Raw genomic sequence first — 69,815 nt, 5'->3', positions numbered from 1 at the left:
TGTTGAGACCCCTGAAAATAGTGAGGAGCCCTCTCAGTTGACATGGCACTCGGCTCTCTCCATACTGGCTGTGGCCTCGCGTCATTCCCCCAGTGGTGGAAATGTGGACATCTACCTACAGCAGGTACAATGTGCTATATATACGAGTACAGTACTTCTAACTAAAACATCCATTTTTAAACTCACCCCTGTCCAAATGCAGGGAGAGCATGTGGAGAGCTGCCATGTTGAACGTCCTCACCAGCCCACAATGCTTTGCTGGCATCCAGTAAAACCAATGTTGGCACTCGGCTGGGAGAATGGCGAGGTTGTACTAATTCTGCATCCTTCTGGGGATCAAGCGGTCCTACCAAGCACACACACGGCACGCATCACACTGCTGCAGTGGAGTAGCTCCGGCAGCCGCTTGGTAACCGGGGATCAGGTGAGTGTGTCTCTTCAGAGCACTGCTCTTTTTATTTTTCATATGAATGTATAATACATTAATGTCAGATTGGAGCTTTAGCTGTATGGAAGGTGGACGCCAGAGGGAGACTTCAAGGGAACTATCAAGTCAAACATGCATACAACTCTCCCCTGACTTGCTGCATCTTTAAACCCACTTTGCCTGGAGAGTGAGTCAACCTGATAGCACTGTTAGTTTTAATGAAAAATACATCTCATTCATTATGACTTGTTGTTGCAGTGATGTGAAAATGCTGGCCCGTGCATCAGTGGGTGGCGACGAGAACGCTTTAGACATGTTCAGCTGGAAGGGAGCGCCTCTCAAAATGGGACCACAGGAGGCTCTTGGATTCTATGTCAGCACTGCAGATGGCAAGAATTTATTATTTTGTTTAGAATACTCTGCTGGAATCAGTGGTAGTGGTGCAAGCCGTGCAAATGAAGCCTTATTCTTTTGTAGGTAAGGTGCATGGCGTGGATGAACACAGTAAAACACGGACACTCCTCAGTGTGGACGGTGCCATCAAGAAGATGTTCTTCCTTGAGACAAGGGAAGCCCTTACTGTCATCACTGACGCCATGATGCTGTCACAGTATACTCTGGGACCTGAGGGGGAGGCACAAGAAATCCAAAAGGTATGCTGGAAAAGTTGTGACAAAATGTACTATGTATGTACAAGAGCGTTTATAAATTATTGCAGGTTCTCAAAATATAATGAGTCCGTAGATACTGTAAGCATAACAACAACAGTTACCTGATCGGATGAGATTGTGTGGACTGAAACAGATCCTGGGTTGGTTTGTTTGGGGGTTTGGTATAGACTGTAGTTCAACCACTTGTTTCTGATTATATTTAAGAATTGAATTGATTAATGGGAAAAATTGGCATTATGTTTCCCCCCCCCCCTTTTACAAGTTCAAGCTGAGCACCAAGAGTGGGCAGAACGTTGACATTGTGTGGGCCCAGAATGGTCTCGTTATCACTGCAACAGGGGAGCAACTCATCAGGTTGGTACAAACAAATTCACTAACTCCTTATTTCTAAAATCACAAATACTTAAACTTAACTGATATAGTTAATTTTCAAACAGCTAAAATAATGCATAAGGCTAAAAATAACCAATTAGCTAAAAATTTCATCCAATACTTCTCTACAAGAGAGGAGAAATATGATCTCAGGGAAGAACTAAATTTGAAACACTTCTATGCTAAGCCATAGCATTTCAGTATGTGGAATCAAACAATGCACAACGATGAGCCAATTCAAGAAACATTACAAGCATTACAAGTTTGCTAAATACAAGGATGAAGAGTCTTGAACCAGTCATGATGTGCTATACAGTGCATCCGGAAAGTATTCACAGCGCTTCACTTTTTCTACATTTTGTCATGTTACAGCCTCATTCCAAACTGAATTAAATTCATCTCTTACCTCAAAATTCTACACAAAATACTCCGTTATGACAATGTGAAAAAAGGTTTTTTTGACATGTTTTGAATTTATTAAAAATAGAAAACAAAAAAATCACATTTACATAAGTATTCACAGCCTTTGCCATGAAGCTGAAAATTGAGCTCAGGTGCATCTTTTTTCCACTGATCCTCCTTGAGATCTTTCTACAGCTTAATTGGAGTCCACCTGCAGTAAATTCAGTTGATTGGACATGATTTGGAAATATAATAACTGTCTATATAAGGTCCTACAGTTGACTGTGCATGTCAGAGCACAAACACCAAGCATGAAGTCAAAAGAAGTCTGTAGACCTGCGAGACAGGATTGTCTTGAGGCACAAATCTGGGGAAGGATACAGAAACATTTCTGCTGCTTTGAAGGTCCCAATGAGCACAGTGGCCTCCATTATTCGTAAATGGAAGACGTTTGGAACCACCAGGACTCTTCCTAGAGCTGGCCGGCCTTCTAAACTGAGCGATCGGGGAAGAAGGGCCTTAGTCAGGGAGGTGACCAAGGCCCCGATGGTCACTCTGTCAGAGCTCCAGTGTTCCTCTGTGGAGAGAGGAGAGCCTTCCAGAAGGACAACCATCTCTGCAGCAATCCACCAATCAGGCCTGTATGGTAGAGTGGCCAGACGAAAGCCACTCCTTAGTAAAAGGAACATGGCAGCCCGTCTGGAATTTGCCAAAAAGCACCTGAATGACTCTCAGACCACGAGAAACCAAATTCTCTGGTCTGATGAGACAAAGATTGAACTCTTTGGTGTGAATGCCAGGCGCCATGTTTGGAGGAAACCAGGCACTGCTCATCACCAGGCCAATACCATCCCTACAGTGAAGCATGGTGGTGGCAGCATCATGCTGTGGGGATGTTTTTCAGCAGCAGGAACTGGCAGACTAGTCAGGATAGAAGGAAAAATGAATGCAGCAATATATAGAGATATCCTGGATGAAAACCTGCTCCAGAGCGCCCTTGACCTCAGTAGACTGGTCATGTACCTTGACCATATATACAGTAGACATTAGCACACAGCCAAGATCTCAAAAGATTGGCTTCAGAACCACTCCGTGAATGTCCTGGAGTGGCCCAGCCAGAGTCCAGACCTGAATCCGATCGAACATCTCCGGAGAGATCTGAAAATGGCTGTGCCATGGCTCTCCCATCCAACCTGATGGAGCTTGAGACTTATTGCAAAGAAGAATGGGCAAAACTGCCTAAAGATAGGTGTGCTAAACTTGTGGGATCATATTCAAAAAGACTTGAGTCTGTAATTGCTGCCAAAGGTGGATCAACAAAGTATTAAGCAAAGGCTGTGAATACTTATGTAAATGTGATTTTTTTGTTTTCTATTTTTAATAAATTCAAAACAAGTAAAAAAAAAACTTTTTTCACCTTGTCATAATGGAGTATTTTGTGTAGAATTTTGAGGTAAGAGATTAATTTAATTCAGTTTGGAATGAGGCTGTAACATGACAAAATGTAGAAAAAGTGAAGCGCTGTGAATACTTTCCGGATGCACTGTATATATATCAATATATTGACACTTACTATGGTACCCATTATGTCATTGTATGGTCATATCACCTCGTACTTCGGTACGTGACAAAAAAAAATAATAATTAAATTAAATAAAAAAATAAAAATTAATAAAATACATATATATATATATATTAGGAAAGCAGGAAGTGAACAAATGTAACAGTTACTGATTGTACAAGTACCAGATGGAGGGGTAGGATTTAATAAGCTTTGCTTCTTCCTACTCCTTTTGGACATGTGGAACTGTGAACTGATTATGGGATGCACTCAATTGTAATCTGATGCACGTTCAAATAAAATAAAACCATTACCATTACCATAACATTTACAAACTCCCATCTCGGTGGCCATTTACACATCTGGTGACTGGTTCTGTTTTTTTGGTAGGCTGTGGGATCTTGAGCGAAACGAGAATTATGCATTGTCACTTGACGAAACTCTGGGTTTTGAGCGGGGCGAAATGATGAACTGTATTTCCTACTGTGCAGGAAAGGGTAAATATTGCACCCCTCACTACTGCCATATGATTGTAAATTTGCTGTTAACGTCTATCCGTGCTTGCGTAACTTCTCCAGAAATCCTGGCAGCTGGCACCAGCCATGGACGCATAGCAATGTGGAAGATGACAGTGCATCTGGACCGCACTAGAGGTGACACCAAAGCTCAGTGGAAGCTACAAACACCCACTGAAATAGAAGGGAACGTCACCCAGTTACAGGTTCTGCATTTATTTATTACACAGTGTGTGTTTTTATAATATCAGACACATACTCATACTCCACTATTTGCATTTCAGTGGGGCTCCAGTCTCAATCTCCTCGCCGCCAACAATTCCAACACCGTGGTGATCCTGCATGAGCATGTGATGTCTGCACACTGTAGCCAGCAGGTGGCAGCGGTACAGCTGACACCGACCCAGCTCAGTATCACTCAGTTCCACACAGGACTGCACCTGGCCCTGCAGTCTGAAATGCACATCAAGGGTGTGTGTGTGACTAAGGTGAGGCTGCAGTTTAAGTCATTTATCATTTCAATGAACGCCACTTGAAATGGATTTATGTGCCAAACAGAATTCAGCGACAGTCTGGAGTGGCAAACAGGTCACTGTGTTTGAGATGTCCGGTGCAGCGCTACACAATAAAGGTACACCACTAAGTAAAGTTACATTCAGCAGCGCAAATGGCGTTTTGCTGCAAAACATTCACACATCCCTGAGTGGCTGTGCATGCATGATACCCAGGGATTTCTATTACGTATGTCTTATGTATTTGATTCACGATTCATTGATATAAGTCAATGTAGTGAATGAATTGTTACACCCTTTTTTACGGTAATAGTTTTGTTTTTCCTCACAATTTTCAGGATCATTCCCTTGTGACTCTCATGTGGTAACTGTACATGGTGAGAACCTTTACACTGTGGAACCAAACAGAGTCCAGATCCGTACACCACAGGTTTGTTCTGGGGACACTAAAAAGAGCATAAGCATGTTTTTTACTGTACCGAATAAATCATCCCATTTCTCTTTTTTTCTTAGGGTACAGTGAAACAGCTATTGACTTTCTCCAAGGCCGAGGGCAACCCAGTGCTTCTCAGCGTGTGCCAATCTTACCTGGTGGTCGGCACAGATACATCACACATTCGAGTCTTTGACCTCACTCGAAGGTTGTTCAACAATTTGAATAAGTCTCAGAGGTCCCACAGTTATTTTCAAAGTGGTTATCCAAAATTGTGGCCTTGATGTTGGTACTTGTCCAAAATAATAGATACCATATATCAGATGTAATGACTAAACATTAAGGAGTTGGGGGAGGACACGGATATTAGCATTGAGCGAGGGTGAACTTGCTCATAACGTTTTGGCAGTACAAATGGGTGGTGTGTCGGCAAAATAAATGTAAAAATAAAAAAAACTATATTTGGGGAAAACTGAACATCACTAAAAGTCACCTTTGTGTTGCAGGGGACCTTTAATAAGATACAACTCCAGTTAAAACATTCCTGTACCATACAGTATCTACATTGTAATATGTGTTTCATATAGAGATGCTAAAGCTCACTGCAATGCCAAGAACCTGGTGGATGCGATTCCCAATTTGGGAGCTCTGAGGTCAGTGAAGTGTAATTCTAATGGCAGCCAAGTCAGCATCTTAATCACACAGGTGAATGAACAACAGGCAGTCTTCTTCTCCATCTCCATCCAGCAAGATCATCACTTAAATTGATGTCAACCTATCTTGTTAGGTGAATGGGCGACCTGACCAGAAAGTCTACTTCTATGACATTGAAATGGACACTGTGACGCACTTTGACTTCTTCACTGGCAGACCATCCAGTGGTATCTCCAACTCTGAAAACAGCGAAAGGTACGTCGCTTTTGCTGTGTGTGTGTGTGTAATCTTCCCTCACTCAGATAATTGTGTATTATACATAATTTGTGCTTCAGACAGCAGTTCCAGGAGACTGAACTAAGTGCCAGATGCCCTGTGTCTCACTTCTGGGACGAGAGTGAATCTCGCCTTTTTGTGTGCGAGACTGTGCCAGTTAGCTCTGAAACATCATCATCTGGCTACTGGGACACGGTAATGTTGATGTCATTCTCTGATTAAAACAACAATATGTGGACATGCCATCTCTGTGTGAAGTTTGCATGTTCTTCCCGTGCATGCGTGGGTTTTCTCCGGGTACTCCGGTTTCCTCCCACATTCCAAAAACATGCTAGGTTAATTGGCGACTCCAAATTGTCCATAGGTATGAATGTGAGTGTGAATGGTTGTTTGTCTATATGTGCCCTGTGATTGGCTGGCGACCAGTCCAGGTTGTACCCCGCCTCTCGCCCGAAGACAGCTGGGATAGGCTCCAGCACCCCCGCGACCCTCGTGAGGATAAGCATTAGAAAATGAATGAATGAATGAATATGTGCACGTTTGACCTCAACATAACAGCTTTGCCATAATATTGTGGCTTGTAATTAAATCTTGGCATGTCATTACCATGGTAACCACACTTACTATTACCATTGTGACTACTACTATTACTACCACTGTTACTTTTCATTCATTCATTCATTCATTTTCTACCGCTTATCTTCACAAGGGTCGCGGAGGTGCTGGAGCCTATCCCAGCTGTCTTCGGGCGATAGGCGGGGTACACCCTGAACTGATTGCTAGCCAATCACAGGGCACATATAGTCTAAACAACCCAGTTTCTTCTCAGTGTCCTGTATTAATCTTGGACCAGCTATCATTAGAGTACAAATAAGAAATGTATACAGTGTGTATTATTCCTCAGCATCTTGATTTACTGCTTCTTTTAATTTTCCAGGTGGATGTGTCAGTGGTCACCCTCTTCTGTACTCAGGAACATGGCCTCCTCTTGCAAGACTGCTACGCCAAACCATCAGGCCTTCAGGCTCTCCTTGCTCTCGACGTGCCTTACTATTACTTCAGCTGCAAGGTGAGGCTGAGCAATGCTCTTATTTTTGGTTCCCCACTCAGCATGTGCAGGTATATGTATTTTTTCCACCCTAAATATGCACCTCTGTTTGGTCTAACACACCCCAGCTATTATTTCGGAGAGGTGGTGTCTTTCAACCAGAAGTAAGTAAGTCTGTGACCCCCCTACTACAGAGGATATCAATATTTAAATTCCAAGCTGGTCAATCGCAACCCTGTGGAGTGAAATCTGTTTTTTTTTAGTAGAATAGCTTTGTCTTAAATGTATTAATTTTGTGTGGTTACCTTTGACTCCTACATCTTCCTCCTCCAACCTACAGTAACTGAGTACACCCCTCACATTTCAGCAACCACTTCATTTTAGCTTCTCAACGGACAATACCATAGATGTGGGATCCAACTATTTAGACAATAATAGTAATCAGTGGATAATAAATCTATACTAATTCGCTACTGGGCGAGTGTTTAGCGCACGGACCTCACAGCTAGGAGACCTCAGTTCAATCCCACCCTCGGCCATCTCTGTGTGGAGTTTGCATGTTCTTCCCGTGCATGCATGGGTTTTTTTCTAGGTACTCCGGTTTCTTCCCACAGTCCAAAAACATGCTAGGTTAATTGGCGACTACAAATTGTCCATAGATATGAATGTGAGTGTGAATGGTTGTTTGTCTATATGTGCCCTGTGATTGGCTGGCGACCAGTCCAGGGTGTACCCCGCCTCTCGCCTGAAGTCAGCTGGGATAGGCTCCAGCACCCCCGCGACTCTTGTGAGGATAAGCAGTAGAAAATGATTGAATGAATGAATGAATAATTCGCTACTCTCTACTACTAAAATATATCAAAGTTTCATTTCCATAGTAGTGTTCCTTGAGAAGTAATAACTATATGAAGTGTGGGGGATGTGTTTCTATGTGATACAATATTTGTTTGTTTTATGAGCATGACAACGTGCCTTATGTGTTCTAAAGGAGGTTTCTGCCACATCAGCACCAGCAAACCACAGCCAGTCATCACGAGGTTCCGTTGCCCTCTTCCCCCAAATGGTGTCCAGGCGTGCTCTCAGGGACTTTGAAGGCCTGGAGAACTGTGACAAGTCCACACGCGATGCCATGTTAAACTTCAGCTTCTACCTCACCGTGGGCCACATGGACGAGGCCTTCAAGTCCATCAAACTCATCAAGAGGTAAAACGTCACTGTTTGTATTCTAATCAGCTCGGTAGATTTTTTAAAAATAGACCCCCCCCCCCCTCCTGTTTGATCCAGTCGTCACGTTCTTTCCTAAGCGGTCCTGTCCACAAGGACTTTGTTTCAAAGCCTAAGGTAATGGCCAATGGGGAGTGCATTGTTACTGTCGGCCTTGGTTTTGCTTGGAATTCTGCACAATAGTATAGATGTTAGCAGGGAGTTTGCTTTTCCTCACAAAGTCCATTCAGATTTGTCATCATTAATCATATTTTTCCAAAGACGTTTGACGTCAAGGGCCATAAGACCGCTAAATAGTATTCCATTTTGCCTCAGTTGCACGTTATGAGTTGATTGATTATTATGACTATTGAGCTATCTTGGGTGAAAGGTTAGGAATGGCTCAACAAATGGCATGTCATTTTCATCCAATCTCCTTCAAACATTCAAGGGTTATTGTCTTTTATCACAGCCAGAACCTTGTTGCTTTTGAATCATGATACAACACTCCAGACTGTGTGTTTTAAATTTCCTTCAGCATATTTGTTCTGCATTCATGCCCAGGGAAGGAACTCTCCAATCTGTGTATGTGACTGTTACTGTTAGTATGTGGGTGTGTTCAGTGCTAAACACACACACATATACACAAGTGTACCCTTGCCATTTCTGCAAACATTGAATCAGGTCCCTAAAAGGATGTGTACTGGTATGTATGAGTCAGTCTGTCTATTCATTTTTGGGAGAGCAGAGATACAGCTTTATAAGTTCCCCATTGATGGCTATATTTATTTTTTTTATGATCGGCATTGTGTTTAATTCTTGAAAACATCCTACAATACACTCCTGCATTTTCAGGCAGAGCTCACCTATATCTTTAGGTATTGTAAATAGAAACGTTGAATGGGGCACATGAAAAAGGGGCTGCACGGCGGTTGTGTGGTTAGCGCGCAGACCTCACAACGAGGAGATCCGGGTTCAATTCCACCCTTGGCCATCTCTGTGTGTAGTTTGCATGTTCTCCCCGTGCATGCGTGGGTTTTCTCCAGGTACTCCGGTTTCGTCCCATATTCCAAAAACATGCTGGGTTAATTGGCAACTCCAACTTGTCCATAGGTATGAATGTGAGTGTGAATGGTTGTTTGTCTATATGTGTCCTGTGATTGGCTGGCCGCCAGTCCAGGGTGTACCCTGCCTCTCGCCCGAAGACAGCTGGGATAGGCTCGAGCACCCCCGCGACCCTCGTGAGGATAAGTGGGAGAAAATGAATGAATGAATGAATGAGTTGCTTTAAGGTGTTAAAGGCCACCAAACAAGTAATAATACTCATTACTGCCCCCCACAGGACTGAAGGGAAGCATTGCCTGCACCTATTTTGCATTACTATTGTAGTTCATAATGAAGACGGTGTTTAATAAGGTGAAGTCAAGTGTAGTTGGTGTAAATGTGCGAGTGTGTGTTGAGACGAAGGAGAAGGTTACGTGTGTCTGCAGAGAAAAGCCCAGATGACTGTTAGGTGTCATCATCAGCTGGGATAGGCTCCAGCACCCCCACGACCCTCTTGAGGATAACAGTTGAAAATGAATGTAAAAGGAAAGTACAAGGACCAAAGCCAGAGCCATTATCCACAAACGGCGAAAACATGGAACAGTGGTGGACCTTCCCAGGAGTTGCCAAAATTACTCTAAGAGAGCAGCTACGACTCATCCAAGAGGTCACAAAAGACCCCACAACAACATCTAATGAACTGCAGGCATCTCTTGCCTCAATTAGTGTTCACTCCACCATAAGAAAGACACTGGGCCTGCATGTCAGAGTTCCAAGACCAAAACCACTGCTGAACAAAAAGAACATTATGGCTCATCTACATAATTTTTTTGCCAAAAAACATCTTGATGATCCCCAACACCTTTGGGAAAATAGTCTGGGGTCTGTCGAGACAAAGTTCAACTTGTTGGAAGGCGTGTGTCCCATTACATCTGGCCATATCACATTTCAGAAAAAGAACATCATATCAACACATTGTGAAAATATCGATAAGAAGATCTTTAGATTTTTTTTAATATGACATACATTGTCTGCGACTTTACATATGTGTTTAAATGACAGGCTGAAATGCTGAGAATGATGCAGCAGTATCAGATACAGGCTGGAATTGTATTCCAGACATTCCAGCCATTTGCGCCATTTCCTTGAATTCATGTTGTCCCTGACTTTTGGTGACATAGTGCTGGGTTATCTCTCGTTTTTTTGCTAGCGCGTTGCCATATAAAGCCACTCTTTCCCCCAGCAATGGAAAATAATACTACTATATAATGTACAAACGAAATATGACATTTTCATTTTCTTCAATATGACATGACACACAACTTGTGTATTTATTGTTTACCAGTTTATTGAACTTATAATTTATTTATGTTCTGAATAGTGTAGGACCCACATAGGCTCTTTACAGATTCATCATATAATAATCCAAATATTGAAACACCTTAATGGCAAGACTGTATTTGAATGCCGTTAACTAATATTAAATTAGCATATAGAATGTACCACAAACAAGCAGACTTCTTAGTTGCAGAAAAGTATTTATGTGTATTTTGGTATCCGCCATTTCCTCTATGCAGACACAATAAAATGATATTGCAGTTACCCATTAAGAAACCTTGCTAAGTTGACTGACAATGATGTTTTAATTAGTTTACCATCTAAAGATATATCAATATTACATTTTGACATGCTTCAAAGTGATGGGAGAAAAAAACATGAGGTATTCTGTTATGTTTTCAACATCTATCATAATTCCAATTTAATAATAGAACTTTTCAATAAGTTCACATATAACATTTAAGGTCAAGGTCCAGCTTGATCTTCTGTTTGGGGAGGATGTTAAGCACAACAGTGTCCTGGTCCAAAATAGTGAATTATTTAGCCACCAATTACATTTCTATAGGAAATATATACATGGTGCCGTGTGGCAATACAATTCTGACATAGCTGTAGATTATGAAAGTGAGCACATAGCAGGTAGATAAAGGCCTGACCCGTCTGACACTTCATGCCTTGCGAGTCAACAGGATTAATAACAGCCTGAATAGTCGCTGAGTTGTCACTTTGCTTAACATGGCGAGTCCACGTAGTCATTGTCCAGGCGTGGGTGGAAAGGGGACGCCAGCGAGCGACTGATGATGATGACCCGCGGTGCCAGGCAGTCATCACGGCGGTGTAAAATATTCCAGATGAGCATGGCTGCCGCCATGGTGGCTAGAAGGCAAGCGGCTATGTCCATGAAACAGGAGTAGGACAGGTGCGTGTAAGGGCCGATCCTGTAGAAGGTCACAAGTCCAATTACCAGCACAAAACCTGCAGTGTCAAAGAAAGACCATTTAGCGAGTCAGTCATTTGGTGTCCTGTTTTACTGTATTTTCACTATATACTACAAGCATGATTGCAGTAGTGTCAGTAACTCAAAATCCCCATATAGACATATTACAGGCTGGTGGACCAAATTTGCCTCATAGAGAACCCTTGCTGTGTGATTCACTGGATTTCAGTCACAGAAAGTTCTTGTAAATAGACAACATCAAAAAATATCAGCCGGTAATGATGCTCAGAAAATCCTTTGAGGTGTTTCACTGAGAATAGACAATCTAAGGAACTTGCTATTTTTATGCTGATACTGTACTTTGAACTTTATCAGCATCACACCTCAACCCACACCTTTCTTCTCTTCTGTCCTTGCAAAGACCCCATAAATCCATTCATAAAATTTATGTCGACATGTTCATTACACGTTTAAGACTTCATGAACCAATGTATTGTAGTATCAAAACAGTTATAATAATAATGACTGGAAATAGGAATAACTGATAGGAATCAGTCAGTTTCCTGTACTGTAGCCTGGAGTTCATTTATAGTTTTCCCTTTCTGCCTCAGCAGAAAGATGGCTGTTTGTTTGATGTGAGGATGTGAATAATAGTGTCTGTGTGTCGACCACTCAAATTGGAAGGCCACTGTTTGCTCAGTGACTTGCTATTTAACCTGCCTGGCTCCCGATCCAAAAACACGAATAATCTCCTGTCCAGGTTGCAGCCAGGGTGGGCTGTGTGAACCTCTCTATTTGGCACACACTTACAGTATCTCATCAGCTTCCTTCCCCCTCTTCCTCTTTCCATCCTTCCTTCCACCAATTCCACACCCTCCACTTTGAGTCTAATACATCTACTGGAGATTTGACGTTATCGCTCACGGAGAAATGTCCGATCAGATTAATTTTAAGGCTGCACTGAAGACAGTACTGGAATGTAAATAAGTCATCAGTGACTATCCGGCATCAAAGTACACACAATGTGAATGGAAGTTATTATCTCAAGACCTATGACATGACCTGACTTTAAACACACTAGAAAACACATTCCAGTCATTCTCTTCCAGGAGGTTTAATGGCCAAGGCGAAGGAAAAAATGACTTGACCCGACCTGGATGTTGTTACCTCACAGCCTCCTTGCAATAGCTGAGAATGTTTGGCATGTATCTAAAGGCGATTGATAGAAAATATCTCCATTCATATCGGACATAAGATGATCAAATATATATGTGCAAAACAAATACCATGTGCATAATAAGCAATTAAGACTGGACCCATGTGAGCAAAATTGTTTGGTTTCTAATATTCTATCAGATGGGGGTTTTCAAAATATGATATCGACCACCAAGCCTCTGAAAGTGAATACAATACAAACTGGACCTCCCCTCCTCCCCCAAAATTATTTATTTAGTGGAGGTTTCACCTGACCCCAGACTCTGTTTACTTGTTCGCTATCAGAACTAAAAAGCAATTAATTTAGCCTTGATACATAACTGAAGTCAACCAGTCCAGGGTGTACCCCGCCTCTCGCCCAAAGTCAGCTAGGATAGGCTACAGCATACCCGGGACCCCAGTGAGAATAAGCGGCATAGAAAATTGATGGATTTGGAAAAATTGGGTTTTCTTTATTTCTGTCAAGCTGCCACAGTTCCTCCTTTTGAAGACCAAAATAAATTATACAAAAACATACCCACACAAAGTGAAAATGGACTGCGGTATATGAAGTTGTTTCCCATTGTGCAGCTTCTGGGAAGACTTTCTACAAGATTCTGAAGTCATTTTTGTCAAATCGGGGCGGGGGGGGGGTGTCACTGAGTGGTACAGACTCGCAAATTCTGCTCTAAATCATCCCAAAAGGCCTTCCCTCAGCTTTTACCACACCGTTGGAACTGTCAGATACTGTCAGATAGTTCTGATAGTTCAGTAGTTCTTCTACTGTAGTAGAAGTAGAAGGATGAAGAAGGAAAGAAGAAAATAGAAGGATGACAGTTCAAATAATAAAGGGATCGACTTTACGCCTTGAATGGTATTCATGTCATTCTGTTCATGCTTTGTTGACCATACATGGCCAAAATAGTGACCTTAAAATATGCTTTTTTTACAGGAAGCTATCTAATTTTAGATAGAAAGTAGGTGTGTGCTTTGAAACCTTGTTGTTATCATGCATATAGACATTGATCATTGCTGACCACATTGTCATAAAAGCTATAAATAGCCAAATGCCGCTCCTATGGACAGGACTTTTTAGGATCTGTTTTGGCCTGTCCAGCTAATTTGTATGGTCTGTCTTCAATGGAAATACCCTGTTGTGGGTGTGATCTTCCTGTCAAGGTTTTCACATAATATCCCTCATCCAAAAAATACCATAGATAGAGAGGAAATCTTCATTGCAAGAGGAAGTGGTCCCATATACCGTATATACTTTTCACTGCTGAAACTAAGAATTGGAATCTCCTGGTAGTGTGCACACACACAACACAAACACATAGTCCCTGTTGAAAGTGTCTTTCCCGTGCATTCCCCCTCCCCGCTTTTTCCTTCTTCATCTCGGGGGTTTGCATAACAGGTAGTCACAGACATTTCCTCGTCCTGAGCAGGGATATCCTGGCGCCCACCAGTCTCTCCCTGGCTCACTGCAGCACTGGCTCATGGAGCCTTGACTGGTGACTAAATTTAGATGCAAAACAGACCCCTAGACTGATAGAGGGGCGAGTGACTGAGTGACTGCAGCGTACACTGTACAGGGACAAAAGTCTGGGGACACACCTTTTTAATTAAAGAATCTATTGATCTATTGACCGTAGGTTGGGCTCATTATTCATCTTCCTTCCCAAGACATTTTGGACAATTTTCTGGGAAGAGTTTTGGGAGCCCTATTTTAGCAGCAATGCACAAACTCAGATCCATAAATGTGTTTTTAGAAGAGTTTGATGTGAAAAAACCTGAGAGCCCTGACCGCAAGCCCATCAAGCACCTTGGCATGAACTAAAAAGAGAGAGTGACCTCTAACCGCATGGATGCTCATCTGAATTGAAAACACAGTCTACAATCTTGTGGGAAGTCCTTTATGATGAGTTGGAGTCTATCCCAGCTAGCTACAGACAAGCGTAAAAAGCAAAAGTTGTAGGGTCTTAGTGGGTGGTACATTGAACAGGAATGGAGCCTGCACCCAGTGCATGAAACTGAAAGACAGTACTTACGTCTAAAGAATATACCTTTTCACAAGGGCGATTTTTCTTTGCTGTTTATCTTGAAAATCTTGTAATTAAGATGTTGACCGACAGCCTAGAGAGTATTCCCATACTTTGCCATTGAAAGGAGCTCATCAGTTTCCCCAGGCATCTTAATGGTGCATTAATACTCACTGGCTAGCTGGAAAAGTGCTGCAATGGCCTCCTCCCACCACTGGGATTCCTGTGTGATTAGCGGTAGCTCCATCAGGCCGAGGAGGAATATCAGTTGACCAGCAGTCAGGGCCACGGTCGCCATCAGGTTGCATGCCCGCATCATGTCAAACTGCACTTGAGGGACCATAGGGAGAGATTGAGAGATTGAGATGTTATACTTCCAAACACTCAATTTGTATTGACATTAGCCTACCGCACGCTTATAGCACTGCCTTATTGCCCTACATGGCGTTGCAATGTCTTTGGGTGCACACTATGCTGTCCATTGTGTCAAGTTGGCAGTGGACCTGCAGAGTTTCCCAGAGTTGTTTTGAATGGGATTTTGTCAATGGGGCCTTCACATACATGAATACCTCCTGCATCCCATTTTATTTTGGCAAAAAAATGATGCAGCAAGGTATTTCATTTACTTGGAAATGTGTCTGGTGGCGGGCGAGTGGTTAGCGGGCAGACCTCACAGCTGGGAGACCAGGGTTCAATTCCACCCTCAGCAATCTCTGTGTGGAGTTTGCATGTTTTACCCATGCATGTGTGGGTTTTCTCTGGGTACTCCGGTTTCCTCCCACATTCCAAAAACATGCTAGGTTAATTGGCGACTCCAAATTGTCCATAGGTATGAATGTGAGTGTGAATGGTTGTTTGTCTATATGTGCCCTGTGATTGGCTGGCAACCAGTCCAGGGTGTACCCGCCTCTCGCCCGAGTACAGCTGGGATAGGCTCCAGAACCCCCATCAACCTCGTGAGGAAAAGCAGTAGAAAATGAATGAATGACTGTGCCTGGTGGCATAATAGAGTGACACATAATGATAATTATTTATGCAGCAAGTAGCTGGTAGTTTCAGCAATAAGCATACGTATACACAAACAACAAAATTCATTCATTTTCCACCGCTTATCCTCACGGGGGCTGCGGGGGTGCTGGAGCTTATCCCAGCTGTCTTCGGGCGAGAGGCAGGGTACACCCTGGACTGGTCGCCAGCCAATCACAGGGCACATATAGACAAACAACCATTCATGCGCACATTCATACCTATGGACAATTTGGAGTCGCCAATTAACCTAGCATGTTTTTGGAATGTGGGAGGAAACCGGATCACCCGGAGGAAAACCCACGCATGCACAGGGAGAATATGCAAACTCCACACAGAAATGACTGAGGATGGAATCGAACTCAGGTCTCCTAGCTGTGGGGCCTGCGCGCTAACCACCCCACCGCCATGCAGCCAAAACAACAAAATGATATACATAATACTTACATTTAACAGAGCTGCGGGATTCTTGATAGCCAGCATACTCAGAGCCCCATCCCAGACCTTCACACTGCTTATGTGTCCCCTGCCCCCTTCTGCCAACCTGGAGGTCATCCCGACCCTTCTCTCCTCCGGAGGGGCACATCTTCCACAGTCCCACACTCCTCTTGCGTCCATCTTCCAGGGCCTGCAGGACCCAGCTGGGAGTGAAGGCGGCAACATTGTTCAGAACCAGAGACAGCAGGGCAACCGCTACTGCCGCCGCCACTAGCCTCTGTACGGCCATGTGACACCCCCTGCCCGTCACCTCTCCTCCCCCTCCCTCTCCCTCTCGTTCCAATCCCTGTTCTTCCTCAGTGTCCTGCCTGCTCTCTCGTCTCTCCTCCGGGGCAGCAACCTCCTCCTCCGCTGCCTCCACCACCACTACCGCTGCCACCGCCTCCTCCTCCAGCTGATTACTTGTGTCACACAAATGGACAGTAGGAAGGATGCTGTCTTGATCTTTAGCTAAAGAACATCTCCATTCATCCTCATTCGTGAGTTGGTTGCAGCAGATCCTCAGCCCTCCTCTTCTGACAGCACTGTGGGTATGCTGGGATCAAGCCAACAGAGGTCCATTCCACTGGTTCCTACTAGCTGCAGCTTGACTCTTTGATTTTGATCCTCTGATCTTGTGTACCCACACTGCTTCACGTGTGATCTGCTGTCTACATGCAGAGTAAAGTTGCAAAAAAAAAGGATAGATTCTCTTCACAGTGTTGCTAGGAGTCTCTCCTCTGTATGACCCACCTCCCCCTGCTGTTCTTTCCCTCACAGACTGGCTGTAAATCCTTTTAGGTCAGAGATGAATACTTGCATATGGCTGAGAGACATCTGTGTCATAATCAGACAGCTCCCTTCTCCATGGTTGCATTAAATGTGCCAAGATTTTGGTGTGACTCAAATGTCCAAAAAGACCCCCTCTTGAACGTCACTGTTGTATACTCTTTTGTCTGCAGCCTGGGGGGTGGTGAGGGTGGGGGCGTTCACTTGAAGTCCCCTCTCTTGTGTGCAACAAACACGTTGGCCACCACACTCGGCCAGCAACAGGATGTGTTTCCTGAGAGGAAAAGAGGCTGGGAAGAGGGGCCAAATGTAGACCGGGTCCTTCTCTTGTCTTTCCTTTTCTGGCTCTCTAGATGTTGCCGCTCCTCTGTCTTTGGAAGTATTTATCACATTGTTTTCTGGTTGCCATGTAAGGCCAGACTATTTCTGACAGACTCTGCAGAAAACTTGGATAATCTGGTTCTCATGTTCTTCTTGCTTTGGTTTCACTAATAGACGCCGTTGCCCCCCTCACGCACCACGGCCCCTAAAGATTTGGGCTATTTCCTGTTGCTTAGCTTTCATAAATAGTTCACATCTGTATCTGCTAAAGCCAGGGGGAGGATGACGGGGGAGTCAAATAAGGAACAGATGGCGAAGGAATCTTGAATACGAACTTTAAAGGGTTCAGGCTGTGATTTACATCAGCAAGTCAAAGAGTAAAGTATGGTGTTTTGCACAGATTTGTTTGTTTGCTTATTTTGGGCCTTATGTCAACAACTGTCTTTTAACAGGTATATATTAATGTGTCTAAATGCTTATACAGATATCCTCCAAATTATGTAATCATTACACAAATGACTTCTGGCCAATTAGCCCCCCCCCATGTACCAAATGTAACGGCGATAATTTTACGCTGGGTGTTTTAAAGCTCTCGTCAAGCTATGTGAGAAATTTCAAGTCAACCTGGCTTATGAGGTCAAACGTTGGGTTTTAATAACAGAGCCACCATGTGGTGTGTGTTTCCAAGCACATGGGTGCATTTTATGACAAGTTTCACCCATTTGTGACTGTTGTAATATACTGACTGGCCACTTCATTTGGTATGAGCCCATACAAGACCTGTAATAATAATACTCACTTTCATATTTACTATGTTTATAGTTTTAGATGTTGTTGTGTAGGGCGGCACGGCGGTCTAGTGGTTAGCGCACAGACCTCACAGCTAGGAGGACCAGGGTTCAATTCCCATCTCTGTGTGGAGTTTGCATGTTCTCCCCGTGCATGCGTGGGTTTTCTCCGGGTACTTCGGTTTCCTCCCACATTCCAAAAACATGCTAGGTTAATTGGCGACTCCAAATTGTCCATAGGTATGAATGTGAGTGTGAATGGTTGTTTGTCTATATGTGCCCTGTGATTGGCTGGCGACCAGTCCAGGGTGTACCGCGCCTCTCGCCCGAAGACAGCTGGGATAGGCTCCACCACCCCCGCGACCCTCGTGAGGAAAAGCGGTAGAAAATGAATGAATGAATGTTGTTGTGTAGTTGTAGCTAATATTATAATAGTACCAAAACTCTAACCAGTAGAGTTTTTGTCTTTGTGTTCATATTGACATTCTCAATGATGGTTAATGAAATGGAATTGAGTGACTAAACCCATCACTTGTTTTTCCCCTCCGCAGCAAAGTAGTATGGGAAAACATGGCACGTATGTGTGTGAAAACCCGTCGTCTGGATGTGGCACGTGTGTGTCTCGGCAATATGGGAAATGCCAGAGCAGCAAAAGCACTGAAAGAGGCAGAGGCGGAGCCGGAACCAGAGGCCCACATAGCAGCATTGGCCATTCAGCTTGGCATGCTGGTATGATCTTTATAGTTATTTGCAATTTTTTTTTCCAATAATGTGCCTTTTCACACACATAAAAATGTCTACATGTCCCTTCGTTGCTTGTGGTCTTCCACCAGGAAGATGCTGAAAAGCTGTATAAGGGCTGTCAACGCTATGACCTCCTGAACAATCTGTATCAGGCGTCTGGGCAGTATGAGAAGGCGTTGGAAATCGCTGAGAGTCATGATCGTATCCACCTACGCGCTACCTACTACAATTATGCACGCTATCTGGAGTCCATTGGCGACAAGAGCATGGCCCTGGCTAAGTAAGAAGATTTTGTTGAATCACAAAAAGATCATTGATCTGTCTAAATTGTTGAATCATTCTTCCAGTTATGAAAAATCCGACACCCACCAAGTGGAGGTGCCCAGAATGCTTCAAGATGATCCATTGTCTTTGGAGATCTATGTTAACAGGATGAAAGACAAGTATGTGAAGTGACAGGCATATATACCCATACCCATGTACCCATGTTTTACATTGAAAAAATGATCTCTTCAACACAGGAAACTCTACAAGTGGTGGGCTCAGTATTTGGAGAGCCAGTCTGAGATGGATTCAGCTATTGAGCTCTATGAATGTGCTCAGGATTACTTCTCTATGGTCAGAGTTCACTGCTACATGGGGAACGTTCAGAAGGTGATGCCGTGAAATATTCACATTATACCCTTACATTATTAAATGACTACAAACTACCACAATAAACCCATAATGATTCCTCCCAGACGAGGTCAGTGCTTTCCACCCCATAATTTAACCAAGGCATAGAGTCACAAAATCTTATGGCACACCACCAAACAAAAATGCATCAATACAGATCAATTATGTAACCGCTGCCATCTAGTGGAAGATTATATCATTGTTCTGTCTGTCACTACGTTCATTCATTCATTCTTTCATTCATTTTCTACCGCTTATCCTAACTTGGGTCGCAGGGGTGCTGGAGCCTATCCCAGCTGTCAGGGTACACCCTGGACTGGTGGCCAGCCAATCACAGGGCACATATAGACAAACAACCATTCACACTCACATTCATACCTATGGACAATTTGGAGTGGCCAATTAACTTAGCATGTCTTTGGAATGTGGGAGGAAACCGGAGTGCCCAGAGAAAACCCACACATGCACGGGGGAGAACATGCAAACTTCACACAGAGATGGCTGAGTGTGGAATTGAACTCCAGTCTCGCTAACCACTCGGTCGCCGTGCAGCCCATCACTATACATTACTAGCATAAATTTAAGTTTCTGGTAAATACATACTCAAATAAGGAAGGTGGCATGACACACTTGATTAGTGTGCTGCAGTAGAGTGGTTGTGAATCACTGCTCTATGTCACTGGTGTGTTGTAGTGACAGGAAAAAAAATTGACGTGTGGTGAAGTCATTTTATGCCACCTTCTGGTTTGCATGCAATAATTTCTGAATGAATGCTGACAAAAAATATATGTAATAAAAACAATGTTATTATTATTCTGTATTCTGTATACTTTTGCATTGGATTTAATTCAATACAATTTACACCTAATGATATGTGTGGTGATGCAAATGTTTGACTCTGCAAAAAGGAAATTGTGCTTTTTCAGCTTGTGTGTTTGCTGATCCAATGTTTTTTTTTTCAAGACAGTAAATGAAATCAATGAATGTGATTATTTTTACCAGGCATCTGACATAGCCATCGAAACAGGTGACAGAGCGGCATCGTACCACCTGGCAAGGCACTATGAGGGTCACGATGACATCAAACAAGCCGTCCACTTCTACACTCGAGCCCAAGCCTACAACAACGCCATACGACTTTGTAAGGTAAGCTTATCTGTCACTCCCTATTAGGACAGTATCTCTAAATACTAGAGCAGAGGTCGACAACCCGTGGCTCCGGAGCCACATGCACCTCTTCAGCCTCCTGGTTGTGACTCCCATCACCGAGCGTGGTGATTTGATCCCAATCTCGTACATTGTCTCATCTTGTGAATTAAGTGTCTCGTGAGACTATTGGTATTTATTTATTGTGAGGATCAATGTTCTCAAAAGGTCCCTTGACCTGTTTTGTGTGTTAATCTCTGTACAGGAGAATAGCTTGGATGACCAGTTGATGAACTTAGCTCTGCTCAGTAACCCAGAGGACATGATGGAGGCTGCTTGTTATTACGAGGAGAAAGGCATTCACTTGGACAGAGCAGTTTCACTCTATCACAAAGTATGACATGACTGTTAACTCCACATTTGTTTCATCATTCCTCATCATCACACAAGAGGGCAGCATTGCAGGCATTGTAGAAGCCATTATGTTCTCTCTTGAAGGCTGGTTACGTCTCCAAAGCTCTGGAAGTGGCCTTTGTTACCCAGCAGTTCGCTGCTCTTCAGATGGTTGCCGAGGATCTCAATGAGAAGTCGGATCCTGCCCTCCTGGCGCGCTGCTCTGAATTCTTCATTCAACATTCCCAGTATAAAAGGGCTGTGGAACTTCTGATTGCAGCCAAGAAGGTACCACTCCCATCTGTGCATTTATGCACTGCAGACACATTATTCATGTTTGGTGTTCTTGGTTACAGTACCCTCAAGCTCTGGAGTTGTGTGTGAATGAGAACCTGACCATCACAGAGGAGCTGGCTGAGAAAATGACTGTGACTGATTCCAAAGACTTGTCCGAAGAGGCTCACAAGGATCTGCTAGAGAGGATAGCGGAGTGCTGTGTGCGTCAGGGAAACTACCACCTGGCGTCTAAGAAATTCACACAGGCCGGAAACAAACTCAAGGTAGGAAATTAGGGATATTGAAAATACTTAAGACCGCACGGTAGCCTAGTAGGTAGCATACTGGCCCAACGACCCAAGTGGTTTTCTTTATTTATGCTTTTTAACCTATGCATGTTTATTTTCTCACGACCGGCAAACACAAGCTACAAGAAATTATAGTTTTGTTTCATGCAATGAAAAAAAAAAGGTAAACACGTAGCTACATATCCAGAAGTCCTGTGAGCGCTTGGGAGTGTGACCAATCACCGCAGAGTGGGCCATCGGTGAAGTAAATTAAACAGACTGTCGGGGTCGGAAGCAGGAAGTCATTTAAAATTCTGCAAAGAGGTGCAGAATCTGTGTGGGTTGTTGTGTGTAGCTGCTCTATAGAAGTCCACATCTCAATACATTCATTTATTCATTCATTCATTCATTTTATACCGCTTATCCTCACGAGGGTCGCGGGGGTGCTGGAGCCTATCCCAGCTGTTTTCAGCCGAGAGGCGGGGTACACCCTGGACTGGTGGCCAGCCAATCACAGGGCACATATAGACAAACAACCATTCACACTCACATTCATACCTATGGACAATTTGGAGTGCCAATTAACCTAGCATGTTTTTGGAATGTAGGAGGAAACCGGAGTACCCGGAGAAAACCCACACATGCACGGGGAGGACATGCAAACTCCACACAGAGATAGCCGAGGGTGGGGATTGAACTTGGGTCTCCTAGCTGTGAGTCCTGCGTGCTAACCACTCATTCGCCGTGCAGCCCATCTCAATACAAAGTATCAAAACTTTGCATAATGGGTCGTCTTTAACAATTGCTGTGTGTGCAATTTTTTGTCATGGGTAATACAGTGATACAGTACATGAAGTACTTCATGTGTTGCACTGCCTGCTGGTAAAATGTGGGCAGTGACAATAACATGCTGTTTAATTTACAAATTTCTAGTTTTATTTTGTTTTCCTTACAGGCAATGAGGGCGCTCCTCAAATCTGGCGACACAGAAAGAATCATACTTTTTGCCAACGTTTGTCGTCAGAAGGAGCTTTTCATCATGGCCGCCAACTACCTCCAATCTGTAGACTGGAAAAACCCAGAGATCTTGAAGACAATCATTGCTTTCTACACTAAAGGCAGAGCGCCACACCTGCTTGCTGGTTTCTATGAAACCCGTGCACAAGTAAGATGGCAGGACTTGTGTACAGCTTTACAAAAGATTGTCACTGAAAATGACTTCCTATGCGTTTCAAAGGTGGAAATTGATGATTATCAGAGCTATGAGAAGGCTTTGGATGCTTTGAGTGAGGCGGTCAAATGCCTCTTGAAATCAAAGAATGCGGATGGACAACAGGAAGCCAAACTGGCTGAGCTGCAGCGTAAAATCACCCTCATTCAGAAATTTGTCCATGCACGCAGGTAAAAATTTGTCCGAAATTGTATGTGAATTCTGAGAGATGGAACCATTCAGCCTAAGTGCTCAAGAAAGGGCTATAACCAGGGGGCCATGTTTGTATATCATACTAGCATATAGTACCATATAGTGTACTTTATACATATGCAGCCTTGCGCCCATGACTCTTGTCTTTTGTATGCAGGTTAAAGCCAGAAGATGCTGAGGAGGCCCTGAGCATATGTGAGGCCTTACTGGAAGAATCTGAGTTGGACACTGCTGTCAGGGTCGGGGATGTGTTTGGCTTCTTGATCGACCATCACTGTCAGCACGGCAATTTCAAAGTGGTAGGTAATTATCCAAATCCATTCCAGCAAAGTCTCTGATGTGAATTTTTATAATATTATTTTTTTTCCTGTATGTTTTCATGTAGGCCCACAGCAAGTTGGAGGAGCTCCAGAAGCTGATGTCATCACAAAATATCAGATACTACGTTAAGCAGGCCAATCTGGACACCCTGCATAAGCAGATGGGTTTCACTATGGATTCTGGGGATCACAGAAATAATGAAAAGGAAGATGATGAGGTGGAGGAGGACCTGAACATGCCCTAAAAACTGTTGACATTTTAAAATATGAATTCTTAAAGATTGAGTCAAAGACCAGTGGAAATGGTGCCTGCATCTTGGTCACAAGAGGGCGCTGTTGTTTCATGTTAAGCCACCAGAGAGGCTGTAGATTACTGCTGTGGCACTCTCATGGTTGTAATAGATTTTGTGATACTATGGAAAATACACACACGAAAATGTTTTTCATACCACATATGTACATATGCATTTTGTGTTTGTGTTCTGAAAATAAAATGACCTGTTTTGTTTTTGTTGTGAAATGTTGTTTGAATGAACCATGGCAACATTCTGTTGGTGGATACAAGGTGAGTATCAAACACTCTATTGAGTAAATTGTAAAGATGGCTACAGAGAAGTCTTCAAGTGAAGCTCAGGACAAAATTCAAGTGGAAAACGTCAGTTGGGTATCCAATTTTGCAGTATCAATTTGTTTTATACTGTATATTATTGTACCTTTTACCTTACAGCCACAAGACACAAATGAGCGCCTTTGTGTTAAAGTGGATTACTTGGAGAGCAGAGTGGCTCATCTGTCCATCTCCAACACAGACCTGTCCACCAGGTTGGTCCAAAGTGAAGAGGAGAAGCTGAAGGTATTTATGAAATATCCCAGAAGTTGCTTCAATTCACCCAAATAGCCAGAAATATCTCATCTTATATATGTTTAGATATCAAAGGAGCTTGTGGAGGAGAAGCTTCGAATAAACAAGATGAGAGCTCAGTTTGAGGAAGAGACATTTCAGTTGAAAAACAAGGTGAGTGGTTGTTGAGAATTTTCCTGTATCTTCTCTCCATCGTCTCTTCTTTTCTAGATATTGAACCAAAAAAGTGAGATAACAGAACTGGAAACAGAGCGAGACAAATTGCTTGTGGAGTTCCAGTCAACAGAGGGTCATCCAAAAGTAATCGAAAAGAGCAGCGTAGAGTTCACCTCACTCAAGAAAAACTACCTGGCTCTAGCTCAGGCCCACCACAAAGAACTGGCCCAGACCAAGGAGCTGAGTACAGAGCTGCTGGCCTTAGCCCAAGCCCAGGATGCCCTGCGCAGCCAGCTGGCCGAGCACCACCAGAGGGCTGAGGACACCACGCAAGGCCTTCATGGGGAGCTGGACCGAGTCAGGGCCCTCATCAGCCGCATGTTGCATAGCAGAGTCCAGGTGAGACTTTCAAGTGATACTGTCAGTAAAATCATGAATGACATAACCACGCTCATTCTAACAGCCAGAAGATGTTGCTGCTTTGAACAAGCAGCAGAAAAACATGGAAAAAACTGTAAGAAACTCAACAAAACATTTCTTATAATAATTGCGGCTGTCTTGCTCCCATTGTTGTTCATGTTTCTTCTGCTCAGCTTCTCGAAAATCAGGATGAAATGAAAGACATGATTGAGGATATGAAGCGCAGCTATCAGGAGGAGCAGCGGAAACTCCAAGAGAAGATGTGAGGCATGCTTTGGATTATCTTTCTAAAAACGGATCAGTCCTTTGAAGATGGGGATGGTTTTCATCTGCTCTGTGATTGCTGTTGTGGTCATTTGACTTCCTCTTGTCATGTGGTTTTTGGTCACTTCTCTGTGGTGTAAACCCAACTCATCAGTGAGTCGATGGGAAAAGAGCAGCAGATTCAAAACAGCCAGCAGAAACCATCTGAGCAGGGTTTGGTGAGCGTATTCTCTCAAAGTCACACTAAAGCACTAGTGTCCAAAGTGCACCCCTCCACTCAAATAAATCATGAGTATGCTGAATGGTTCTGATCAGTTTGTGGTTTGTTTGTGCCACTTCCTTCCAAGATGTGTTTGTGCTGTCTGAGCCAATTGAAGCAGATCCAAGAGGACAACTCAAGGCTGCAGCTGCAAGTCAAAGAGCTCAATGAGCAATATCGTGCAAGGCTGGTGTGCTATTTAAGGGACATAACTGTGAGTAGCTGCATAAACACATACGGATCTAAAATAAGTTACAGTGATAAATCCATGCTATAGGAGTACATCGATGGCCTTGGAGGAAATAAAATGCCATCAGAGGGCAACAAGTTGAAGGCATTTGTGGACAACATGCTGAGGGACGTCCGCTCATCATACAGATCTCGTGAGGAACAGCTCGCTACCGCCGCTCGAGCTTATAAAAAGAATCTGCAGCGGATAACCAAGTCCCATCACGCCCTGATGAATGCATACAGGTGACCTTTCAGCTTGCTCTGTGTACTGTAAACTGTTTTATTATAAATTATACATACAATACTATAGAAATGGGGGCTGCATGGCGGTCGAGTGGTTAGTGCGCAGACCTCACAGCTAGGAGACCCGAGTTCAATCCCACCCTCGGCCATCTCTGTGTGGAGTTTGCATGTTCTCTCCGTGCATGCGTGGGTTTTCTCCGGGTACTCCGGTTTCCTCCCACATTCCAAAAACATGCTAGGTTAATTGGCGACTCCAAATTGTCCATAGGTATGAATGTGAGTGTGAATGGTTGTTTGTCTATATGTGCCCTGTGATTGGCTGGTGACCAGTCCAGGGTGTGCCCCGCCTCTTGTCCGAAGACAGCTGGGTTAGGCTCCAGCACCCCCCTTGTGACCCTTGTGAGAATAAGCGGTAGAAAATGAATGAATGAATACTATAGAAATATAGTAGAGTTTGTATAGGCTGTTGCCACTTAGGTGTGTTTGTTGAAAAACTACAGTGCCGTTTTTCAAAGGAGAGGATGATGCACTGCATCACAGTGTCACACTACCGGTGGCACTCATGCAGCCTAATACCATTATGCTACCACCATACATACTATATTATAGGCAAGACACTATTATCTTGGTGCTCACTTGTCCTACTACTAATCCCACTAATATTCATTCACTATTAAATATGAATTACATTGATTCAAATACATTCAATTGACTTGATAATAAAGGTTTATTTTTCATGCTTGTTTTTCAACAATGAATACAAATTTTGGAAACGCAATGCAACATGATTTCTAAAAAGTAGGATTGCTCTATGGCTTTTAAATTGTTATTGTTTTTTATGAGAAATCAACAGTGCTGGAGCTCTTCCTTTTACACACTTGCTATTGCATACATGACATGATAGGTCATTAGTATAATGCACAGTTGGGAGCGAGTCAGTGTTTTCCAAGTCTCTAGTAAGTCTTCAGCCTTTACTGTCAACTCTCAAGCAAGGTCAAGTCAAGACAGGACAGGACAGGTCGGGTCAAATAAGTCTTTAAGTTCTTACAAGTCAGTCACATGTTTGTGAATTTTTCCTCATCATGTTCATAGAGCTCAGAGGGAGCAGATTTTGTCCAAATCAGACAAAGGTCTGGAGCCTGGACCCCCAGAAGCCCATTTCAACGTGGAACTCACTGAGCTGGGAGAGGACTCAGAGAAGATTCTCCATCAGCTTGAGCTGGACAAATCCAAAATGGAGGATCGGTTCCAGATGACTCGAAACCAGGTAGCAGAAACGGATTACATTGTGTGATTTAGTTTTTTTTATCTGTTTGCTTCCGGAAGCTTTCATTACATCAGAGGTGCAATTTCTCTTGCAGGTGACCGTCCTTAAAACTCCTGTGGCGACTCCCAGTTGCCTGGAGTGAGTATTTCATTCATTCATTCATTCATTCATTTTCTACCGCTTTTTCCTGGGATAGGCTCCAGCACCCCCGCGACCTTCGTGAGTATTTCAATAAGTGACAAAAGTCATCAACTGTTCATGAAAACATACCTTCCCTCTTCAGGATGCCAAAACTGGAACAGATATTTGAAGAATCCTGGTTGGTCATCCGGGAACAGCTGAAGGAAATAACAGACTCCACGCTGGTACATGAAACTATATCACCACCGCAAATCCTCAATACCTCAATACTACTATCCTCAATAGTAGTATCCTCAATACTCATCTTATAGGACACATAATCACATATGTGAAATATGAAATCCTCTCCTTTGTTCCATGCAGGGGAGCTATGAGAGGGAGCACAAGCTCCTCATCACCAGAGCGACAGTTGCAGAAGCGCAGGTTTCACAGCTGCAGGACTATATTGACATCATCTTGACAGGTCACAAGGCCGAATGATCATTTAGGAAGGATACAGAGTGATATTGACCTTTTACCTGCACATCTTGCACATCTCAGTCTTCTTCATGGGAAAGAGGAGGCATCACCCACGCAGAGCGCTCATTGATTTACTTTTATATACTTTACTTTTATTTAATCACTAAAACACATTCAAATTTTACAACATAAAGCTCATTATTCTATTTGGTATATTATACAATTAAAAAATACCCTTTCCACACTTCTTTCATTTGATCACTAGGTGGTGTTTTCTCACCCCCACTCTCTCTATAATGACATTCCCAAAGAAATCCGGCCTTGAGAAAAAAATGCCTGGAATGTTTGTAAAGCTTATGTCAATTTCACGAGCTGGGTAGAAGAAAGCGCAGCGACAATGAGGGGTCACCCTGGTGAGAATAATGTCATTACATGTTACCCAGACGCGTACACAACCGTCCCTGAATGCTTTCCCTTCAATGCTTCGGGCTGCTCCAAGGCTCTTTCCCAGAATCAGCCCATATTTATGACCTCCCCTTTTACATCCATTATGTAGCGACAACTGTCCCCAACTGACTTCAATGCCACAAATTATAAGTGACATCAAATCTAAAGGTAAACTTGGTGTCATCTAAGTGGATGTAGTCAGGGGAATCATGGGAAAACTGTCATGCAGACATGTCACCCCAATACCCTTTTGAGGGGGCATGGCTGCCACATAAGGGGGGGGGGGTGAAAATATTGAGAGGAATGGGAAGTGGGATTTTGTTTGTAATGTATTACACTCCCAGGGCCCTGGGAAAGGGGGGGTGTGTGGTGGTACAGTGGTGGGGGTGCAGCTTGGGCCTCTGCCAACATAGTCACTGTGCCAAAACGCTGGGGAGCACTCCTTACACCGACGGCTCATGTGGGAAAAATCAAAATCAGGCTGGTTCTTCGCTGGCATACCAACAAAGACAGGGTGTTGCAATGTGAGAAGAAGAATCATCCTCACAAACATCTGACGAAAAGTTTTGCAGAAGTAGAAACTTAGATAAATAGTTTTGCTCATGAAAGCATGGTAGTATGCAGGCATTTGCCGTTAATTGGCGACTCTAAATTGTCTGTAGGTGTGAGTGTGAAGGGGTGTTTGTCTATACCAGGGGTGACCAAACTACCACATCTGGCCCGCCAAGTGTTTGAATACAGCCCGCCCGTTCTTTCTAAAGTATTTCATTTAAACTTAACATACAACCTGGCAACCATGGCTTGAGCCAACCTTTTGATGGTTTAAGTAGCTGTTTTATCAATTTCGTTATTTGATATGGTCTGTTGTTTACAAAGTGCTTTGAAAAAAGCGATACAAGCAAATATAGGGTACAATAATTCCAGTTGGACTGTTACGTGTAAAATATATAGTATGGCGCCCCCGTCAATTTTGTTCAATCAATGCGGCCTGCGAGTCAAAAAGTTTGCCCATCCCTGGTCTATACTGTATGTTCCCTGTAGTTGGCTGGCGACCAGAACAGGGTGTACACCATCTCTCGGCCAAAAACAGCTGGGATAGGCTCCAGCATACCTACGACCCATAGAAAATGAATGGATGGATATCTTGCTTGCTCCCATACACTACCACTGTGACTCAGTATTGCATTAATGGGTTGATTCTACTAGGTACAGCATATGTCCTAAATTCATTTATTTGGGGGAATCTGTGTAAAGAAATAATAAAATGTACCTAAGCATTTGTCAGCGGATTAAATCCATAAATCAACAACACAGAGCCAGTTAGCTTTCCATGCTAACCCTTTATTCTCTTTTGATTTATGTAGTTGTTGACACTTTGTGCACAGATTTATTTTGTGACCAGCACAGTGGGGGGGGGGGGTTGGATGAATGTGTCATCCCGAGGATGGGAAGCAGAGGGAAGCGCTGGAGAGGAAGTACCTCACATGTCCTGCGATGGGCCGCTTGTCAAGAGGCCCTTTGTTTTAGGGGGTTAATGCCTAATTGATAAAGGCTTAATGAGAACGAGCTTGTGGGTGAAGAGTGTGTGTGAGCCAGTGGCTGGACGGGCTGGCCATAATTGAAACGGACAAGCCTTGTGTGCCGGAGTGCACTAGGAAGAGATTTATGGGAATGCAAGGAACAGGAGTGGGAATGAGGAAGAAAAGGTGACAATGAGGACGAAGAATGTGCAGGCAGTGGGAATTTGGCGAGGTTTGTGTTGGTATATCATGAGAATGGAGTCGGTAACAATGCAAAGTGAACAGGAAGTGTCATGAAAGCACCACATGTACTAGTTTACTGCAAATGCATGTTCATGGAAATTAAAATGAAGACTGTTATCGTCATTTTGTGAGACACCTGTCTTGTTTTTTCTGACAAGTTGTCTTTTACCCCCCCTTCAACCCCCCCCCCCCCCCCTTTTTGCATCAGACTATTCATGCAAGAGTCAGCCCAGCTCCAACCCAGCTCCTCTCCAGACAAGCTTTCAGCACCAAGACTGGAGAGGCATTAAGAGGGAGGGGGGAAGACAGAGGCCGATGGGGGGGTTGCATGCACTTCAGCAGACCTTGAAGAATTGGGACCGAAAGCTATAGACATTCTGGGTGGCTGCATCAAGAGGGGAGAAAAAAAGAAATAATGACAAGTGAGAAAAAAAAAACACACAGAAGCCGGTGCGCATATTAAGTGAAGAGAAGGTTTGGAAGTAAAACAAATTAGAGTATTTGGAAGTGAAGCTTGACTGAGATGAAAAGTGAAGAGGAGAGGGAGAATTTAGGGTGAGAAAAGAAAAGCAGAGGTACAGTAAAGGGTGAGAAAGACAGGGGAGGGACAGACCAGAGCGAGTGAGAATGAGGCTGAGGGATGGAGGAGAGAGACCCCTCTGCTTTCCCACACTCGGGCCGTTCCCACACCGGACCTGCCTAATCCCTGTCTTAATTGGGGGAGAATTCCAGCGCACATGTTCGCCTCGGCTGAGCAAAGGCTGGCTGACTGGTTGGATAGCTGGGTGGCTTGTGACATAGCCAAAGTGAGCCTGCACATTGCTGCAGTGTAAACATGCCGTGTGACTGCCCGCACGCCTCATACATACAGTGCATGTACAGTGTATCGTGTTAGTGTACTCCTAACAAGAGTCTTTAAAGGACCATGCTCATTCTACACACTGTTTACAGCTTAGTTCAATTTTAAAAGAATTATATTGACTAGGGATAGCATTTTAAAATTACTTTTAAGGAATGTATAATGAATAAATGACAATATATTGTAATCTACTCATTTAATTTCTACTAAATTACTTTCTTCTGCTGTACTCTGTGTGTATGCAACCGGCCCCACCTCCACCCACTGAAATAAGGGCTCACTCCCTTCATGCTGTTGTTCTATGAAACCAATGATTCCTGCCTGTTTGAAGGTGGGAGATGAGGAAAACAGATACCTGGCAATATATTGAGGCCAGAAAAATCGTCAACTTAATTTTCATTTGTTGTGGGATTGATTAATTATCTTCCCAGGCCTAATGCCCATGTTTTAAAAAAAAAAATTCTGGCCGACCTCCAATTTGCCTGACTGGCAAAATAGTTTTCCAATGGGAAATAAGAGAAATTGTAATGTAAAGCACTTAAGACTCACATTTTCCTTTTTAATGTCCTTATTTGTCATATTTGTTAACTTTATTGAAGAAATGACAGAAGCAAATGCAAAGGTAAGTCTCATCCACAAATGCGTTTCACATAAGCTAAATGCACATTTTGCCAAAAAAAACAAATAAATGTGATTCCTAAATGCTAACTACTCTGCACAATAAACATTATCTGATCACTTGATTTGATTTTTCCAGCACCATCATTACCAGTGATGTAACTGTGCTTCAATACTAAAACATAAGCATCCGCACAGATTTCATAACACAAATAAAATATCATGTTCTCACATACTAGACGGCACTGTGCCAGCCGGTATCAGTTGACACATCATGCACTGAGGCTGCAAAACATTGAGTAAAAAAAAAAAAACCTTGCAAGGAGATACTAGTAACACAACAAAACAACTGAGTGAGTGGCAGTTTCGTTCCTGCCTACCTCTTGGCTCAACACAAAAGAAGTGGTGCAGTGTTGTTCCTGAGGCGGTAACCCAAGTCCGAGGAGAAGCAGACAGGAGGCATGGCAGGATCAGATGGGTGACAAGGGGGAAAGAAGGATGTTTCTCCATTTTTAATCCAAATCCTCGTGGTTAATTTGTCATGTTTAGGCTAATTAGAAGCAGGTGTTTGGAAACAGGATGCTGGGTTTAATGGTGTTGCAGACTAGGGAAGCATTCAATTTACTAGTACATGTACTCATCAGCCACAGAATTAGGGTGAAGGGTTATTATTACCAAAAAAGTGACTCATCTCAATGTTTTTACTGTAATTGATAAGGACATTAATCAGAATTTAACATAGCTTACTGCTTTAATACTCACATCTTTGTGTCATTCTCAGCTTCATCTCCAGAACTACTGCGTTCTCCACGGCCAGCAGTGATAACAGCATCTGGCTCTTGCTATCGTCATGTATCTACATTTGTTGTGACTGAAAAAGGTTGGTAAGTTCGGTAGGTTTTATAAGTTCCAACACCTAAGTGGCGTTATTAATGCCTAGTGTTATTGTTTGGAAGTTTTTGTGCTCGTGCCCCCTGTGAGCGGATGTCAGCCCCAGGAATGGCAAAGGCGGTGGCAGCTCTGCGGAGTTCAAACAGAGGGGCGGCGGCCCTTCATCATTTAGTCTTTCCTTTCACCGACTAATTTGGCGGGAAAGCACCAAGGATACTGGTGTGGCCCACCTCCACATCTTACGCACCATGTCCACTCTGTCTTGATTGATTTTCAGTGCAAGGGATTATAGCCATCTGCAGGCTCTTGAGGAACAATAGGGGCTTCTCGTTCTTCACCCTTGGCTACTTGACAAGCATAACATAGCCGCATAAACATGCTCTCACTTGTTTCCTATTCTGACCTCACCTCTCAACCCGCCCAAAATGACCACTTTGGTCCTAAGATGACCACTTGTCACTCTTTCATGACAGGCCACCGACAAAAAAAAGGGATTTTCTATGAATCTCACCTTTCTTTGCTATTCAGGTGATGCAGTCAGGGTGAATTCTTGCATGTGATGTTGTACACAGGGCTGCACGGCGGCCAAGTGGTTAGAGCGCAGACCTCACAACTAGAGACCCGAGTTCAATCCCACCCTCTGCCATCTCTGTGGAGCTTCTCCCCGTGCATGCGTGGGTTTTCTCCGGGTACTCCGGTTTCCTCCCACATTCCAAAAACATGCTAGGTTAATTGGCCACTCCAAATTGTCCATAGGTATGAATGTGAGTGTGAATGGTTGTTTGTCTATATGTGCCCTGTGATTGGCTGGCCACCAGTCCAGGGTGTACCCCGCCTCTCGCCGAAAGACAGCTGGGATAGGCTCCAGCACCCCCCGTATCCCTCGTGAGGATAAACGGTAGAAAACTGAATCAATGAATGATGCAATTCAACATGATGCAAATGATGCAAAGGGAAAAATGTAATTCAGTATGGTCCTACAAAAAGGATTTGACTTTATTCCTTCTAGGCACTTGGCAGTAGTTTGCTGGGATAGGCTCCAGCATACCCCTTGTTGACCATAGTGACAATAAGCGGCATAGAATATTGATAAACGACACTAAAAACAGAAATGAATAACATTATAAACTTCACCCAAAACATAATAAAATACAATAAATAACATCAACAACTCTAAGGGTGTACCCCGCCTCTCGCCCGAAGACAGCTAGAATAGGCTCCAGCACCCCCGCGACCCTCGTGAGGATAAGCGGTAGAAAATAAATGAATGAATGAATGTTTTACACATGCAGTGCCTTCACTGCACATTTTCTGGCTTATGTGCTAATCTGTGTTAATCTGTGATGCATTTAAGGCCCACCCATCCTCACTGCATTCGGTACAATCTGCCTTGAAAGAGAACATCCATCATCGTCACTTTTCCTAGCTTGAAGGATGGGAACGATGATGCGGCTGCTTCACATAATTCCCACTCTGCAATCCCAGCTGTCAGAGACTGTAATGGGAATCTGGGATGCCAGTGTGGTCATGGACATGGTGACTGGGTGAGGTGGGCAGACTAGACTTATGGTGTTTGGTTGCCATGGTTACAGCTGGTTTTAATCACGATTAATCCACCATATGCTGAAACTGGACCCAAGCCATGAAATGTCTTCCTGCTGTTTTATAACAGTCCAACAAGGATCTTGTCACATGATATTTTACAATTGATTGTGATATATTTTGGGCATTTTTATATGCTGTAGCATTCTCTGTTTTAAAAGCACAGAGAGAACATTGGTTTGCATGTAAAGCCATTCATTCATTCATTCATTTTCTACCCCTTATCCTGACGAGGGTCGTGGGGGGGTGGGCTGGAGCCTACCCCAGCTGTCTTCGGGCCCGGGTCGGCAGCCAATCACAGGGCACATATAGACAAACAACCATTCACACTCACATTCATACCTATGGACAATTTGGAGTGCCAATTAACCTAGCATGTTTTTGGAATGTGGGAGGAAACCGGAGTACCCGGAGAAAACCCACGCATGCACGGGGAGAACATGCAAACTCCACACAGAGATGGCCGAGGTTGGAATTGAACTTGGGTCTCCTAGCTGTGAGGCCTGTGTGCTAACCACAGTACAATGCAATAAGTAAGAAAAGAAGAATCATTGTTTTGGGTGATTCATTATTCCAAAGTCTTTTTTGGCAACCCCAAAAAGTGTCAGCCAATAAGATTGCTGCATGAGGATGTGTCAAGCACACTTTCCAAATCAGCACCCAACCAACACACCCAACAGCTGCGTGGAGACAGCGTTATGGGAAAGAATTTATTCCCAGCTGGACGTTGGAACATATTTTAGCACATTTGGAGGATGTTCCACTTCACACTGAAAAGATGAGTCAGCGATGTCCTTATTGTTTGTATCATGGCGAGGAAGCAGGCTGTTGATTTAAGGTTGTTGTCACATCGAGGATCTTTGACTAGCCTTTTTGCAGATGGTCCTTAACAACCTCAGCATGCTCCTGTCATACAGCGGATCTTTGACTGGCATTTTTGCACTAGGTAAAAACAGCAGAGTGCTTTTGTCATAGAGGATCTTTGAGTAGAATTTTTGCAGTTGGTCCTTAAAAACAGCAAAACTCCTCTCCAATAAAGGATCTTTCAGTCGCGCTTTTGCCGTACGTCATATTGAAGATCGTTGAGTATAAAAACAGCAGAACACCCCTGTCATGTAGAGAGGGTAGCGTTTTGTACTAGGAACCCCGCCTCTCGCCCGAAGACAGCTGGAATAGGCTCCAGCATCCCTGCAACCCTCGTGAGGAAAAGCTGTAGAAAATCAATGAATGAATATATAGTTTTGGCTGCACGCCGACCTAGTGGTTAGTGCACAGGTCTCACAGCTAGAAGACTCGAGTTCAATTCCACCCTCGGCCATCTCTGTGTGGAGTTTGCATGTTCTCAGAAGTCAACACCCATTTAAATCTTCCCATCCCTTGTCCTGTGGTCTTCATGATTCGCTGTGTCGATACCTCACCTCAGCTGCACAACAACAAAAGGGGGACGAGTACTTTATTGTACTTCTGAAGATACTCGCATGCATTCATGTTGAATCAGTTGAGATTGTCCTTGGCATTGAGGCTAACATATTTACGGTGCCACAAACACAGCTTCACGTCATGCATGTGTTGAGGGAGTTGGATTACTCTTTGTTTTGGTTTGCGCGCCTTGCAACAATAACCTTATGTGGGGGGGGGGGGGGGGTGGGGGGGGGGAGGGGGGGGGTGTCTGAGTGCAGAATCAGTGAAGTGATAAATTTGGTTGAAAAAGTTCATTTCCAACACAAGTCAGGCAACCTAAACTTAATTCCTCAGCTGCTTGCAGTAAATGTGATGTTTTACCGAGGAGAAACAGGTGGTCACTTGAACATGTACCGTGTGTGCTATTGCACAGACAAGGTACATTTTACAGGCTGAAAAGAGTTTTGCTTTGATAACACACGTAGTCTGGATAGACCCAGCGACCGTGTGGCACCTCCGCTCAGACATGCCCCCATAATGACAATTTATAGCTTCCTGCTCCTGGAAATGGGGAAAGTGAGGACAACAGAATTCCAATGCTCTGTTTTCGACTTGCACTCGCTAAATCTTGTTTAGGCCTCCTTGTCGCTTGTTCTTGGCCGTTCAGGGTCACTTTCATGGCTACTTGAAGTGACTTATGTGTGAGAAAAGAACACTTTTGACGAGTGCTACTGATAAAGGTTTATATTCAAAAACCGCACATGCAAAAAGATAGTTTTCTTAAAGTGTACTTTACTAACAGAACATAGAAATAATCAACAATAGTGTTTTTAGAATATCTTATCCACATATTTACATGTATGTACAGTATATTTACACACACAGAGCAAATGGCAGTGTTTGTAAGACTTCAGCACTTCATTTGGTTGATACAGTGCACATTGTAAACAGCCATGCATATATAGTCACCAGTCATATATGATTATTTACAGTGAGTGATGGGCTTGAGTGTACAAAGTGCTCTTAGCACTACTTGGGCTGTGACAGCAGTCTCTGTACATACGTATATTAAATTCACAACTGCACCTCTCTGCTACATATAGTTGCTTATTATTAACGTATTTGGTTTTCAGTGCTTGCAGCTTAATTCCCTTTTCTTCACACAGTGCAATTTCTTTACTCTATATAATCTGCTTAATAACATGTGTCCTCTCTGGCTTACTTTTCATGCATTTTCCTGAGTTTGAATCACACCCAATAGGCCTGAATGAATGGTTCAACTTAATTCACCACTCTCTTCTTGTCTCCACGCCAACCAAGAAGCTCCAGAGAATCTCGCTGGGCTTGCTATTGCATGGAAATGGTGTATGGGAGAATCCATTTCTCTACTTGGTGGCGCCAACATGGCTTCCCAACCTGAAGCAGGACTGACCTGGCGTTCCATACCGCCTTCTGTGTCATGTAGACAAGCAGCAAGAAAAGGTCAGAAGGAGGTCAGTCTACAGGAAGTTCACAGGGTATCTGCTGTGCCGATTTGGCCACCGTGTAAGCGTGCAGGAAGTCCTTATAGCGAGGGGCGCAACCTAACCATGCCTCCCCAAAGTGGACTCTGCCGGTGAAAAGGAAGCTGCCTGGACCCGGTCTGACTCCGCACTGCAGCAGGGTGCGGATCTCGCCCCTGGTGGACACCCGGCTGGTGCCGGTGAAGAGCGTGTACTTTTGGCGAAAAACCCGTGTGGCGCTGACCTTGATGACCGCTGCCCGCAGGTTCTCATCCTCCTGCACCGACCTGATGTTGCCTCGCACCACTGTGGATGAGCAACACACGTACTGGTGAGTCTACAGTCTATTTTTCCATGAATGCTGCATCCCACCCTTCTCTAAAGAGTCAGGATTAGTGCGCGTGGGGGCTGCTTACCAAAGTCACTGGTGCACACGGCCATCAGGATCTCTGTGTTGTTGCAGGGTCTGCATGCATCTGAGGAAACAGGAAAGTCAGTGAGTGACCCCATGTGACTCATTCATCTATTCAAATATGCTAATTATAAAAAGTTCAAATGCACAGGAATGTGAACTGTGCAACAAAAGTACCAACAGCTGCTGCTTTTAACAGTGGAGGCTTTAAAGGTACACCCCACCCTAAAACCTTCTTGGGTGTCTAGAATCACACCTAATAGACTTCAAAAGAGGACTGCAGTCCTAGTCAGAAAAATAACTTTTTCTTCACAAGTTCATTCCTACAGAGGCAAAAAAAACTGGTATGGTCCTTGAAGGCAACTCCACATTCTCCACTCTTGATTAATGAGATTCCTTCCTATCCAGTGCAATGCAAACTTAATGTGTGGGTGGGGGTCACTGTTGCAGACAAGTCTACCCCACGGCTCAACAAAAGAGGGGAGCATCTCAGCTGGGGAGAGGCCTCTGTCGCCTAGGCGACGGCAGTAATCCCAGAATGCTCTAGCGGCATGCATTCAAAGAGCCGGAGGAACCCCCCACCCCCCACCCCACATACTGTGCTTTTGTACCCCTCCCCTTTACCAAACTCTGCTTCCCCTGCTCCAAACCAACATGCCTACAGGGAAAATTTGGCTGCACTGCAGAGTCCAGTCAGCCCACAGAACTTTAAATTGTGAATCATTCACGCATTTCCCAATCCCTGCAAGTCAGCTAAAGGTTGTGACCTCAACTCACCAAAAGTGCTGATGTGGTTGGAGTCCAGCGACAAGCGAGCGGTCCAGTCCCCTCTTAGCTCATAGCGGAAAGACGCAATTCGCCGGCTGATGTCTTGGTGAGGCGTTGCTTGCAAAAAGAGAGCCACCTTCTCCCCCGGAAGCCGGCTGAAGCAGCGCACCCTCGGTGGGGGAGACGACTCCAGCCGGTCCCCTACCAGGAGCTCCAGTACACCGTCCCTCTCCAGGTAGAGCTGGCCGCCGTGGAAGTGCTCGGAGGGTTTGATGCAGGCCGTGATGAGGCCAGAGGAGCTGCTGCCGCCAGGGCCCACCGCTATGGAGGGTAGGCGGGGGGACAGGGTGAGGCGAAGGGCTCCTTTGGGGTACAGCCAGTCTAGGGTGCCCTCAGAGCAGTGGAGGGAAATCTGCTCCACGCTGCCCCGCTGCTGGGATAAACCACTGGAGTGGAAGAAAGAGAAGACAAGTCAATACATGTTTCTTGGGCCAACAGCTTCAGAAGAATAAAGAAAAAAAATATGTCAAATGGAAAATGTCCAAAAAGCCTCTGAAGAAAGCCTCTCTGTGCCCCACTTTGACCCCCTCCCTCACCCCATCTCAGTACTGCCTTAAGATGGATACTTTTTATTTGTAAACTTTAATTTTTGCCACCAAATATTATAATACCAAATATTAAACTTATATGCCGAACTCAGAAATAATGGAAAGCTCCGCCTGCTGGCAGCTCTGTAGAGCACAGGTGCCCACATGACATGCCAGAGTCATGTGTTTGTTTTTTTAAATAAATAAGCACCCCATGGGAATATTATTACAAAACCTCATGTGTATGCAGAGTTTAGAATTAATCCCTCAAGTCTTCTGTCTGTCTGGACCCTGCAGGCCTCCTGCAATCAACCCCCCCCCCCCCACACACACACACACGCAGAGAGCTTAAAAACATCTAGTCTCAACATGTTGCGGTCACCTGTAGGGCTTCTAAAATTAGAGGGAAAAAAGGACAACTTGCCTTCCTCTCCAGCTGCACTGGTCCTCAGAATAATTGCACAGAGTTGTATGGAATAAAATCCAAATGGTGTAAATCCCCAAAATGTGCATCTTTTAAATACAAATGATGCGGTGTGGAAAAAATAAATAGAATAATCCAATGCAGTTGAAATCCTTCTATATTCTAATGTTCACAACCATCCTCTCACCCCCCAAGTGTAAAGATAAGAGCCCCCTAACTGACTAAAGTGTCTGCCTGCTCCTCACCCAGTGACTGACTGAGCTCCCAAGTTTATCCCCTTTAGTAAAACTTGAGCAACCAATCAGAGACGGAGTCAGGAAACTTTAAACCACTGCTCTCTCAAGTAGGAGCAGGAGAGGGGGGCAGGGCCTTGAGGGTATTTTTTTTAGGGGGGTGGGGATTATCCAGCCAGCCCGTCTGACCTGAAGAAAGAGTGACAGTGCACAAGTATGTTAGAATTCCCCATTGTGTGCATAAAGGACACAGCAAAGTAACTGAGACAATGTGAGCAGTTTTGTCTTGCCCCCCCCCCCCCCACAGTGCATGCACATACATGCAATTGAGATAAAAAAAGAGTACTGACACAGGCCAAACACATGCAACTTATTGTTTTAATGTAAATTAATAAGCAAAGTGGGGTTTTTAATCAGGATCATCGGGTTGCTGTTCACATTTTCATCTTACTTTACTTTTCAACTCTGGAGCCTATCCCAGCTGTCTTCGAGCGGGAGGCGGGGTACACCCCGGACTGGTGGCCAGCCAATCACAGGGCACATATAGACAAACAACCATTCACACTCACATTCATACCTATGGACAATTTGGAGTGGCCAATTAACCTAGCATGTTTTTGGAATGTGGGAGGAAACCGGAGTACCCGGAGAAAACCCACACATGCACGGGGAGAACATGCAAACTCCACACAGAGATGGCCGAGGGTGGAATTGAACTCGGGTTTCCTAGCTGCGAGGCCTGCACACTAAGCACTCGTCCTGACTTGTCTGTCGATATTTCTTGACTAATAATAAGTCCATGGTCGGACGCACAGTGGCCTAGTGGTTAGCATGTTGGCCACACAGTCAAGAGATCTGAAAGACATGGGTTTGAATCTCTGCTTTGGCATCTCTTGTGTGGAGTTTGCATGTTCTCCCCTGAGTGTGCGTGGGTTTTGTGCATAACAATATATGACTACATAACGAGTGCAAGCAGATGAGTAAGCTTTCGATTTGTTATTTTAAAATTTTGAGTTCAATCCAAAAGCCAACAAAAGCTCATAGCGCCCTTGTCAATAATGCTAATCTTATTTTCCGAATCAGCTATGATGAAGATTTTTGTCCTCCTGTGCGGCCGTCCAGCCTTGTGACTTTCACCCCGCTGTGCCTCGTCTTCATGTGGCGGTATTTAGAAGCATATCAAATATTCTTTTGTGCAAAGCACCTCCATCCATCTCACTGGAGTCGCCGACGTTTCAGTGTGAGTGTGATGAAAGTCAGGGCCGGCTGATGGAGTTATGACAAGGGCCCCGGGTCGCAGACAAAGGCACATGTGCAGAAATCCAGCTGCTTTATTGTCTGCTGTTGGGCAGGGATAGAGCTTTGTGTTCCTGCAGGCTATTTCAAAGGGGGGGGGGGGGGTGAAATGAATACGTACATTCATAGTGATGGACTTCACTATTGGTAATAATGGTAATGGTTTTATTTCATTTGAACATGCATCAGATTACAATTGAGTGCATCCCATAATCAGTTCACAGTTCCACATGTCCAAAAGGAGTAGGAAGAAGCAAAGCTTATTAAATCCTACCCCTCCATCTGCTACTTTTACAATCAGTAACTGTTACATTTGTTCACTTCCTGCTTTCCATAATAATTGTTTTTTTTAATAGTGCACCTCGTACCAAAGTTCCACATACTGAAATGCTATGGCTTTTTAACGTAGTCCTAGCATAGAAGTGTTTCAAATGTACTTCTTCCCTGAGATCATATTTCTCCTCTCTTGTAGAGAAGTATTGGATCACATTTTTAGCTAATTGGTTGTTTTTAGCCTTATGCATTATTTTAGCTGTTTGAAGATGAACTATATCAGCAAGTTGAAGTATTTGTGATTTTAGAAATAAGGAGTTAGTATGTTCTCTGTAGGCGGCATTGTGAATTATCCTTACTGACCTTTTTTGCAGTACATTTAGCGAGTGAAGATTGCTTTTATAGTTATTAGCCCGTATTTCCACACAATAAGTAAGATATGGTGGAACCAGAGAGCAATAAAGAGTGTGGAGTGATTTCTGATTGAGAACAAGTTTTGCTTTGTTCATGTCAAGAAAGTGTATTGATTACGGATTCAAACACATCCATGTACGTCAACTAAATGTATATTGAGTAACAATTACAGGAGTCACCTTAAAATGAAAAGCTATTTGACTGACGACAACAAAACAGTGGATGCAAATCTATCATGATGGTAATGGAATTGAAATGGAAACTCAAAAGATCAAGACTTATCATTCCAGACATACTTATGCTAGTAGCGTAGATACAGCGACAACACTTACGATGTCCGCTCTCCTTGGGGTGGCTGTGTCTTCCAGCATCTTCCAGAGTCTTTGTAGCCAAATTAAAAGCTAGGTATCCACTCTTCTGATGCTGACACGAGTGCTAAGCGAGGCATCGTGTTAGTCACAAAAATATTTTTTAATGTTAGCTGCTACAATGTACAACTCCATTATGATGGGCAAATGATGGGCAAAATCACAAAAAAAGTGCAGTTCCACTTTAAAAGGCTTTACATTGTACTTCATTTTCCAAGCACGAGTTAACTTGATGTGGTCCAACACGCCACAATAATTAATTACAGACTTCATTTTCCAAATGTCTAAAAGTTGTGACATTGCGATATAAGGCAAAGTGGGCTTTACTGGAACCCATGTTTGCTGTGGCCGATCAATGTCGGATCCAATTAAAGGTCAGTTTCAGTGTGTGTGTGTGTGTGTGTGTGTGTGTGTGTGTGTGTGTGAGAACCATCAGGCCTGCTTGTTTCCGCTCTGCGTGTAGAACAATGCTGCTTTTCATTGCACTCAATGAAACACACACACACACACACACGATGAGGCAGATTCCCACCGTGGTACAGTTGTGTAACTTCTCAATGACGGACAGCATCTCACCCGCCCGCCAATGAGAACGTCTTCAAACAGCGGCGTCGTATGCCTACGAGAGTTTATGTGCATGTGTGAATTTTTTGTGTATTTGCTCTGGATTCCAGTGTGTGTGTGTGTGTGTGTGTGTGTGTGTGTGTGTGTGTGTGTGTGTGTGTGTGTGTGTGTGTGCAAACACAGAGAGGATGTCGTAACAGTGCGGTGTCAACAGTGTTTATAGGACCTCGGCATGTGTGTAACTTTCCCTCTGTGCTTCTTCCCGCTAACACTGCCTGAAAGACTCTTTCTTGGAGGTTTTGCTCTTTCTGAAAGAGAAAAATATTCCTACGAACATTAAAAAAATGCAAAAATGTCACAGCATTGTATCATAGCTTGTAGGAGTGCGTATTTTTAAGGAGTTCAATGCAAACATCCCCGATGCCCTCTTTCCCATGACTGTTTGCTTCCCATGGCACCTCGCTGCTAATCCGGCCGATCTGTCATGGCTGATGTTTGTGTTCCAGCGCTGAGTTGTCTAGCTATCTGCCCCGAAATGATATCTTGTCAGGGTGCTCTGATAATCAGCATTCCTGGATTGTGCTTCGTCTTGTTGCCAGGTTGGTCATGGGACACGACATCATACCGTTTGATGATAAAAATGCTGAGATGGAGCCAGTATTTCATACGCTACTTCATTCAGTTTGCCATGGAAAACTATTTATAGATCAAGGGGAACTGCACTTTTTGGGGGAATTTTGACCATCATTCACAATCCTTATGTGAAACATGAATATATATTTATTTCACTTTTTTTGTGCCTTATAACGTGAAAAAATGAGTTAAAATGTGCATCATTGGGACACAGCGATTTTGTCCTGCCAAAAGAAAAAAACAGTGTTCCATTTACACAAGTGACCTGTATATTAACCACCTACAGCTGTATTCTTATTATAGCAGCTGACGCGGAGTACTATATTTCTGGCGGAATAACACAAAGTCTCGCTATATACGTTGTGAGTGACGCTACCTACACTACCCCAATGAGAACATGCATTGTAAGTAACTGTTTTGTGTGTGTTAGTATGTTTCATACAGCAACATTATTCTCTGCATGGGGGAAGGAAGGAAGCGGAAGGAAGCGGAAGGAAGAGGAAGGAAGCGGAAGGAAGCGGAAGGAAGCGGAAGGAAGCGGAAGGAAGCGGAAGGAAGCGGAAGGAAGCGGAAGGAAGAGGAAGGAAGCGGAAGGAAGCGGAAGGAAGCGGAAGGAAGCGGAAGGAAGTGGAAGGAAGCGGAAGGAAGAGGAAGGAAGAGGAAGGAAGAGGAAGGAAGAGGAAGGAAGAGGAAGGAAGAGGAAGGAAGCGGAAGGAAGCGGAAGGAAGAGGAAGGAAGCGGAAGGAAGCGGAAGGAAGCGGAAGGAAGCGGAAGGAAGCGGAAGGAAGCGGAAGGAAGCGGAAGTGGCGTTAGTTCCGGTCAACGGGTCTCTGAAATCATCAAAATACTGTAGTATTACACGGTATCATCAATGTACTTGTTCTTGCATGATCACAGCATGTATATAAAACGTTGTTGGAGTGTGTCCCAATGTTAGCATTGTTAGCTAGCTCATGTTAACTCATTTTTGGGGGCGTTATCATGCACAGAAACATGAAAGTTTTTCAACTCTGCCAAAACGTTCATCTTTATCTCTTGGTTCCTCCAAAGCGCTAACTATTGTGTACCTTGCTGTATGCAGATGCTAACTAAACACACTCCCGTCGTTTTGTGCCGACTGTGTGAGAGTAGCGGGCACATCCCTTCCCACAGGTTAAGTAGCGGCCTGAGTCCCATGGCGGCCAGAGGCTGTGAGAAGAGTGTCCGCTACGGGAGCCTGGAGACACTTTCCACTGCATGTTTCCTCCATTTCCCCTTGAGACGCAGATGTGAAAAGTGACACCTGCTTTCCCAGGATCAGCGTGTTTGTTTGTTAGACAGTAAATGTCTCTTCTGGTTGCCTCTCATGTTAAAAGCCAGTGGGAAAGTGAATAGACGAGAGTAGATCAACAGAGAAGCTTGACGGCAAACGCAGCTGGAAACACGCGAAGACGCCTTGAGAACGCCGTCTTAATGCTTTTCTAAACATGTAATAGATCACTTAGCTGCACTGTCACGGTACTCAGTACTTCATCTGCTCCATTGGGATCCCCCCAAAGCAACAATATGGAGAAACCTTACCTTTAAATATCAGCACGGAACTCAAAAGCAACACTGGCTCAGTTACAGTACTTTTACTAGTGGACCAGCCTGGACACGTCCTGATGCTGACTCTTTATATGTAATGATCATTTTCAGCAACTACACTACCAGTGTAACCTTTAAGAACACCAAAAAGAAGTATTTCTTTAAATACCAGTACTCTACTTCTTCCACTTGAGGCATCCTCATCTAGCCTGCGCTACTTTACCCTTTGACTGTTTTCTGCACTTTATGCATCCGTCAGCTCTCGCTCTATATATATAACCTAATTATAGGGTCTGGGGTCAGAGGTCACAGCTGTGTGCCCCTGGGACTGTCCATTTGGAGAATGAAGGGAGAGGCAGACTGCAGGTGTCTAAAATGGACTGAGTGGGTAGATTTTTGTCTAATTTACATTTTTGTATATGCTTCATACATAAAAGGTAATAAGTATTCATTCATTTTCTACCGCTTATCCTCATGATAAGCTTACCCTCGCATGCGCGTGGAGAACGTGCAAACCCCACACAGAGATGGCCGAGGGTGGAATTGAACTCGAGTCTCCTAGCTGTGAGGCCTGCGCGCTAACCACTCTTTGCCGTGCAGCCAGTAATAAGTATAACACCAGTTTTAAATCAGTTTTAGAGTTCCCACCCTTTCTCAATCGTAGCTAAAGAGCAGTTTGATGGCATTTCTAGTGACAAGGTACCAAAACAAATTGTGCAAAAATGCATTTGAGCTCCAAAAGTGGCCATACAATGAATAATTTAGAGCTCCAAGAGCTGAAATAAGTATGGATGTGGTGTAGCATGTACGGCTTTACTGTATGTTCCATTCAGTAGAAAAGCACACATGAGAGCAGTTTAACTCCAATGTAAACCAGCCAGACTCTTTTAAAGTGGTTCTTGTCATGTCGCTATTGAAATTGGGAAATTGGGAATAACACCCCGGATTGCACAGGAAGCTTCCAGTGAGGTTGGGGGGCCTCTTCAAAGTGTTTAATTGTTGCCAGATTCAAATGAACGCGTTTGCGGTCACTTTGTCATTTTGCACTGGTGGGCTTCTTTTTTGTTTTTGTTTTTTGATGGAAACCTGCTTGCATCGTCCCTTTCTTCTTTCACTTCCACCTTTACAGCTCTCATTAGCCACCAATAAAGGGGGGGTCTGCATGCCCATCCCAGATTTGCTCATTTGCCTGAGTGCTTTGTTTACCCGCAGCTCAGCGGTTCAGCACAACACTTCAGTTTGATCAAGTCTGTTGTTTGAGCCCAGCTGGGGAGGTCAGACAGAGGTTCGTTGCTGTCTGCTGAGTTTTTTTTTAGGGGTGGCTCACCCTTCCCCCCGTCACCGCTTCTAATTGGCCGGATCGGTTTGGAGGGAAATTTAACACAAGAAGCAGATTCCCTCCAAAATGTGACAATAGACACTTGAAGTCCACAGGGGAAGACAGATGTTGGGGTTGCTGACCACATCCAGCATCCACGTATGAATGGCATTATTGGACTACAATGGAGTCGCCCACACAAAGGCCACATGCATCATTTTTGGCGGGCAAATTGGGGTCCTTTTAGTAGCTAGTTTCTTTGAAAATTGGAAGGCTTTACTAATAAACGTCCACATTACAGAGGAGATGAGGCTTTGTAAACATGATAACCGCATCATCAATTGATACCTCACATTGGCTTCTGTGAAATGAACAGATCCACATCTCCTGTATGTGTGGCCGCAAACTAACCATTAGTCCACCGTGCCACACAATTACATTATAACTAGATGTTTTTTATTTCATATTTTTGCATGTTCTAAATTTATGTATATTTAATACATATTAATAATTTACAATACAACAATTATTATTAATGATTTTAGAATACATGCAAATAGTCATAATACGCATTAAATAATAGTAATAATATTTTTTCATCGCATTGTTTTGCTGTTATTATATATAAGTTCATATATTTTTGGGAACATTTTAATAATTTTATAAATAAGTATAAATAATACTTGTATTCATAAAATTATTAAATTGGAAAAAAATAGCATTTAAAAAATACAAGGATAATGCTATTTAAATTAATTTCATTCTTTTATTTGTGTTATTTATAATTCTATAAGAAATATACATAAATTCATGAATAATAACTTATAATTATGCATATTTTTATGGATATAAATAAACACATTGCGTTATTATTTCTATCACTTAAAAATATAAATATTTCTTTAAATTCATTATGACACTAAAAGAATGTTAATCCTATAAAATCATGAAAATATACCAACAAGATAAAAAGAAAGAACAAAAAAAGAAGAAAGAACAAAATAGTGGTCGATTTAGTCTTCAGTCTTGATCCATTTTTAAAGCATTTTTTTTTGCTTTAGATATTTATCACATGAATTATCTGACATCCAAGCAAAGTAAGAGTAAATCAAACCCCCTTTTTCATGCTTGTGTGGCTGACATTGATACATAAAGTTGATACAAAATGCAACACAATCCAAACCCTAAAAGAATGCATGCTCAGTTTTTGTTGCCTGACTGCTCTCCATCTCCTCCTCCTCTTCCTCCCTTCAATTCAGCTTGGTCAGCGAAGGTCATCCTGGGCTGTGCACAATGTAATTAGCCTTTCTACACACACACACAAACTGACTTGAAACTAAACTTTAAGCCCCCCTCTTTGACACAATAGCGTAGCCAGACAAAAGACACATGCCAATACCCCCCCCCCCCCCCCCCCGGCACTAAACAACTCACTAACATTGCACATGAACAGTTCACATTTCACACCTGAAAAACTGATAAAACTCTCAACAGCTGCTCAATCGCCACCCGTGGATGCAATTTCAGCCTCAAGACGTCATAAAATGAAATGTGTGTGTCAAATGAAATTCATTTGAGATTTAATTTGAAGAAAAGCTTCATTCATCCCACAGTGGAGATAAATAACCTCACCAGTCCCATACAAACCATATGTATGGCATTTAGAATCAACATAAAGTCATAATTCAGGGATAAGATGCTGATTTTGTGAGTAAAAACATATCCCTGGATGATAATTGTCATATCACCTAGTACTTTGGTACGTGACAAAATTTTTATATTTTTTATAAAATAATAATTATTATTACAATAAAATATTTATATAATATCTTATTAACATATCTAATTATATCATATTATATAATATAAATTATTATTAATCATAATTATTAGAATAAAATGAAGTTAAAAGAACTTAAAAAACTTAAACTATATTAGGAAAGCAGGAAGTGAACAAATGTAACAGTTAGTGATTGTAAAAGTACCAGAGGGAGGGGTAGGATTTAATAAGCTGGTTTTGTGAGTACAAACGTATCCCTAGATCAGGGGTCGGGAACCTTTTTGGCGAAGAGAGCCATGAAGGCCAGATATTTTAAAATGTGTATCTGTGAGAGCCATATACATTTTTTTAAACATTGAATGCAATAAAATATGTGCATTTTTATGTAAGACCAACAGTTTTAGATAATGGGCTCTAATTACGTAGACCAGGCACACTACCCCACGCCAATGGGGTGTGGCCAGCACACTTTCGTGAGCAGCGCAGTGTCTAATAATAAATCAAATACTTGTTGCCATTAATACAACTTCTGCTGCTGCATAGTTTTGCACCGTACTCCGTAGACGTATTTCATTCTTTTGGCCGTCTTCGTCAGAAGGCTTGGTTCTGCAGCTTTAGCTAGGTAGCTATTTGACTAAAGGAGGAAAGTTTACATTTACATGTTTTTTTGACATCTCAATGACCGAGGTAGACTACAGCATTACCCAGTAATAATCAAGTTTTGGTGTTTGACCTGGAAAATATCATCAGGAAAGATAGATATGGTTGGCCGTATTGCAGCAGAATATAGATGGACGAATTAAAATGCATAAGAAAGTTGTTGATTTTGAATATTATTTTTAACAGTCATTTCTGTGATGGTTTACTTTAAAATGTTAGCAAAAATACATTTTTATTGTGGTAAGAAATGCTTGAGAGCCAGATACAGTCATCAAAAGAGCCCTACCTGGCTCCCGAGCCATAGGTTCCCTACCTCTGCCCTAGATGATAATTGTCATATCACCTAGTACTTTGGTACGTGACAAAAAAATAAACAATTATAATTAGAAATTTTACAAAATATTAAGTATTATTATAATAAATTAATTATTAATAATTATATAACTATTATATTATATAATAATTATATAATATCGAATTAATATTGTATAATTATATAATAATATATAATTATTATTAAAAATAATAATTATAATAAAATAAAGTTTAAAAAAACTATATTAGTACTGATTGTAAAAGTATCAGATGGAGGGGTAGGATTTAATAAGCTTTGCTTCTTCCTACTCCTTTTGGACATGTGGAACTGTGAACTGAATTGCACTCAATTGTAACCTGATGCTCAAATGATGTTCAAATGAAATAAAACCATTTCCATTACCATAATTGTCATGTTTGAATGGAGACTGACTGGGAGAGTAATTACACACCACCACCAGTCCCTTTTTATCCCTCGTTATCTTTCATCAACACCATTCACTTCACTTTGGTGATCTGCACCTCGTCCCAGAAACGCCGTCGTCTTTGCTCCATCAGCACATGCAAAAAGAAACACCCCCCCCCCCCCCCCCCCGGCTCATCATTGAAACCTGTCTTTTTTAGCCCTTTTTTTCAGCCCTTTGTTAACGGGGGGGGGGGGGACCCCTGAGGGCACCGCCAAAATCGGGTGACTCCCTGGCTCCATCACCCCCGCCATTATACCTCTCTCCTGTTATTACTACGCCCCCTTTACCCCCAACCTGTCTGCTGCACACACACCTCTTTCTTCAGGGGTATCGGATCACTCATCCCTCAGGGCGCGGTGGTTAGCAGGCTGCGTTTGAACGTATGCAACAGGTGGCATCAACAGCACAAGACTTAACTGAAAAGCCTGCAAAATACAAGTGCTCTTTCTGATGCTTGATTGACATGATAACAATGTTTTTGGAGCCTGGAAGCGCAAAGATTTGAATACTCTGTGTTCATTACTTTTTCTAACAATACGTAAGAATGGAAGACGTGACTGTTAGGTACGGTGCAGTCGAAACAAGCAACAACAGTGTTGTTGTTGCACTTCTGGTACTTTTACTACACTGCTGTGTCGTTTCATTACAAACTAATGTCTCCAACTTGTGGCTTGGCATGCATATCACACACGTCTCGTTTGTTTTTGCAGGTGCAAAGTAGTCTGTGTGCAAAACCAATTCAAATATTTTACACACAACTTCCAAAAACTACTGCATGTTACACAACACAAATGTTAGCCAGGCTACCAAGAAGGTAGTCAGGCTAGAACTGGGAGATACTTATCTTTAAAAACTTCATATACAGATAGATATAAAGATGCCACAGTATTAACAAAGAGGTCTAAAAATAATGCAATGCCCAGCTTTCTTCAAGTCTGGCGCCCCTAGTGGCCTAGCTAGTATTTCTTTCATGCAGTTGTTTTGGGGTCTTGTGCGTGTTTTGGCTTTTGCTGCATTGTCTGCCATACAGTATCGTCATTTGCAGCATTTTTGATTTGGATAATTTTCATATCTGTCAGTCCTTGTGGTCATGTGAGGCAACTTCATTCTTTTTCATTCACACAAAATGAGCTTAAGTACGTAACAAACATTGTTTGATATGGATTCCTCCCAAGTGTTTTCATTTTTACTAGGTATGAATGTCCGAAATTGGATTTTTTTGCTCAAAACCGATATGCTGATACTCAATTTCCAATACCAATATCGATATGTGTAACATGTGAAGGGAATATCCTTTAAGATTCCTTTTTTTTTTTTCTTTTTTTTTCTTTTCTTCACCCCAATGCTAACATGTGAGTCGATATTATTTATTATATAACCAGTTTATGATGAATTTTATGTCTAATATGTCTTATTTTTGTCTTGTTTACTATATTGGGTAAAACCGATATGCCAATACTCAATTTCCGATACCAATATCGATATGTGTAACATGTGAAGGGAATCTCCTTCAAGATTCCCTTTTTTTTCTCCCCAATGCTAACATGTGAGTTGATATTATTTTATGATATAACCAGTTTATAATTAATTTTATGTGTAATATGTCTTATTTTTCTCTTGTTTGCTATACGAGTGGAAAGGTGTTTAGGTGTGTTATTTAATGTCTCAAATCCCTTATTTAGATTTTTATTTATTTATTTATTTATTTATTTTTTCCTTTAAGTTTCCTACGTGGGTGTCGAATTGAGGATATGGGAAGACTAAATAACCAAACTGGTATATGAAAACCAGAGTGTTTATTCCTGATACAAACAATATCAAATACAGACGTCCGGGCTTAATTGCATTCCCTGTATGCCATCAGTAGCGGGTCTTAGCACAGCTGCAAAAAGCCTTCTTTCTTTCCCTGCCCGGCTTTTTAGACATTTCAAGATTGTGCAAAATGTGGACCAATCAGCACACGCCGTTGCCCTGGTTTCAGCATCACCGGCCCATCTCTGTCTTGTCAGCAGGAACGTTCTGGAACGTTCTGGAACGTTCTGCGATTTCTTGTGCTATAAACAAGCCATATCATACATGCTAGGTGTCCCCTGCCTTGGTCATCACTCTAGTTCTTTTGTGTCAAGGGTCACACTAAGCTTGTCAGTACTTGTGAAACTATGTTTTTGTATTGGTAATGGTTTTATTTCATTTGAACATGCATCAGATTACAATTGAGTGCATCCCATAATCAGTTCACAGTTCCACATGTCCAAAAGGAGTAGGAAGAAGCAAAGCTTATTAAATCCTACCCCTCCATCTGGTACTTTTACAATCAGTAACTGTTACATTTGTTCACTTCCTGCTTTCCTCATATAGTTAAAGTTTTTGTTGTCACGTACCGAAGTACGAGGTGATATGACCAAACAATGACATAACAATATGACCATACAATGACATAACAATATGACCATACAATGACATAACAATATGACCATACAATGACATAACAATATGACCATACAATGACATAACAATATGACCATACAATGACATAACAATATGACCATACAATGACATAACAATATGACCATACAATGACATAAATGACATTTAACCGTGTTTAAGCTGTACGCTGCATCGCTTGCTTGATTTTAACTTGTTAGCTAGCCAAAATATGAGCAAATACCTTCACATGACATATCTCCTGTGGTGGAATGAACACGTATGTGATCGGGAAAAATCTGATACCAATATCGATCGATTTTGATACTGATATCAGGCCGATAATTATTGGACATCCCCATTTTTCACCTTTTCTTGCCTTATTGATGTTTTGTATTACTTTTGCATGTGTGTGTGTGTGTGTGTGTGCATTGTATTGGTTAGGCTAATAAGACTAATAATATAGACCATAAGAATGTAATATAGTATTTATTTGGTGAGCTTTAGAGCATTTTGTGCTTGGCTGTCAAGGTTACAACAATTAGCTCTGGAAAGTCAAGTCAATCGTGTTTACTTGCATGCTGGTTGTGTTTCTGGTTTGTGTTTCTTCATTTCCTCCATGGAGCTGCAGACTACCCAGCAGTATAAGTTGAAGTAGTTGCTCTAGCGACTGGTTGACTCCAGAAGAGGATGCAAAAAAGCAGCTGAATAATTAGAATTGTAGCCATTCTTGGTGACACATTCATGCATGCAGGCATATGCATGACTGCATGCATTTGCTTCTATGCTTCTCTATGCACACACACACACACACACACACACACACACACAGATTCATGCATATTTCAACCGTGAGGATTTCGGGCCTATCTGCACATGTAGTATGCAGGCTAATCAGGGCCTCTTCACTGACAGAAAGCAAAAGGTCACTCAGGGTGAGATGTTTGTGATGGAAATTTGGACGGCAGGCGTAGGAAAACAAAGCAAGTAGACAGGACGTCCCAGAGACGACATATTTTACACATGACATAACGCATGCAGGATTTGGGGGGAAATACATCCGTAAATCAGATAAAATCTGATAAAGCTCCTAAAATTGATTTCACTCAATAATAAAAGAATATTTGGATTTGGTCATGTTCTGAAATAATATTGTATCAGGCAAGGAACCGTATTTATAATTTATGAGATTGTCTCACTGTGAGGCAACCAAATAAATGGACAAAATTCAACTATATTACTGGTATAATAATTATCATTATTATTATCATTATCATCATTGTCGTCATTATCATTATTATTATTATCATCATTATCATCAACATCATTATTATTATTATTATCATTATTATTATCATTATCATCATCGTCGTCATTATCATCATTATTATTATTATTAGCATATGCATATTATTATATATGCAAATTTCCCCACTGAGGGACGAATAAAGGCATATCTTATCTTATCATTATTATTATCATCGTCATCATTATTATTATCAGAGCTACCCAAATGTATGTAAGCTTAATGATAACACGTTCTAAAAACATTTCACTACTGGTTTAATACATGCTGCGTTCACTGTCGTCTCCATGCATGGGCAATCCAATGTTGCATCTATTTGATGACCACCGCACATATACTAGTGCTCACCCACTGGAACCTCCTGGCTACACCAAGAAAATCACACAAAGATAGATTTTAATGGTTCTTCAATTGAGCAGCTCTGAAAAGTTGACCTTTAACCCATCAGCCCCCCCCCCCAGCCCACCACACCCTTACCCCTCTATCTACTACTCCCCTCCTCCAAGGTCCACAGAGCCTGTCGTTGGTCATTAGTCAGACCCCTCACACTGATCTGATTACCGTCCAATGTGGAATGTGCCGACAACACGCTTCCAAGGATGATGAAGAAAGCTGCATTCAGGAATACAAGAGAGACTGGGAAAAATAGCTTTTGGTTGTGTTTAAATGGACGCAAATTGGCAAATTGGGGTTTCAGCTAATCAAAGAAAACCAAATACTCATAGTTATAGGGAATTGTATTAAAAGAACAACTGAATATTTAAGTTATTATTTTTCTCTATATGTGTATATTTGTACATATATTTGCAGACACAATTAGCATCTCCCTCATTATGTTGTTTGGCTGTGGCTTAGGGGGGTTGGTGACCCCGAGAGCATGACCCAAGACGACAGACTTAAGGGACGTGGGGGTAGGACTGTGGTGTTCCTAGTGGGGGGCGGGGCTTCATATAGGGAAGGAAAGTAACTTTGTGGTGCCCCTGCTGGTCGCCTGAAGCTTCCTCATTGACTGTCAATGCATTTGATTGAATGAACTCCGGTAGGAAAAACGACCTTTGACTTGATAATGCAGCCAAACAAAGCTCGTTTTCATCATGTAAACAAATATTTCCCCATATGGAGATTAGTTCCATTATTTTTTCGGGGGGGTGGTGGTGATGATGGATTTCCCTCCGCATCCTCACTCAGGAGTCAGGAGGTTTGATTTCCCTCCAAAACCTCCATTGTGGAGCTTCCACCCCCTAGCCGCCACTCAAGCCACAACACCACCCCCTCTTCAGCCGCCATACATCAATCCACAGTGTGTGGGTGTGTGTTTTTTTGGGGGGTGTCTGAACCTGTGTGCTGTTGCTGACCCCCCAGGGTGTGAAGGATTTTTGTGCAAAAACTTGGCAAGGCTTTTAAAAACACTCTAGAAAGTACCCGTAATTGTTGTACAGTACTTTTGCTGGAAAGTCTTCAAAGGAGATGTATGACTATTTCATCAGGAGGCTTAATCAGAGCAGGAGAGGTGTGTAGATGACCTTTAACCCCGTGGTTATGTCTGGCTTTTCTCTGAGCTTAGCATCAGGATGTCCCCCATTTAGACCTAATGCAAGGTCCGTTTTAAACCACAACAGAATACTTGAAATGACTGAAGAAAGCCAGACATGATGATGTCATGTTCAGTCCAAAGGTGGCATCTGCAGCTTTTAGTCTCTCATCACGTCTCCGTGTTTCACTTCCTGTGAGCTCTCTGCTGGCTCCTGCATGTCAAAGTAGTCACATGTGACTTGCATTGCTTACTTACGCCGTACACACATTTGTCCAGCATGTTGATGGTGGAAAAACCATCATGTGTCTTCTCTGATTTAGTTTCTGTGCATTATAACACCAGAAACAGACCAGGGTTCAATTCCACTCTCGGCCATCTCTGCGTGGAACTTGCATGTTCTCCCCGTGCATGCGTGGGTTTTCTCCGGGTACTCCGGTTTCCTCCCACATTCCAAAAACATGCTAGGTTAATCGGCCACTCCAAATTGTCCATAGGTATGAATGTGAGTGTGAATGGTTGTTTGTCTATATGTGCCCTGTGATTGGCTGGCTACCAGTCCAGGGTGTACCTCGCCTCTCGCCCAAAGACAGGTGGGATAGGCTCCAGCACCGCCTCGACCCTTGTAAGGATAAGCGGTAGAAAATGAATGATGAATGAATAACACAAAAAAACAACTTAATATGAGCTAGCTAACAATGCATGTCATTGGGACACATGACTCCGGGTTTTTCCTCCCACATTCTAAATACATGCATGTTAGGTTAATTGGCTACTGCAAAATATTTTATTGAATTAAATGAAAAATGGAAAATATTTGTTGCATTGTTTGTAAAAGTGTAAGATATTTGCACTTCTATTCTAGCTGCACACATTCAGACCAACAAGACTGTTATTTTGCATTTGCCACATTCAAACACTTTGAGTCTATGAGCCTTTCCCTCTCTCCACCAAACAAAAGGCCGCCAACATGGATGAAGGCTACCTTTGTTTCACCCATTTGAACCTGAGCTTTCCCTGAGGAAGAGTTTCCTCCACCCCCCCGTCTCCCTTTTCAACCACATTTTGGCACTGAAAAAGGGGGAAAAGGCATAGAAAGACTCAGTCAGGAAGTGTGGCTGCATGCCTTTCAGCTGCGTGCCAGAGGAGAGTCAGGCAACTTCCTCATCCCGTTGCCACGGTGACGGGAAGCTAAGCCAGCTGGTGCAGCGGGCAGTGGGTTTGAATTGAAGCGAAGGGGATTGACAGTTGGGATACAGCGAACACAATGACAGTGGGCCAAAGGCTGGCAGTTTAAATGTAAACACTTGAAACAGTATTCATATATTTCTTATTAAACCGACCAAATTAAAACCAAATAACACAATTGGAGAGAAAAGTGACTATGCTTTATGAGTGGTGTCATTATCTACTCACTAAACATTTAGCACTCCTGTGTCACTTTGGGCCCGTAATCCTAGTATAGGTGGGTGTTCTATAGGATGGGGGTGGGTGGGCAGACTGGCAAACACAGCTGCGGACACACAGCAATAGCTTTATCGGTGTGTTTGCATTAGGGATGGACACTAATCTTCACACAAGACCTTTAGGATGAAAGTGACCCTGTCTACAATCAATAGCTTGCTAATTCATCCAAAATCGGAATCGTTCTTTGTATTATAAAGGGAACCGCAGGGGGTCATCTATAGATTTAGATGTTGGTGTGTGTGTATGTGGCGCATTTTCTTCATGGGTGGGATGCCCCCTGATATGAAACACCCATGCAAGTCATGAGGTTCTTTTTGCATTTTCTCTTATGTAAATGCAAATGTACAGGAATTTAGGCTGCAAAATCCAGTTTGGGATGTAACCAGAAGTGTAAGGTATACAAATAAAGACATTTTATATGTATATTTTAATATAACACTGTTACATCTAAGTAAAGTACGTCACATGTTTATACTTGAACAGTTTATGCAATTTTATTCAAGGTGTAGGGATAAGCCAAGCTTATTTGCTATTATTATTATAATTATTATTATTATTATTATTATTATTATTATTATTATTATTATTATTATTGATAACATTTTAATTTTCAAATTTTCATTCAATTGCAATTCACTCCACATTATCATTATTATTATTATTTATTATTACTTATCTTCTTTTGTGTCTGTTATTATATGGGAGCCAGGCAACGACATTTCGTTGGCAATTTCACTACTGTGTTTTTGTGCAATGACAATAAAGGGAGTCTATCTATCTGAGCAGAAACAGAAAATGTTACTAGAGCGCCCTCTGTGGGAGATACTCGCGCTGTGCAGTGATTGAAGTGATGTACTGAGTAAGTCGAAAATGAATATTTACAATAAGTCATTCTTGCCATATAGGTACCATTATTGAATGAACAAAAAAATTAATTTAACGATACGACGGTTACACTTTAGTTCGATCCCAGGAAATAGTCATTTCGGCTTCCGTCGACGTTAACGCAACTTGTGACGTCGACATAACAACAAGCTGTCATGATCGCTCACCGGACAGAAATTGAATCCAGCAAAATTTCATAACGAATCTTTTAAAACCTGATTTGTTTAGATGTGACACGTCTCTCCGAAGGTGAGTGCTAAAAGTACCACTATACATCAGGGAGAATCAAATGGCAGCTGTCATCGGGATAGCATAATTATAATAAAAAAGGCAATACAACACCTAGCATACAAGCTAATTTAGCATTATTGACGTTGTCTAGCGGTGTAACCTAAACTACAAGCTGATGCGTTTAAAGGCCTGCTGTTGGATATAATCCAAACTTTACTCGCTCCTGGCAGCGCTAGAAGCGGTTTGTGCTGCATTAACAGCCACTAACTACAGCGTTTGTGGGTACGCTATGTGGCTAATTAGCTAACGTCAATTCCGATGCTATATGCTAACATATGTGCTCACATGATTGTCAAAAGCTAAATTCTCACTGTTTTGTGCTGCTATTTCATTTAGTTGTTTACAAAAAGGCAACCCTCGGGAATGAAATAAGCAAGCTCCGTCGTGACGGTTTGTTAACTAGCTGGCATTCGTGACATGAAGAGTTAAATCGCCGGCTACCCAAGCCACCTCGCTGTGTTTTCTAGCTGCGTGCCCAGTCAGCGAAATAAAGAGAAAATCTTTTCTTGGGTGGCATCCCGCTTGCTTTGAACATACGCATTGCAGATGCAATGCAGGGGACATGCACACCACAAACTTGCATGCTCTCTCTTGGCACAGTGTTCGAGATCCAGGCGGGACAGGGCGTTCTTAAAGCCTGTCAGCTTCGCCAGCCGAAGAGACGGGGAACAGGATTGGGAAGCAGGGCGAGGCGGGCCCCGCGGAGCCGGTGGAGAAGATGGCCGGCAGCCCGGAGAAGAGTTCCACCGCGCAGGAGCTGAAGGAGCAGGGGAATCGCTTGTTCCTCTGCCGCAAGTACCAGGAGGCTGCTACATGCTACAGCAAAGCTATAGTGAGGAAATAACATTGTTTGGCAATGCCTTTTGCACTGGTTACAATGTGTATCATGGCTGATGTTTTTTCCAGAACCGGAATCCGTCCGTGGCAGTGTACTACACCAACAGGGCTCTCTGTCATGTGAAGCTGCAGCAGCACGACAAGGCTTTGGCAGACTGTAAGCATGCCCTGGAGCTGGACAGCCAGTCAGTCAAGGCCCACTTTTTCCTGGGTCAGTGTCACCTGGAACTGGAGAACTACGACGAAGCCATCGGGAACTTGCAGAAAGGTCAGAACGTGTTTTTTCTCTCTCTGTCACACTCACTGACCAATTAGGTGCACACACACTTCTACACAGCAGAATGTGATAAACATACCCAATACGAGAGCTGAATCAAAGCATGAAAATGTTTTTGCAGCGTACAATTTGGCAAAAGAACAGAGGCTGAACTTTGGAGACGACATCCCCAGCGCCTTACGAATCGCTAAGAAGAAGCGTTGGAACAGCATTGAGGAGAAGCGCATCAACCAGGAGAACGAGTTGCACGCCTACTTAAGCAAACTCATACTGGCTGAGAAGGAGCGGTGAGAGCAGGCATTTATGGGACGCTTGGGAATTTTGTTCTGTACGGAAGACCAATTTACTCATTTACTGCAGAGAACTTGAAGACTACAAGGAAAAGCAGGACGACGATCAAAATGGAGGCGACGCGGCCAAGATTGCATCCAAACACGTACGTCAAGAAGTATTTCTGACTTCCTGAGTGGCTTTGTGTTACATTTGACTAACGTGAATGCGACTCCATTAGGACAAGTACCTAATGGACATGGATGAGCTCTTCTCTCAAGTGGACGAGAAAAGAAAAGTGAGTTTCCTCTGCACAGTCATGATGAGCGAGCATAGACTTATGGTGTCTGTGTGTGTGCGCTGTGAATCATCACATAGTTCCTGTGACAACTGGACAGTCATCATGCTGTTTGTGGAGAAACCATCCTTGTTTGTTTGCTAAGGATTGCAGTGGGAGTGGAGTAAACAGCTGCATTCGATACTGTAATTCATCACAACCACGTCTACGTGTGTGTGTGGTCTATATAAAAAGAAAGATTAAGAAAAAGTGGATGTTATTATCCCTCACATCAAAACGAGGAATCAGGACTGGACGTTCAAATTCAAAAGAAATTCAAAACATACTTGAGAGTAGAGGAAGTACAATTTTCAGCATTTAAATATGTTCTGCTTAGTATGATTCAAATGTTGTGCTACTATTGAAGAGACTATTATTAGGCAAATACATTTTCCAGCGTTTTCAGTTCATTAATACATACAAATTAAGGATGGACTGATACATCGACCGGACGATATATCGGGCCGATATTTGCGTTCTTTATTTGAATCGGTATTGCCGATGTATTTTTCCGGCGCGTGATTTACAGACAGGAATGCGCCGGGCAGCTTTGTGTTGCCAGAGGACCCTGCAACACGCAGTCGCGGTACCCCTCCCCGACTGCAAGCGTGGCGAATCACGACAAGGATACGTTTTCAACTCTTGATTAGCCTCTAACAGTTAAATTAGTGGAAATATTGCCACCTGCTTTGAAATAGGAAACATGAACGCCAAGTGCATGCAATACACGCCTCCAGTCATCACATTGATGCTAGATAAAATTTAAACTACGACAGAAATGTTTTGCACATGGTTGAATATTTATTCCTTTTACGGTTAGTTGATAATGCCGTTTAAATGTGTGTTTAAAATAGCTGAATCCTACTGTGTTCAGTGTTTACGTTTCAAGAAATATTTGTTTAAACTTGACCTGTAATATTTGTTATCATTGTCATTTTTTCATGTAAATTGAGGGAGCAAAAGCAGTATCGGGCACAAATATTGGCCCAAGCAAAATCGACCATCGGCTAAGGGTGATGGAAAAAAATCGGTATCGACATCGGCCTGAAAAAAACCATATCGGTCGATCCCTAACACAAATATATAAAATTGTGTCTTATGTATTTTTTGTTCATAAAATTATTTTTTTATTTAAAATTTATTTTACACAAATGGTGATTAATCATGATTAATTATTTTTGAAAACTGATTGATTTAATTAAAGTCTTCTGTTACGGCTCTGATGAGGCTACAGTGCATCCGGAAAGTATTCACAGCGCTTCACTTTTTCTACATTTTGTCATGTTACAGCCTCATTCCAAACTGAATTAAATTAATCTCTTACCTCAAAATTCTACACAAAATACTCCATTATGACAATGTGAAAAAAGGTTTTTTTGACATGTTTTGAATTTATAAAAAATAGAAAACAAAAAAATCACATTTACATAAGTATTCACAGCCTTTGCCATGAAGCTCAAAATTTAGCTCAGGTGCATCTTTTTTCCACTGATCCTCCTTGAGATCTTTCTACAGCTTAATTGGAGTCCACCTGCAGTAAATTCAGTTGATTGGACATGATTTGGAAATATAATAACTGTCTATATAAGGTCCCACAGTTGACTGTGCATGTCAGAGCACAAACACCAAGCATGAAGTCAAAAGAAGTCTGTAGACCTGCGAGACAGGATTGTCTTGAGGCACAAATCTGGGGAAGGATACAGAAACATTTCTGCTGCTTTGAAGGTCCCAATGAGCACAGTGGCCTCCATTATTCGTAAATGGAAGACGTTTGGAACCACCAGGACTCTTCCTAGAGCTGGCCAGCCTTCTAAACTGAGCGATCGGGGAAGAAGGGCCTTAGTCAGGGAGGTGACCAAGGCCCCGATGGTCACTCTGTCAGAGCTCCAGCGTTCCTCTGTGGAGAGAGGAGAGCCTTCCAGAAGGACAACCATCTCTGCAGCAATCCACCAATCAGGCCTGTATGGTAGAGTGGCCAGACGAAAGCCACTCCTTAGTAAAAGGAACATGGCAGCCCGTCTGGAATTGGCCAAAAAGCACCTGAATGACTCTGACCATGAGAAACAAAATTCTCTGGTCTGATGAGACAAAGATTGAACTCTTTGGTGTGAATGCCAGGCGCCATGTTTGGAGGAAACCAGGCACTGCTCATCACCAGGCCAATACCATCCCTACAGTGAAGCATGGTGGTGGCAGCATCATGCTGTGGGGATGTTTTTCAGCAGCAGGAACTGGCAGACTAGAGGAAAAATGAATGCAGCAATATATAGAGATATCCTGGATGAAAACCTGCTCCAGAGCGCTCTTGACCTCAGTAGACTGGTCATGTACCTTGACCATACAGACAGTAGACATTAGCACACAGCCAAGATCTCAAAAGATTGGCTTCAGAACCACTCCGTGAATGTCCTGGAGTGGCCCAGCCAGAGTCCAGACTTGAATCCGATTGAACATCTCTGGAGAGATCTGAAAACGGCTGCCAAAGGTGGATCAACAAAGTATTAAGCAAAGGCTGTGAATACTTATGTAAATGTGATTTTTTTGTTTTCTATTTTTAATAAATTCAAAACATGTCAAAGAAACTTTTTTTCACATTGTCATAATGGAGTATTTTGTGTAGAATTTTGAGGTAAGAGATGAATTTAATTCAGTTTGGAATGAGGCTGTAACATGACAAAATGTAGAAAAAGTGAAGCGCTGTGAATACTTTCCGGATGCACTGTATTTTGCCAGACGATAGTCTTGAACTGTGTTTTACATCTCACCAGAAACGTGAGATCCCAGATTATCTCTGTGGAAAGATCAGCTTTGAACTGATGAGGGAGCCATGCATCACACCGAGCGGGATCACCTACGACCGCAAGGACATCGAGGAGCACCTACAGGTACCAACCTTTCACGGGAACTAAAACCTTTCAGAATATTACCATAACATTAATTTCATCAGTGAATTTGCATTTGAATGCAACTAAAAGTGCATTTAACAACTCAAATAATCCAAATCTGTCTGCTCGCTTATCAATTTTGTATGATATGTCGATCGCTAGTTGCTTTATAGAGTAGAAAACCTGCAGCATAACTTTTGTTTTGATCGCCGCATTTCTGGCAAATGGGCTTAGAAAACACAGCGTCACTTGTGGTAACCAGCTTCTTCAAAAACAAGAACTAAGCAAATCTGAATGCAAAAGTAAGCTTTTTGTCTTGCGTGTGTTGTATACATTATTTCCCGAGTATCCCCACAGTAGCATGCAGTATGTACCGCTACTGGAACTTTCTGGTGCTTTAAAACATCTCATTTTAACACTTCACTCAACCTGCTCTGACAGCGAGTGGGGCATTTCGACCCGGTCACTCGAAGCCCCCTGACCCAGGACCAGCTAATCCCCAACCTGGCCATGAAGGAAGTGATCGATGCCTTTATCCAGGAGAATGGTTGGGTGGAGGACTACTAGAGTTGGAAGCCCACCCCTTGCCCACCCGTCTCCCATTTCTCCATCTTAAATCAACATGAGACTGTAGGAACATGTCACCTTGCCTGTATACCAACGATCTCACTATGGACTACCAAACAGGAGCTGCTGTGGACCGTGTAGCGCCTCCCCCTGCTCTTTGGATCCTACTTGGAAACGATGAGGCTTACCTAGTGATGGCCTGCTATACTCCCTTTAACGCCCCCCTTCATCTTCTACACTTTCTTTTCTTTTCCACAACATGGAGGCCCAGCTCTCAGGTCTCGCTCATCCTTTTTTTTTTTTTATCTCCAGTGCCACAATCACCAAATGTTCTTGTGACCTGACAATAGAAAATTTCAATCATTTACTTCTTTTTTGTCATGAATTAAAAAAAAAACTTTAACCTGAAATGGTAACTATGCCAAAAAAAAGTTGTCATTGAGGGTAACTACTTTGTAAGCAAGTTTACATGATGAGGGTGTATCACAAGAGTTTTCGCTGTTATATGCTTCACCTCTAGATGGCGCTACAAACTTTTCACCCACAACCCCACGTTTTGAGGTTTTTAGTGATGAGCTCGTATTGTTACGTTCAAGTACAGACGGTTAAAATATGATGAATGTATGCATTCTATGTTGTTTACCTTTGGAGCTGAACATGTTTTTAATCAGGACACTTTTTTTCCCTTAAAGAGCGGCTTTGAACTGGGGAAAAGAATGGGGGGGGGAGTGAAATGGCTGCTGGATGAAAAAAAAAATGCTGTCTATTCCTTTAAAATGTCCTTGAATTTTGCTAAGAAACATCACCTTCTGAAGGCAACGCTTTCATACAACGATTTTCATACAAAATCCCCTGTAATGTTAATTCTCCTCCCATCCTGGTCTTATGCCGTTAATGTGAAGTGCAGTTATCTCATCACTGAGAAAACTGCGGCTAAAACAATAATCAGTGTGGTGGAAATATAAGCTGAAGTTCACTGCTATGCTGGAAGAGAAGCATCATTTATCATCCCTACTTCCCAGCGTTCCTGTAAAACAATTCAGTGTTGGATCTTTTAGCTGAATGCTTAACGTCAGGCTGCGGACTATGTGTACATAATTATTAGCTTTGTGTATCTTCTTTCTTGACAAAATAGGCTTGGCTAAGTTTTTTTCTTGCAATTCTCCAGTGTATTAAATGTAGATATGTTGATAACAGAAAGGCCCGGTTCTGTTTTCCTTTTGTTCAACCCCCCCATTAGTTGAATAAAGCTTGTAGTGGTATTGGACACAGGTATCATTCAAGAGACATTCATGATGTTAACATGACAATTCTTGCTTATACAATACAGTAGTGTTTTTTATTTTGATATGACAGCAATTTACAAGGCAAGCCGTTATGATAGCCATATACGACAAAGCAAATGACATGAATTTGTGAATAAATGCCAGTTATTTCAACATTTTTGAATTATCTGTCCCCTTTATTTTGGACATATTATATATTAGTTGGATATACACACACCAGTGACATGGAGAGATGCAGCCAGTGGAATCGGGGATCCCCATTCATAGTGACAGGTTTGGGGATTGGATTGGATATAAATAAACTCTTCAAGATGAGACACTCTAAAAGCACAAAATAATCATTACTTTTACTTAATTGTTCATATGATAGCCACAGTAGTAATGAACTACTTCATGCTCTGTCTCTTTGCTGCACCCCGAATGTTTGGCGCATTTTCATTCACGTACCTCTGTGACAATTAATGTGCCCCACTTTGGAAACCAATGTTTCAATCAAAAAGCTACAAATTCTATCATTACAGTTATCCCTCGTTAATTGTGGTTAATTGGTTCCATTAATCTCCACAAAGTAGGATTCAATATTGATAAATGGAACATTTTCACATTTGGAGCATAGAAAACCTGTTTATGACTTTCTCAATACAATATTCTACTATTAATAGAGCCCTGTAGACAACAATAACAACCCTATAGTCATTTTTACACTCCTGATTTACTTTTTTCACACATTGATCAACTGTTATGCGCAAGAACACAAGAGACAGCCCTCACCATTCGCAAGCTAACTAATTAGCCTCCAATTTATTGAATGTATTCTAAACTTAAGACTCTACAAGAAAGGAGAAATATGATCTCAGGGAAGAACTAAATTTGAAACACGTGCTCGGACTACATGAAAAAGCCATAGCATTTCAGTATGTGGAATCAAACTATGGAATGGATTGAGTAAGACCCTCAAACAATGCACAACGATGAGCCAATTCAAGAAACAATACAAGCAGTTGATGTTTGCTAAATACAAGGATGAAGAGTCTTGAACCAGTCATGATGTGCTATATATATATCACTATATTGACACTTACTATGGTACCCATTATGTCATTGGATGGTCATATCACCTCGTACTTAGGTACGTGACAAAAATAAAAATTAAAAAAATAAAAATTAAAAAAAACCTTAAACATATCAGGAAAGCAGGAAGTGAACAAATTTAATGGTTACTGATTGTAAAAGTACCAGATGGAGGGGTAGGAGTTAATAAGCTTTGCTTCTTCCTACTCCTTTTGGACATGTGGAACTGTGAACTGATTATGTGATGCATTCAATTGTAATCTGATGCACGTTCAAATGAAATAAAACCATTACCATTACCATAAGAAAGGTCTTAAAACACAGTGGAGAAGGACACATAAACCAAAAACGTACCACTTCCGCATGGAAAGGGAGAAGCTCTCACTCGTGTCGACCATGCCATGACCGGATATATTGATTGTAATCTACATGTCTCAATAATAGAACATTTGTAGTCCATTTTGTATGCTGCCTATAAATCCTCTCAAGGGATGCGACTACACAGCTACGGTATGTGAACCACCACACCGCCAATGCCCATAGGTGCAGCTGGTGTTCTTCTGACTCTGTCCCGGTTGTTGTGTTGATTCTCTGTCAACCAAAGAGCATCTTTAGCAACTCGTGGGACAAAAAGTGGTACAGTACGGATCAGGTATATTTTGGTAGCGAGCACAGCATTTGACAATGGAAGTGTAACAAATGGTGACCTGTACAGTGGATACTTTTTGAAGCTTTTTGTTGTTGGCTGCTCGGTCATGAGACATGAACGCTGGGTTGGACACAGAGTCCATTGTCTTAGCTGACATCATGGCTGGTACTAGTAGGGCAGAGGACAGCTTTGACAAGCAGACGACAGCACATCATCATCATGGTAAGAGGATATTCTTTTGAGCAGGGATTAGTTTTTGCTGTGCTTCTCCACTGATGATTGGTGTGTGTTTGCAGAGTGTCTCTATGCTATCTGTGTTTGTGTTTGGTGCCTTTGTTGTGGCAACATCGGCAGACACGCAAGGTAAAGAGTCGCATAGTGTAGCTTTGTTGTGTGATGGTAGCAAACTGTCCTGACTCTTGTCTGATATACTCCAGTGGGTCTGGGCGCCAAAGTCCTGGTCTTCCCTTATGAGACCGATTTCAGCTACGTGACGCTGATGCCGCTCAAGGACATGGCTCTCAAGGCCTTCACCTTGTGTTTACGCATGGCCACCGAGCTGCCCGAAGAACGCCAGATCATCCTGTTCGCGTATCGCACGGCCGACTACGACGAACTCAACGTGTGGCGAGAGAAGGACGGACGCATTTCCTTTTACATGAGCGGTGACGGCGCTTTCTTCCACCTCCCTCCGCTGGGAACCTTCCGCACGAGCCTGTGCCTGACATGGGAGTCTGTCACTGGACTCACTGCTTTTTGGGTGGACGGGAAGCGCAGCACGTACCAGGTCTACAAACCTGGACACAGCATCCGTCCCAAAGGCACCATCCTCCTGGGCCAGGACCCTGACAAACACCTGGGGGGCTTGGAGGCCCTGCAGAGTTTCGTGGGGGAGCTGACTGATGTGAATATGTGGGACTTTGTTCTGTCCAGGAGCATGATCCAAGCTTGGCATTATGGCCACAAGGTCCCTGAAGGCAACATCTTTAACTGGGCCACTATTGAGTATGAGCTTAATGGCAACGTAATGGTGGTGGATGATGACTGACTCAGTGTGGCATCCTGTGGCGCCATGCATGGCATCTGTGTTGGACTGCTTCTGATGTGCGTCATATTCGTACATATTTCATCTTGTTTTACTTTAGAGGCCTTGATTTTGGTATCATTTTAAAGATAAGGAAACAGTTGCAGTCCAGCAGAGGTGTTTGTTTCACTCACAGCAGCAGGATGCATCATAATAATCATAAAGTAATAATTTTCAATTGTACGTATTCCTATCATAGCACTATAATTAGTTTTTGTATTTATACTTGTACTTACAGTAATAACAGTAATAGTGATAAATGCAGCATCATGATAATAATAATAATGACATTATTGTACTACATACATGCCTTATGTATGAATTGGGTGGCACGCCTATTCATGTCAAACTGAGTTGTAAATTATTTCTAGTTATTAATATTAATGTAATTAATGTAAATAAGCATATTTGTAGAAATATAAGACAACTTAATTAGATTTAGCTTGGTTGAACAGAAGCTAATGCTTAGTAAAAACCTGTTTAACTATTCGATAAAATCGATAAAAGTGATGTTTTTTTAATATTGAGAACAATAAATAAATACTAAATTACACACGTGATGCTTTCCTTATTAAGAAAATGCTGATTTTCATTGGAGATCTGTTAAGATTGATTTGGGTGAATGGGAATTAATTTCTGGCACAGGAATTTGCAAATAGAGGACTATTATTTCCTTCTTGACGTCACAGTCCACTCGCAATGGGGCCAAGTGAGGCAGATCCATCCAGCAGATGAAGCTGTGGTGGACAAGCTAGCTTTGTGAGCCACTTGGTAATACCGTACGTAATCCTACCTTCCACCGGACTGGAGGTTTAGGATGGTGAGGCCTTGGATGAGGTGTATGCTCCATTTTTAGATAAATGGGGAAAAGAAGAACTCCATGGAGTCATGTCAATGTATTCCTCAACAGAGGCAGGATGACAAGGATTTGTTACTTCAGAAATCATATGGAGCGGCCTGACTAGCAAAGAATCAGCTCAAGGTCAGATGTTCTCCATCCAAGTGTAAGTTGCACTTTGTGTCCATGGCTCCTTGCACTCATTATCCCTGCCTGCACCAACCATCGTGACCTCCTTGCAGAAAACCACCGAGAAGTTTGAGGCGCACAACCCAGGCTCCCTTGAGGGTGGGAAAGTGCTGTGTTCCGAATGTGTGTGTGTATGTGTGTGTGTTTGTATGTAGAGCGAGTCTGCCGTGGGCTTTCTCTCGCTCTCTCTCTCTAGCTGCTGCTAAATAAGGAGAAGGCAGGGCCAATGAGTTCTGACTGCGGGTCAGCAGCCAAATGTTCCACCTTCTTGGATGTTGCAATGCATCAATCGCAGTGCCCACTCACTGTGTGGTAACACCTTTGTGGACCATCTGGTGGACCAAGCCTGGCCTCTCGGCGCGCGCACACACACACACACACACACGCCTTTATGCATTTCTGCCCAAAAGGGATGCTAATTCCTCATACAAGCAGTTAGAAATACTATATCTGGCTATAAACTGTGTCTTGGTAACATATATAACTAATATTGATGTGGTTCAAATTATTAAAGCTTAAAAACTGCAAAAATCCAAGGCACCCTCTAACCCTGTTAAAATGCATTTATTATTTGAAATTATTAAAAAAATTGCATTTTAACAGTTAGAAAGTGCTGTCTAGTGTTTCTCAAATAATGAGGGGCGTGGTGAACTGTCAGGGGGGGGGCTGAGAGGCAGGGAGGACTTTCGGTGTTAATGCAGACCTGCAAACGTCTTGAATACACTTGTATGTTTCACTACTGCTCTCCATTTTGTTTCATTTCGCTGGTTTGGAGTTGAGCCTGTGCAGTACAGATACATCGATAGAAATACAAATGGGGGGGGGCAGAAAATAGTTGACTCAGATCCACTGGACGTACCTTTTGCTTCTTATTCAATGAGGAAAAAGTAGTGCTTAAATTTGACCCGAAAGGACGACAATTGGGAACGAATCCTGTGTACCATGAAGACGTGTTGGTCTTGGAAATGCAGGAGGTGATAAGTGGCTTTGGAATTATTCCTTGTGTGTCCTTTTGTGGCATGTTTCATCCAATTGAGCAAATTGAGCCCCCCCTTATCTCGCTCGCGGACAGCCCCCGCCGGTGCAGGACTGCCAGATCTGCATATTGGCCCATGGTGCTTTGAGCTGTCTTCAGCAGGCAAGGAGGTGCCGTTGACTCCACATGCGTGTGGAGCTGGTGAAATGTTTTCCACGCGAGAGGAGCTAGACGTCGGGCGGGAGAAGCGCGTGAGCTCAGCGGAGGGGGAGACAGAAGGAGGGCCGTTCTGGATTCCTTCGAGCAACTCCAAATAGATTTCCAGGCAAAACATATTTGCATACGGCAAGACGGTGCTACGAGCTATCCCGGCGAGCTGTGGCATGTGTGCACTGAACAGATGGCTAATTTTTTTAGAGCTTTCTTGCAGAAATTTCAGCCCATTAAATTGTGATCTTGGGCATTATTCAGCTGGCTTTTGTTCACTGGGATCAAGCTGCTCCAGTTGGTCACACATTCTTCCCAATAGACACAGGACTTCCATGAAGCTTTTCTTACTTCACGGGAATAAGAAAGTGGATGTAATGTGCCAGTATGGCCGCTCGGCCCCCCCCTCTGGGCTGCATGAAAAATTCACCAGGCCTTCCCATTAGAGTCAGTCTGAATCAGGGAGCGAGGCGTCGCATCGGACCGACACAACACTTTTATCTCTTGACACTTAGCAACGCAAATGTTGTGTTTATCAAACACAAAAATCACTGCAGAGACTTTCCCCCTGCAGGTGGGGTTGACCGCACACACGCACACACACACACACACACACACACACACACAGCAGTCCTGGCTAGTTAAAAACAGATGGACAATACCCTTTTCAGTTGCAGCCTTTCACACAGACGGTGTGAGGCCTGACCTTTACAGTGTGTGGAAGTGCGAGCACTTGGCTTCCACCGGTGTCACGCCTCCAGGCAGATTACTGGACTTTAAAACCACACTACCGAACAATTTCACCTTAGAATAACATTCATTCATTCATTTCTACCGCTTATCCTCACAAGGGTCACGGGGGGGGCTGGAGCCTATCCCAGCTGTCTTCAGGCGAGAGGCGGGGAACACCCTGGACTGCCAGCCAATCACAGGGCACATATAGACAAACAACCATTCACACTCACATTCATACCTATGGACAATTTGAAGTCGCCAATTAACCTAGCATGTTTTTGGAATGTGGGAGGAAACCGGAGTACCCGGAGAAAACCCACGCATGCACGAGGAGAACATGCAAACTCCACACAGAGAAGGCCGAGGGTGGAACTGAACCTGGGTCTCCTAGCTGTGAGGTCTGTGCGCTAACCCCTCGTCCACCGTGCAGTCCCTTAGAATACCGAATACCAAAATACCAATTTTGTCTTAACATGAAGTATTTTTGCTACTTTTCCAAAATGATGTCGTCATGTTTCCGTAGTAGTCGCAGGGGTATGCTGGAGCCTATTCCAGCTGACTTTGGTACAACCTGGACTGGTCACCAGCCAATCGCAGATTATTCGACTTTAAAGTCCAAATATGTAACAATTGGTGAAGTACTCCTGTAGTACCAGTCACACGCCATTGTCACATTTTGTTGATGGTGGGCTTTGCTAGTTTGGTAGCATGGCATAGTGACAGAAAGGACAAGATGGTGGGTACAAGAGGCCCAAATGAGTTTTCTTTGTCGTCACTAGGTCTCCCTGGACTGGTTGCCAGCCAATTGCAGGGCATAGAAAAAATAAAGAAATCGGTCTGATTAAAATAAAAAAAATCAAGCTTGTAGAAGCTACCAAATATAAATCAGCCTTCACCTTCTTTGATGGACGAATGAAGTCCTAACCTCCTTGGACGTCTGTGGTCCAGC

The 69,815-nt window shown here is 42.8% G+C and overlaps 6 protein-coding genes across 7 annotated transcripts in view; 4 read left to right on the top strand and 2 right to left on the bottom strand.

The window, feature by feature from the left end:
* Window positions 1–23,767, top strand: part of ift140 (intraflagellar transport 140 homolog (Chlamydomonas)) — a 24,487-nt gene extending 720 nt beyond the window's left edge. Inside the window, exons 2-30 of one of the 2 annotated variants that reach the window (XM_058061731.2) lie at window positions 1–124; window positions 203–424; window positions 493–614; window positions 686–816; window positions 905–1,080; window positions 1,361–1,452; window positions 3,824–3,930; window positions 4,012–4,154; window positions 4,233–4,436; window positions 4,507–4,579; window positions 4,799–4,890; window positions 4,974–5,101; window positions 5,481–5,598; window positions 5,681–5,802; window positions 5,883–6,018; window positions 6,761–6,892; window positions 7,860–8,074; window positions 18,579–18,756; window positions 18,861–19,051; window positions 19,119–19,214; window positions 19,293–19,425; window positions 20,449–20,592; window positions 20,858–20,986; window positions 21,091–21,273; window positions 21,342–21,545; window positions 22,504–22,713; window positions 22,786–22,949; window positions 23,129–23,270; window positions 23,357–23,767. The exon at window positions 1–124 is cut by the window's left edge and continues 36 nt beyond it. In XM_058061731.2, the coding sequence (XP_057917714.2) occupies window positions 1–124; window positions 203–424; window positions 493–614; window positions 686–816; window positions 905–1,080; window positions 1,361–1,452; window positions 3,824–3,930; window positions 4,012–4,154; window positions 4,233–4,436; window positions 4,507–4,579; window positions 4,799–4,890; window positions 4,974–5,101; window positions 5,481–5,598; window positions 5,681–5,802; window positions 5,883–6,018; window positions 6,761–6,892; window positions 7,860–8,074; window positions 18,579–18,756; window positions 18,861–19,051; window positions 19,119–19,214; window positions 19,293–19,425; window positions 20,449–20,592; window positions 20,858–20,986; window positions 21,091–21,273; window positions 21,342–21,545; window positions 22,504–22,713; window positions 22,786–22,949; window positions 23,129–23,270; window positions 23,357–23,536 (4,291 nt within the window). In that variant the 3' untranslated portion in view covers window positions 23,537–23,767. The remainder of the gene's footprint in view (window positions 125–202; window positions 425–492; window positions 615–685; window positions 817–904; window positions 1,081–1,360; window positions 1,453–3,823; window positions 3,931–4,011; window positions 4,155–4,232; window positions 4,437–4,506; window positions 4,580–4,798; window positions 4,891–4,973; window positions 5,102–5,480; window positions 5,599–5,680; window positions 5,803–5,882; window positions 6,019–6,760; window positions 6,893–7,859; window positions 8,075–18,578; window positions 18,757–18,860; window positions 19,052–19,118; window positions 19,215–19,292; window positions 19,426–20,448; window positions 20,593–20,857; window positions 20,987–21,090; window positions 21,274–21,341; window positions 21,546–22,503; window positions 22,714–22,785; window positions 22,950–23,128; window positions 23,271–23,356) is intronic. The other variant, XM_058061729.2, reaches the window with a different exon arrangement.
* Window positions 10,265–17,154, bottom strand: tmem204 (transmembrane protein 204). Its single transcript, XM_058061734.2, has 3 exons — window positions 16,100–17,154; window positions 14,801–14,956; window positions 10,265–11,431 (listed from the first exon to the last, which is right to left on the bottom strand). Exons 1-3 carry the CDS (start codon window positions 16,377–16,379, stop codon window positions 11,187–11,189), a joined length of 681 nt encoding a protein of 226 aa, XP_057917717.1. The 5' UTR covers window positions 16,380–17,154; the 3' UTR covers window positions 10,265–11,186.
* A 68-nt stretch (window positions 23,768–23,835) lies between the features above and the next one.
* On the top strand, window positions 23,836–28,248 carry ccdc78 (coiled-coil domain containing 78). Its single transcript, XM_078788855.1, has 12 exons — window positions 23,836–24,144; window positions 24,220–24,306; window positions 24,364–24,708; window positions 24,773–24,823; window positions 24,903–24,991; window positions 25,148–25,211; window positions 25,341–25,466; window positions 25,530–25,726; window positions 26,819–26,993; window positions 27,088–27,131; window positions 27,277–27,358; window positions 27,498–28,248. Exons 1-12 carry the CDS (start codon window positions 23,893–23,895, stop codon window positions 27,612–27,614), a joined length of 1,629 nt encoding a protein of 542 aa, XP_078644981.1. The 5' UTR covers window positions 23,836–23,892; the 3' UTR covers window positions 27,615–28,248.
* Window positions 28,249–35,959: 7,711 nt separating this feature from the next.
* On the bottom strand, window positions 35,960–39,130 carry metrn (meteorin, glial cell differentiation regulator). The gene is made up of 4 exons (XM_058061826.2): window positions 38,868–39,130; window positions 37,866–38,302; window positions 37,093–37,152; window positions 35,960–36,982 (listed from the first exon to the last, which is right to left on the bottom strand). The coding sequence occupies exons 1-4, from the start codon at window positions 38,954–38,956 to the stop codon at window positions 36,669–36,671; spliced, it is 900 nt and encodes a 299-aa protein (XP_057917809.2). The 5' UTR covers window positions 38,957–39,130; the 3' UTR covers window positions 35,960–36,668.
* Window positions 39,131–56,458: 17,328 nt separating this feature from the next.
* Window positions 56,459–63,272, top strand: stub1 (STIP1 homology and U-Box containing protein 1). The gene is made up of 8 exons (XM_058061656.2): window positions 56,459–56,616; window positions 57,259–57,490; window positions 57,565–57,763; window positions 57,894–58,059; window positions 58,133–58,208; window positions 58,284–58,340; window positions 61,148–61,264; window positions 61,706–63,272. The coding sequence occupies exons 2-8, from the start codon at window positions 57,377–57,379 to the stop codon at window positions 61,829–61,831; spliced, it is 855 nt and encodes a 284-aa protein (XP_057917639.1). The 5' UTR covers window positions 56,459–56,616; window positions 57,259–57,376; the 3' UTR covers window positions 61,832–63,272.
* A 1,720-nt stretch (window positions 63,273–64,992) lies between these two features.
* Window positions 64,993–66,569, top strand: LOC131109591 (C-reactive protein-like). Its single transcript, XM_058061754.2, has 3 exons — window positions 64,993–65,059; window positions 65,134–65,200; window positions 65,275–66,569. The coding sequence occupies exons 1-3, from the start codon at window positions 65,057–65,059 to the stop codon at window positions 65,883–65,885; spliced, it is 681 nt and encodes a 226-aa protein (XP_057917737.2). The 5' UTR covers window positions 64,993–65,056; the 3' UTR covers window positions 65,886–66,569.
* The last annotated feature ends 3,246 nt before the right edge of the window (window positions 66,570–69,815 follow it).

Source organism: Doryrhamphus excisus, unplaced genomic scaffold, assembly GCF_037039965.1.
Source record: "Doryrhamphus excisus strain RoL-2023G ecotype Guam unplaced genomic scaffold, RoL_Dexc_Guam_v1.1 HiC_scaffold_24, whole genome shotgun sequence".
Taxonomy (NCBI): Eukaryota; Metazoa; Chordata; class Actinopteri; order Syngnathiformes; family Syngnathidae; genus Doryrhamphus; species Doryrhamphus excisus.
Note: the sequence above shows the minus strand (reverse complement) of the source record. Positions and strands in the feature narration are given on the sequence as shown.

Excerpts from the sequence above, each read along its gene's own strand:
- tmem204 (XM_058061734.2), bottom strand. The coding sequence starts at position 16,379 with ATGGCCGTACAGAGGCTAGTGGCGGCGGCAGTAGCGGTTGCCCTGCTG. Across the intron at positions 14,957-16,099 it reads ATCCCGCAGCTCTGTTAAAT|TGCAGTTTGACATGATGCGG; the intron begins GTAAGTATTATG and ends TGGTCCCTCAAG. Across the intron at positions 11,432-14,800 it reads AGCACTTTTCCAGCTAGCCA|GTTTTGTGCTGGTAATTGGA; the intron begins GTGAGTATTAAT and ends TTGACACTGCAG.
- ccdc78 (XM_078788855.1), top strand. The coding sequence starts at position 23,893 with ATGGCTACAGAGAAGTCTTCAAGTGAAGCTCAGGACAAAATTCAAGTG. Across the intron at positions 24,307-24,363 it reads CATTTCAGTTGAAAAACAAG|ATATTGAACCAAAAAAGTGA; the intron begins GTGAGTGGTTGT and ends CTTCTTTTCTAG. Across the intron at positions 25,212-25,340 it reads AACCATCTGAGCAGGGTTTG|ATGTGTTTGTGCTGTCTGAG; the intron begins GTGAGCGTATTC and ends CTTCCTTCCAAG.
- metrn (XM_058061826.2), bottom strand. The coding sequence starts at position 38,956 with ATGCACATTTTGGGGATTTACACCATTTGGATTTTATTCCATACAACT. Across the intron at positions 38,303-38,867 it reads CAGTGCAGCTGGAGAGGAAG|TGGTTTATCCCAGCAGCGGG; the intron begins GCAAGTTGTCCT and ends CTTCCACTCCAG. Across the intron at positions 37,153-37,865 it reads CAACCACATCAGCACTTTTG|ATGCATGCAGACCCTGCAAC; the intron begins GTGAGTTGAGGT and ends CTGTTTCCTCAG.
- stub1 (XM_058061656.2), top strand. The coding sequence starts at position 57,377 with ATGGCCGGCAGCCCGGAGAAGAGTTCCACCGCGCAGGAGCTGAAGGAG. Across the intron at positions 57,491-57,564 it reads CATGCTACAGCAAAGCTATA|AACCGGAATCCGTCCGTGGC; the intron begins GTGAGGAAATAA and ends TGTTTTTTCCAG. Across the intron at positions 58,209-58,283 it reads CCAAGATTGCATCCAAACAC|GACAAGTACCTAATGGACAT; the intron begins GTACGTCAAGAA and ends CGACTCCATTAG.
- LOC131109591 (XM_058061754.2), top strand. Across the intron at positions 65,201-65,274 it reads AACATCGGCAGACACGCAAG|TGGGTCTGGGCGCCAAAGTC; the intron begins GTAAAGAGTCGC and ends GATATACTCCAG.